Here is a 72,089-nt window from a genome sequence, read left to right on the forward strand (position 1 = left end):
GTGTCTGTGGGTGACACCACTGCTTCTTCCACTGTTGTGCATGTACGCCAATCCCCTGTCCATGGCGCATGCCAAGATGCCTCCCACCCTGCACGTGTCATTGTACACTCTCACCTAGCACCATCAGCAAGCACGTCCACGTCCTTGTCCCAGCATTCAGTTGTCCCTACCCCAGTCCTTGGAACACAAGCGCAAATAAGCAGCCAACGCCCCACAGTCCACACTACTAAATTCACACATTTCGGGAATGCTTGCGCTCGAAATGTTGCCTTTTAGGCTCGTGGAGACGGAAGCTTCCTGCAACCTTGGTACTCAGCCCCAGCCGCCACTATTTCTCCTGGTGTGCCGTTCCCGCATTACACGCACATGTGACCTCAACAACGCAGTTACTGGGAAAGTCCACCTAACTACAGAAATGTGGACAAGTGCTTGTGGCCAGGGACGGTACATCTCACTGATGGCACACTGGGTTAACATAGTGGAAGCCGGGACCCAGTCGGACCTTGGGACGGAACACGTCCTCCCGACGCTGAGGATTGCGGGCCCTGTGTCTATCAGAGTTGCCCCCACATTCAGCAGCTCTTGCACCTCCTCCTCTTCAGCCTCCATCTCCAAAATGACCACATCAGTCACAAGCTGGAAGCACTGCAGCACTGCCTTGGCCATGCGGTAACAGGCTGTGCTGAATTTAATATGCTTAGGTGACAAACCGCAGAATGCTGAAGAGTTGTGGACAGCTCTGAAAGAGTAGGCAGATCTGTGGCTGACACCACTGACCCTATAGCCAGGCATGGTCGTGTGTGACAATGGCCGGAACCTGGTGGCGGCTCTGAAGCGAGGTGAGCTCACACACATACCATGCCTGGACCAAATGCTGAACCTTGTGGTTTCTCAAAACCTTGTCAAAGTACGCCGCGTGTGTGCACATTTTAGAAAGTCAGCTACAGCAACCGCCGACTGGTGTGTGATGTCTCCGCGCATTTGAACTCTACATTGCAGATGTTGGGAAGGATTTGTGAGGAGAAGAGGGCAGTTGTTGACTACCAGCATTATCAAGGCCGTCAGTATTCAGTTCAGACTCCACACATAAGACCTCAGGAGTGGACATGGATGTCAGACATCTGTACCATCCTCCAAAACTTTGAGGACTCCACCAAGATGGTCAGCTGCGATGACGCCATAATTAGCGTCACCATCCCGCTTCTCTGTCTTCTGAAACGCTCTCTGCTCACAATCAAAGAGGATGCATTGCAGGTGGAGCACGATGAGATGGAGCAAGGAACCATACAGGGTGATTCCACACAGCCCAGCCTCCTCTCATCCCAATATGGATTGGGTGACAATGAGGAAGAGGAGGAGGAGTAGGGAGAACAGGAGCTAGTTTCTTGCACTATAGACGCTATACCAGCATAACTGTCATACCATCTGTTCAGCATGGATGGGCTGAGGACAGGGAGGAGGATGAGGATGAGAGCATGGTCAGTCGTCTTCTTGTTGAGGACATAGAAGTCTTGCCTGTTAGTAATGGCACACATGGCTGAGTTTATGTTACGCTGCCTTTCCCGTGACCCTCGTGTTGTCCAAATTTTGAGTGAAAGTCATTACTGGTTGGTGACACTTCTAGACCCATGCTACAAGGAGAAGTTTCTGTCTCTTATTCTCGAGCAGGACAGGCCTAATAAAATAGGGCAGTACGAAAAGGCCCTTCTTGCTTAATTATTAAAAAAATTCCCATCTGAAAACGCTGGCGGCAGAGGTAATAGTTCGTTGGACAACCAAGGAGTACAGGCGAGAGAGACACAAATGCAATCCAGCAGAGTCAGGGGAACACTGTCAAAGTTCTGGGACAGTTTTCTCAGACCCTCCCATCGCACAGGCCCTGAGGCGCGGGGTACTCTCACAAGGAGGGAAAAGTTTCGGAAGATGGCGGGGGAGTACCTTGCCGACCATACCAACGTCCTCCATGATTCCTCTGTGCCTTATAATTATTGGGTATCCAAGCAGGACACATAGCATGAACTGGCTCTCTACGACTTGAAGGTCCTGGCCAGCCCTGCCGGTAACGTTTTGTCAGAGCGGGTATTTAATGCTGCTGGTGGAATTATAACAGATAGGCTCATCCGCCTGTCAACTGAAAATGCTGACTCTTCTAAAAATGAATAAGGGCTGGATTGGCCAGACTTCTCAACAGCACCGAATGACAGCAGCGTAACATAAACTTAAATTCAGTGTCTTTTTTTAGGAGGTCTAACTCTATTCACATGCACCTCTGTCTAAACACCCAGACATGGGTATACGCTGTCTGATTTTTGTCTATTTGCTCTTGTCCACCTCCTTCTCTTCATCCTCATCCTCCACCACCATACCTACCATATCACTATATCTACTTCTCTTGCATGGGACATTGGAGTTCCTCCAAATTTTTGGCAGCCGTTGCATTCACTTCATAGGCAAACAGTATGGGAGACCCACTTCCTAATAATGAGAACATTGCGTTCAGGAGGCCCTCCGACCTCTGCGTCTCTTGCAAGGGACATTATAGTTCCTCTAAATTTTTGGTAGCCGTTGCATTCACTGCATAGGCAAACAGTGTGGGAGACCCACTCCTTTCTAATGGGAACATGTTGTTACTGTGGCCTAGCTCTGTGTCTTTAAATTGTTAGTAGGGTTTTTCCTAAATTTTGGCAGCTGTTGGACTCACTGCATACCCTATAACTGTATAGCAGACCCTCTCCTTTCTAATGGGATCATGTCATTACTGTGGCCCAGCTCTGTGTCGTTAAATTGCTATTGAGGTTTTTCCTAAATTTTGTCAGCCGTTGGACTCACTGCATACCCTATAACTGGATAGCAGACCCGCTCCTTTCTAATGGGATCATGTCATTACTGTGGCCCAGCTCTATGTGTCTTTAAATTGTTATTGGGGTTTTTCCTAAATTTTAGCAGCCGTTGGACTCACTGCATATCCTATAACTGGATAGCAGACCTGATGCTTTCTAATGGGAACATGTCATACTTGCTACTGAGGCTCACCTCTATGTGTCTTTATATTGTTGTTGTTTTTTTTCCCAAATTTTGGCAGCCCTTGCAGTCACTGCATGGGCATTACCACTATAGGAGACCCACTCCTTTATAATGGGAACATTTTTTTGCTTAGACCCTCCTTTGTCTTTTTAAAAGGGTATTGGATGCGTCCAAATTTGTATAAGAGAACATTTGTCATTTATTTCTGTCTTTACCCATACTGAAATAACACTGATGACACACTGATGGTAAAAAGGGATACACTAATGACACACAGATGAGACATGATAAAAATGCACACATGGATGACACATTGATGGTAAAAAGAGACACACGGATGACGCCGGTAACGATTTTGTGTGTGAAGGAAGCTTTAGAGCCTTTATTTGCTCGCTTTTTGTGACGTTTATTTTATGCATGAGCGTTTTTTCTTTAAAGGCTTTTTAATAAAGGTACAACAATAAGCCATGAAAGTTAAATTTAAAAGCCTGCCTAAAAGCATACATAATAAAAACATTGATTTACGTGTAACAAATATTCGAGTTTTAATCATTTAAATATTATTCAATGGAAGAGGTTCACACAGGACGATTTTCCAATTGATAATTGGCGCTCAGGATTTTCTGTAAATCTTCTGTTTTACTTGCAAAAACGTGCAGCCATATAATGAAAGTGAAAACAGCACCATTTTTCAGCGAACGCAGCACCTTTCCATTCAAATCTTGAATGAATATGTCAGCTGGAAATTTGTGAATGAGTCAGGTAATATGTATCTGAAGAGTAGACCCCCATAATCAATGTCAATGGATCCCTGGCACTCCACTCCTACACTGCTTGCAGTAACATAATTATCACTTTTACACACTTAAAGGGAATAAAAGCTAACACAAAAAATAAATTTGATGGTTTTCTTTCATTTTGATGCCTGTTTTAGGTCCCTGGCATAAAATACAGCTGTAGACTTGGTGCTTTTTGCTTGTGTTTTCCCTTAGGCTTGTCTGTAGTAAATGAAAAAAGAAAAAAAATGGCAGAAAAAAATGAATATTAAATATATGACTACAAAAGCTGTTAAAAATTACATGATCAGGAGTCATATTTTAAAAAGATGCCATGGATGTCATTGGTTAGTTTTTAAAGCCATTTTTTTGTTTTTGTGCTATTAAACTTTGCACTAAAGTCATAAATTTGGCGCATAATAATGTCACAAGCTCGCTTCAATAAGTTTTAAAGAGCAACTGTTGGTTCAATTTTTATTTGATAAATCCATAGCGCACTTGAAAATAAGTAACTTTGTAATAAATCCAATGAAGACAGATTTTCACATTACCGAAATGACAATTGATGCTTATAAGATTCTATAGACAGATGTGTGAGGAGAATGAGAGTCGAGCTTAAGGCAGATAGACATTCTGCTGCAAGTACTCCTGCAATGATAGTTCATTTAAAATGAGGCATTCTACTCTTCAACAGCTTAAAAAAATACATTTTGCACACCACTAGGGTACTGAAGTACAATTGTGCAAAAATGTTGCGACATTTAGAAAAATATCAAATGATCAATCTGGATAATGCAGACCATGCACTCAATGTTAAAGAAATTAATAGGACTGGAAATACCAGTGTAAAATAGCACAAAAGCCATAAAGAATTTGGCACAAAAATATTTATCCTAAGTCATATTGCCCTCGTTAAAGGGTTGATTGTGACTTGTAGGATTGCTGCTTCCAATAGGTGGCGTTATAGAGTTCAAGTCCTCTTTTTCTCTGAAGAGGCAATTGGCACAAAAATAAAAATGCATAAAATCAATCTTCTACCAAAAAGGCTCAGAAAGAATGAAAAAGCAATGCCAATCTGTGAAGAAAGTCTATAAAGGTTTTTTTTTTTAGTTTTACAGTTCTTGACGTCTGTCCCCCATTTAACAATTACTGTCATTAAGCTGCATGGCTTTCAGTAGTTTGACCTTTTACTGATGCTCAAAGATTGTAAAAGGCAACTTTTTCCTTTATTTTCATGTGGTATGAGGATGGTGCACTGAAAAAACAATGCACTACATTACTTTGTTGGATGACATATCTTTAGATCCCTTAAAACATAAAAATGTTGTGAGCTACCAGTAACCTATGTAATAAGTGACAGGGCAGAAGCAATTTTTAAACTGCTAGACAATACCATCCAAATTATCAAACCTTAAAATTTTACTTAATTTTTAATCATAAAACAATCCACAGAGTGTCCAACTGTATATGCACCTACAACTCTATGTACTTGAGGATCTAATATAAATATTCAACTACACAATTTAATTTACCCATAGCAACCAATATATAATTAATTACCTAAAATAATTTAATAGGTAATATTTATACAATGCCTTGCAAAAATATTCACCCCCTTGGCTTTTTACCTAGTTTGTTACATTACAACCTGTGTTTAAATATTTTTGCAATCCAATTTGCATCAGCACTAAATAGTCTAAGTTGATGAAGTAAGAAAAATATAGGCATAAATTACATTTATGGGATCAAATAACTAAAAATTTTCATGTGCATATGCAGCCTTGCAGCTCTGGGGTCAAATCCCACCAAGGACAACATCTGTAAGGAGTTTGTATGTTCTCCCAGTGTTTGCGTGGGTTTCTCCGGGTTCTCCGGTTTACTCCCACACTCCAAAGACATACTAATAGGGAATTTAGATTGTGAGCCCCGATGGGGACAGTGATGATGTCTGTAAAGCGCTGCGGAATATGTTAGCGCTATATAAAAATAAAGATTATTATTATTATGTATTCCCCCCTTTTTTGCTGAAGTCCCTAAAAATGTCTGGTGCAAGCAATTACCTTCATAAGTCACATGCTTAGCGAAAGGAAGACCACCTGTGTGTAATCTAAGTGTCACGTGGTCTGTCAGTATATACACACCTTTTCTGAAAGACCACAGAGGCTGCAACACTATTAAGCAAGAGGCACCACTAACCAAACAACACAATGAAGACCAAGGAGATCTCCAAACAAGTCATGGACAAAGTTGTTGAGAAGTACAAGTCAGGGATGGGTTATAAAAAACAAAACAAACCCAATCTCTGATTATCCCCCTCTGATGATCACCATCAAATCCATTATCATCAAATGGAAAGAACATGGTACCACAATAAACCTGTCAAAAGAGGATCCACCAAAACTCTCAGCCGGGGCAAGGAGGGCATTAATCAGAGAGGCAGCACAGAGACTAAAGGTAACCCTGAAGTAGCTGCAGACTTCCCAAGCAGAGACTGGAGTATCTGTCCATACGACCACAATAAGCCATACACTCCATAGAGGTGCATTACACAGCAAACCTGAACGCAGCAGATAATATATGTGATAATTTAGGCACATTTGTCAAAATATACACATACAGTACAGACCAAAAGTTTGGACACACCTCATTTAACGATTTTTCTGTATTTTCTTGACTATGAAAATTGTACATTCACACTGAAGGCATCAAAACTATGAATTAACACATGTGGAATTATCTACTTAACAAAAAAGTGGATATTCTAGGTTCTTCAAAGTAGCCACCTTTTGCTTTGATGACTGCTTTGCACACTCTTGGCATTCTCTTGATGAGCTTTTGAGGCTGTCGCTTGGCAACTCGGAGCTTCATCTCCCTCCATAAGTTTTCTATGGGATTAAGGGACTGGCTAGGCCACTCCATGACCTTACTGTGCTTCTTTTTGAGCCACTTCTTTCTTGCCTTGGCTGTATGCTTTGGGTCATTGTCTTGCTGGAAGACCAAGCCACGACACATCTTCAATGCTCTTACTGAGGGAAGGAGGTTGTTGGCCAAAATCTCGTCATACATGACCCCATCCATCTTCCCTTCAGTACGGTGCAGTCGTCATGTCCCCTTTTCAAAAAATCACCCCAAATGATGTTTCCCCCACCATGCTTCACGGTTGGGACAATGTTCTTATGGTTGTACTCATCCTTCTTCTTCCTCCAAACACAGCGAGTTGAGTTAAAGCCAAAGAGCTCAATTTTTGTCTCATCGGACCACAGCACCTTCTCCCAATAACTCACAGAATCATCGAGGTGTTCATTGACAAACTTCAGACTGGCTGACATTGCGGGCACTGTAAGATTTTAAACCTTTAAGGGGTAATGTGTTACCAATGGTTTTCTTGGTGACTGTGGTCCCAGCTGCCTTGAGATCATTAACAAGTTCCCCCCGTGTAGTTTTAGGATGATCTCTCACCTTCCTTATGATCAAGGATACGAGGTGAGATTTTTCATGGTGCTCCAGATCGATGTCGATTGTCAGTCATTTTGTGTTTCTTACTATTGCACCAACAGTTGTCTCCTTCTCACCCAGCATCTTACTTATGGTTTTGTAGCCCATTCCAGCTTTGTGCAGGGCTATGATCTTGTCCCTGACATCCTTAGAAAGCTCTTTGGTCTTGCCCATGTTGTAGAGGTTAGAGTCTGACTGATTGAGTCTGTGGACAGGAGGACTATGTAAGACAGCTGTCTTTAATGAAGGTAACGAGTTGATTAGGAGCTTCTAACTGGTCTGTAGGAGCCAGAACTCATGATGGTTTGTAGGGGATCAAATACTTATTTCTCACTGCAAAATGCAAATAAATTTATCTAATTTATACAATGTGATTTTCTTTATTTTTTTGGATATTCTATTTCTCAATGTTTAAATTAACCTACCCTTAAAATGATAGACTTCATGTCTTTGTCAGTGGGCAAACTTACAAAAACAGCAAGGGATCAAATACTTATTTCCCCCACTGTATGTGCATGTATGAAAATTATGAATGAACAAACCCTCAAAAAAAATATGAAAAAAGAAACAAAAAACAATAAAAGTACACATATTTGGTATCGCTGCAACCGGAATGACCTGACCTACTAGTTAACCCCTTGAGTGAACATGGTAAAAAATATATATAAAAACTAAACAAAAAACAATGCTTTATCATCATACCGCCAAACAAAAAATGGAATAGAACGCGATCAAATAGACAAATGTAACTAAAAATAGTACCGCTGAAAACGTCTTCTTGTCCCGCAAAAAACAAGCTGCAATACTGCTCCATCAGCTGAAAAATAAAAAAAAAGTTCTAGCTCTCAGAATAAAACGATGCAAAAAAATGTTTTTCTATAAAATAGTTTTTATTGTGTAAAAGCACCAAAACATAAAAAAAGATATAAATGTGGTACCGTTGCAAATGTACTGACCTGAAGAATAACGCTGTCTTATCAATTTTACCACACGCGGAACGGCATAAAAACCCCCATCCCCAAAAAAAAGAATTTCTGAATTGTTGGTTTTTGTTTATTCTGCCTTCCAAAAATGGGAATAGAAAACGATCAAAAAATATCACGTGCATGACAATGGTACCAATAAAAACAATAAAAAAACAAGCCCTTACATGACTGTCAGCCAAAATATGGAAAAATTATTACAAAAACTAGTCTTTGCAAAAAAAAGAATTTTAGTGTGTGACAGCTGCCAAACATAAAAACCCGATATTAATCTGGTATCGCTGTAATCGCACCGACCTAAAGAATAAAGTCGTCTAATCACTTATACCATACGAGGAACGGCGTAAAAAATAAACTCTAGGATTAGATTTATGGTTAGGGTTGGGATATTGCAACAATATGGATGTACTTCCAACTTGTGACTTTTGTGGGTGTGTTGTTATAGGGTGATAATCAAACAGACCCTCAAGTTAATAGGGTATTCGAATAAAAATGCTGGTTAAAAAATGCATGGCATACGGATAGCATCTGAGAAAATAATAGCACACTTGGATTGCACTCTTGGTACATACAGAATACATACGGAATAGTGTACGGATTTCACTCGTCTCACTTTTCTGTATGACAATGGAACTGATTTTTTATATGCTCGTGTAACCCTAGCCTAAAACAAAGGTTCTAAAACCTGGGAAATCCTTACCATCTTTAAGTTTTGATTTAACTACCAGTTTTCTTATTAATGTCTCTATTCTGGAAGTTCAAAAGATAGAACATGTTTTAACTATTTTGTTAATGTGCGTGGGAAGGAGAAAGACTAAACTTAAAATATAATAGCAGTGGTAAAATGACCATTTTCATCATTAAAATGTTTCCCTCCATAGTTAATTTCCTAAATTTCCACATGCACAGTTTTTGATTTACCTTCTGTGCCACTGAGTTCCAACTTTTTGTGCCAATATTAGATTCGTTAAAAGAAACATCTAAAATATTGACAGAATAACATTCAGGAACTGGAATATCATCTATAATAAAGTTTTCAACCTTTAAGATGCAGATTTTATTAAAATTCACTTTAGAACCAGACACAATAGCAAAAAAAAATACCTGCCTTAGCATTTTTTTTTAATAGAAAGTTTTAAGGCCTGTGAAATTTAATATTTTAAATCACAAATATCCTTATGAACTTTTATATTGTGGTTCCTTAATTTGTAAAGCATTTGCAGTTGGTTATTAGATAAATCAAAAAATTATTTTTCAGCTTTTCTTCATTTCTTCCCACCATCTGCTGATGGGAATACGGGGATCTCTCTTTTGTTTACATTTTAAATAAAATTCAGGAATTTTGGTTAAAATCTGTGGGTTTTCCAAAAGGGAAACATTTAACTTCCAGGAGCTTTTAACTTTTTTTTCTCAAAATCCTTACGTTTCACATAAAAAGATAAAAGATGGTGATCAGAAAAAATAATGGTTAAAAGCTCACACTTAAAAGGCAGTACAGAATTAGAACAGAAAATAAAATAAATTCTGGAACTATTTTACAGTATTCCAAATTACCCATTCTTCCATAGGTAGATCTTTACATTGCATTATTTAAAACAATTGGTGAGTCTAAAATCTTGCACAAAATTTTTTAGCATAAGGCCATGGCCCCACTACCAGTATTTGGTCAGTATTTTTTCTCAGGAGTGGGAGCCAAAACCAGGTGAGGAACAATCAGAGAAAAGGTATAATAGGAACAAGTGCACCAATTCTCCATTTATCACCCACTCCTGGTTTTGGCTCCCACTCCTGAGAAAAAATACTGACCAAATACTGATAGTGGGGCCGTGGCCTAAAAGTGTTATCGTAATTCCTGCTCACCGCATTGGAGAATCTTTTCTCACCTCCCATAATACAATTAAGATCATCTGCTAAAAAGCTCAGATCATTAATCTGTAAGGGTAACCTTTCCAACACTTCTGCTCTCTCTTGCTTTTCTCTGGAATCATAAAAATTTAAAAAGTATCAATAAAAGCTTTAAACAATAAAATCCTGCCTGGTAAAATGTCCTTAATAGAATCAATTAAAACATTTCCCTTAAAAAGAATGGCAACCCCTGCTGACTTGGATCCATTTGAGCCTGACCACACTGAGGGGATGTGCGTCCAGTCTTTCGTATATTCATTGTAATCTAAACTATGATGGATACTACATTCCTGCAAAAACATAACTCTCGCAGTTAGTGCAGAGAGAAAATCAAAAAACACAATACTCATTGTTTTAGTTTTAAGCCCTCTAATGTTAAGGGAAAACTGGTAAGCCCCCTTCATAGGAAAAAAAAAATAGGATTATTTATTAACTTTTGCCTCGACGGCTTGTACACTCTCATCGGTGGAGGATGAGGTCTTGTCACCATTTGTCATCATAGAGGAGTCCACAGAGGAATCCTTATTGGACTAGAACCCAGAAGGCAGTATGCTTCCCAGGATGTACTTGCTTGACATCTGGACCACCTCCGTTTGGACAGCCGGCATACTTCCCAACTCTATACACTCCATAAACTCCCCTACTAGGGTGCAAACTGGTGTGGCTGTATCAAACTTTAACATTTCTGGTGTTGGAAGCTCACTGACCAGACTTCCAAGGGCAATGGAGGCAGCTACCCCAGTCTCCCTCGCCATTTATGAAGACGGTGGAGTCTTGACCAGCAGTCTTCCTTGGGGAATCTTTTGCAGTTTCTCACTTCCATCCATTGGCTCCTGCAGGGGTACTCCTTCTAATGCCCCGCTAACTTTTTCAGCATCTGTCTGTCCCTGAATTTTCTATCTTTTTGGCCTGGAGTTTTTTGTGCCCTTGAGCTATACTGGGAGCTGGCAGGGATGAAAATTGGTCTATGGCAGTCATAGCGTCACCCACCGGGAGGTTCCCCTTTTGCTGTTTGCCCTCTTCTGTCATGCCATCCTTTGCTGCGTCTTACTCTTAATTTCCACAAAGTTGCTCTCAGTTATCTGGGATAGCTTTCTTAACAAATCCATTAATTCCTCTCCATACCCCTTTTCCACGGGCTCATCCAAACTAGCCAAGGATTGGGCAGGGGGAAGGTTGTAAATTTTAACAGTCAAAAGTCTGGTCTCATCAAGCTGGTGTTCAGCGAATTTGACCTCTTGAGATCGGAGTGCCTCTGGAAGATCATATCGGTAGAGTTGGCCTGGCAGCAGAAATCTTGATGAATACATTGACCAGTAAAAGGTAATGTTATATACTCCTTGCTAGAGATAGTCATGGGATCACCAAGATTTCATTTTTTTGCACTGAGAAGACACGTTCAAGCACATTCTTCATGATAAATTTTAAACCATGACTGTCCTTTCATCCCTTCTCGAAAAAGATCAGCAAAGTATGCTTAAGGCGAGCATAGTCTGGGATTTCACTAGGATTGGTATCCATGGTTGTATGGGTGTTTCTCAACAAAACATGAGTTTTCACACCGCAAAGGAAAATGCCAAGTAATCTTGGGCTCTCCTGACTGGGGAGATTGCAGCCTATTGCCCAGGGACTAAGCCGTTTTCCCAATTGCAACAAAGGATTAGATCCCATTACACGAATGAGACCTTATTATTATTTTTTGATTGCTTATATAGTGCCATTAATTCCACAGCACTTGAGAGACATCATCATATACATATACAATACATATTTACACATTATAATCTAAACAATTACACATAGGTCCACTCTACGGTCAAGCCTGGTATAACTGCAAAGATTATACTAATGAGTAAAGTGTCATGTGCTGTCCTGAAACATAATCCAGGTTATTATCTACATATTAATAACTAATTTGTGCTCTCCTTCCCAGAATGACCCATACTCGTTGACTCCAGAATCTGAGATGGGAGACCTATTTATTGAGGAGACAAGCTGCCCAGCTGACTTATGTAAATTATTGACTCTAGCGGAAGTGGAGAGCTGGACAGGTGGGATTTTCCCACTCATCTGCATTGGGATGCTCCTGTTAGGTTGGAAGCCAGTATACTTAATGGCATGGATGTTTTGCATTGGAATGTTGCTGTGTGTTCACAATCCGTTGCATTTGCTGCTGGGAAGGAGCCATTGGTTGCTGATCTGATGGACCATGGGTAGAATGAGGAGCAGATGTCAAACGCTGCATGTAATTGTCTCCTAACATGCTTGAAAATTGGTCTGCAGCAGAATGAGGGAGAGTAGACTTGATTCCCCTCTCTGGCCTTGGATCTTTGATTCTGAAACCAAACCTAGATCATTGACTCTGTTAGTAACATTTGCCTGGCCATCAGTTCCCGATTGTGAATGTCAGGATACTTATCGGTTTTAAAGTGTATCTCAAGAGTGTTCAACTGGGCTGGACTGTATACTGTTCTCTTTCATTGCTGGCTCGTCGCTGCCATTACTGGTTGTAGGGGACTGCTCACACTGTTGAGTTGTGGAGATTGGCTAGGTATATGGTTGTCAGAAGAAGCTGAAGACATGACATTTCCATTCGAATGGTTGCTGATAATCCATCTCTAGTGTTGGTGTCATAACCAATCCAACCTGTGGAGACTGCTGATAAGCATATTCCATTTCATCAGGACTAGTTGAGTAAAATAAATTTCCAGGCCTGAACCCAAGGCTGAGAATTGTAGTACCCCAGACACCTAAAGAACCCAAACCGAATGCAATTTAAGAAACCAACTTTTTTGATTTTTAGTATATTCATTTATTACAATAATTTGACCAAAAAGGAAGAGAGTACTGTGCTGCAGCAAGCTTTTAGGTAAAAGGAGGATCCATCTACATTGATATAAAATGTTGAAGTCTTTATTGTTGACATTTAAAAAAGAAAAAATAACATTTGAGACACATCAATTTGAAAATAGTTGGAGTGTGGAGTTGCAAGAAAAAAAACTGGACGCGTTCCGAACATGTATTGTGTTCTTAGACTCAGTTTGCAAAAGAAATAAATGTGGTTGCACGCCGTCATAAGCATGACAGAACAATTAGGCTGCAGATGTGCAAACCTGTTGAAAAACAATATATTCAGAAATCGATAAAAAGCATTAATAACACAAGAAAAACTGAAATATTACTATATGAAACTATTTGTGGGCATGGAAAAGTCAATAATGTAACATGATCTCCCTTTTTAAATTACGACCCCCTGGGACTCGTGTGCCCACCATATAGATCAAAAAACCTTCTTTATCACATAGCAATTTCTCTCTGTTACCACCTCTTATATGTTTTTGGACATGTTCTATTGCATAAACTACACAATGCCTTTCATGAAATTTAATAAAATGATTCCAGACATTGGATATGTTAAGGTTGGTAGGTTGTGTGATGTCATAAAGTTGTTCCCTTATCCTGTTTTTTAATTTTCTATCTTTTAAAATCATGTCCATGGTGTCATCATTACTTAGTGCACCGTAATCTCAATATATTATGTGTGAAATGGACTTAAAGTAAGAATTGCATGTAAGGACCAAGGTAGGTTTTTGTATAGAATTTGTAATAATTAGTTTATTAGGAATTATAAGATCTTCTCTAGGTTTACTGTCTGTTATATTTAAGGCACATTTTAGAGTCCAATTTGGATAACGTCTCTTGTTCAAACATTGTTTTATAGACTGTACTTCTTTGTGATGTTAATCTGTCATTACAATTACGCTTGGCTCTGATAATTTCACATAGGGGTATTGATTTGATGGTATGTGGGGGATGAAAACTGCCTGGGTGAAGTATGGTGTTTCCAACTGATTTTTTTCTATAGGCACAACTGGTTATGAGTGTTCCTGGTGTACCTGTTAAACAGAGATCCAAAAAACAAATGTTATGATGAGTTGATGAAGTAAATTTTAAATTAAATTGATTGTCATTTAGATAGTTAACAAAGGAAGGGATCAAAGATGTTTGATCTCCCCAAACTAGCAACAGGTAGTCTATATATCTAGAGCACCATTTGGTTTGATCTCCCCAAACTAGCAACAGGTCATCTATATATCTAGAGTACCATTTGATACAATTGGAAAAAGGGTTATTAGTGCTAAAGATATATAATTCTTCCTACCATGCCTTAACTAAATTGGCAATGGGCGGGGAAAATTTGGCCCCCATTGACACGCCATTGTTAAGTAAAAATAATTTCTGATTAAATAAAAAATAATTATGGGTGAGCAAAAATGTCATAACCGATTTGATAAAATTTCGTAAATCAGCAGTATATGGGCTATACTTGTTAAGATGAAAATCAATAGCACAAATAGCAGTACATAGTGACCACAAAGTGACCACGTCCCATGTGAGCCAGGACCATTCTGATTTCCAATAAACATCATGAAACATATTGAGTACATCTTTAAAATCCTTCAAATAACCCGGGATACGTTTAACCAATGGTTGCAGTGCTGTATCCAGACATTGGCCAAGACATTCACCTAGGGAACCAATCCCAAATACAATAGGACGCATTGGGGGAGGGAGAAAGTTTTTATGCGTTTTTGGCAGGGCATGTAGAATGGAAATAGTGGGATTATCCATGATTACATAATCCATCTGTTTCTTTGAAAAAATGCCCAAAGAAAAACCTTCTTGGATGATGGAGTTACAGGCATCTGAAAAGGAACTAGTTGGATCACATTTGAGAAGAGAATAAGTTTCATTGTCTGAAAGCATTTGTTGTATTGAAGAAACATAATCCTTCTCATCCAAAACCACTACTGATCCCCCCCTTATCAGACATTTTAATTATAATGTATGTACGTGAACGAAGATTTTCAAGGGCAATGCATGACTGTTTGGGTAAATTATTATTAATGGACAGGGGATCGGAGTTGGTTAACAAATTCTTTATATCCCTCTCCACATTGTGATAAAGGAGGAGTCATATTAATGTCTTGTGAAGGTTTTTCATTATGCTGCAGCCCAGTGCACATTCTACATTAATTGTACATACTGTAGCATATGAATATAACATACTGCACAGATAAATGTACACTATACATTGCACTCCTATGCTACACAAAACACAAAAAAAAATTGAAATAGTGTCTTATTTAATATTAAAATTGAAACAAAGAGTGGAAAATTTAAAGGGATCTGAATACCTTCCGTACCCACTGTAGAATAAATGCATAGATATTTTCCACAGAAGCCAACCAAAAAATAAATAAATGTCGTCCACAAATCAGAACCATAATTTGGTGTGAACTAAACTCACTAGAAAACATATTTTGTTTAAAAAATCTTCCATAAAATAATTAGCGAAACTTGAGGCTGCAGAGCACCCCATTGAAGTCCCCTGCAGCTAAAAGTAATAATCATTACCAAATTTTAAGTAATTTTACTCAAAATCACCAATTACAAAATAAATCCAATTTTTTGATTACAAAGGCTAGGATCTTCACGTAATTGATCTCTCACTGCTTGGATCCCTTCATCATTGGGAATGTTAGTATATAGGCTAGATACATCAAATGAGCATAATAACTTCACCTCTGATAAGTCCACCGCCTCTATTCTCGACAAAGTTTTCTGTATCTTTTAAACAATTTAGAATTTTTTTTTACAATATTTCTTAAGGAACCCATCCACATAAATTGCAGTCTTTTGAAAAACTGAATTAACCCCTGAAACAATGGGTGTCCGAGGGGAAGCCCTCAATTTTTTTATGGATTTTAGGTAACAAATATAATAATGGTATCCTGGGGTTCTCATTAGTTAACATTTTTTTTTAACATTGATGCTGATAACACCATTATCAACACCCTCTTGTAAAATAGTCTATTTCTCTCTTAATAGTTGAAATGGGGTCACAGGGACTAATCCGACTCCCTGATAGCAGCAGTGGGGTGAAGCCTCACTGGTAAATGAAGTGATCCTTCCCCAGGCCAAGGAGCCGGGTACCCTGAGCACCTCAGGCCAAGACCAAGGCAGCATTCGCTAGATCCATGTAACTTCCCTCATGTCAGTTCCATTCCAACTCTCCTTTATTTCTTCCACTAACCACTTGGGATACTTCCCTTTCTCAAATTCTTCTACATTTTCTCTACACTAACCTGGAATCTGCTTCTTAGCGTCCGCATACAGGTACTTTTTACATTCATCCAAAAAAATCTTTGCTCAATTTTTTTGTATCTTTTACATCTTGTAAGACAATTTTACTAGAGACCTCTCTTCCTCCATCTTCCACGTTTCCTCCAACTTTCCTTTTATCTCTAGACAATGTCTCAACTTCATTTTTCTTCACCTGTGTCACATCTTTCTTCTTATCTTTTGGTCTTACCACTACTTCCTCTTTATCTTCAGACATTCCTTGAACAAATGATCTTCTCCACCACATAAATTACAAGTTTTCTTTCTCTTACATTCAGAAAATGTATGTCCTTCACTCAGACATTTAGTCCACACTAATATTTCACATTCTCCAGTTTCGTGTCCATATTGCTTACTGTTACGACAAAAGGACCCTATCCCCAATAAGAAAAGATCCCCTGTCGCACTACTGATCTTAACCCTTGGTGGTATAATTAATTTTCCACGGTTATACTTCTTCACCTTACAATCAAATTTCCATTTCCTAGTCCACAACCCTTGAGGGTTCATCACTTTGCCTTCGCATTCAACAATTTAACAGAATTTCCCCAAAAATTATTTCACATCCTCTTCACTCAAATATGGTGAGTACACTTAAACCATCAGCACCTTCTGATTCATTTCAAAGTGAGGAATTACCCTCACCCCCAGTAACCTTAAATCTTTCTAATTGTTCCTTCATAACGCCAAAAACTTCAAATAGAAGTCTATAATGCAAAAGGTAACATCGTAGGTCCCACGCCTCGGATAGTCCATCACTGATAATGTCCTTTCTTTCTTCAACTGGAACAGTCCCAAAATGAGCTTCTTGGTTGCAAAGTCCAAGTTCTTCACGACTTTCATACTTTCATCTACTTCAAAACGCACTTCATTCCTCGTCCGCCTGTATTTCGGAATTTCCTCCATCTTCACGATAGGACACAAAAAGCTCTCCAAAGAGAACCTTCAGCACCCCTTTCAAGGTGCCAGTTGGGTGATCTCTCCTCAATGCTCAGGGACTAATCCGCCTCCCAATTGCTACAAGGGGGTGATGTCCTGTCTATAAAACAGGACAATCCCCCAAGGCCAAGAGGATGGGTATCCTGAGCACCTCATGTCAGACCAAGTACAGCAACCAATAGACCACTGCACTTGGTCTTAGCCAAGAAGCGATAACCCAAATTGGTTTCGGACCAGCGGCACACTCTCGCCTCCGATAGACAGCCGTTGTGGAGATAGGGCCAAAGACTCGCCTTAGGAAGACATTTTGTCAACCACTAGACATTTTAAAAGCCCCAACTATGCTGCTTGCTGCAGCTGCAATCCAGCATAACTCTGCCTGCTTTAACCCCCCCGGCTGTTCATTTGCGGTACAGGGGGAGGCAGGAGGCCAAATTAAAGAACGAAAGAGCAGCTGTCTTTCCTCAGCAATACTGGTGCTGATTATTTACCTGCTGCAGGTTCTTCTGCAGACTAAACATGGCTGCTACCACACAGCCAGATAAAGGCAAGTGTTCCGTTCACTCATTCCATTTACTGCAAGTAGTCTATCTGACTGTCTGAAAAGCAATAGGACGCTCAGATAGACTTAGGCTATGTGCCCACGATGCAGAAATGAAGCAGAAAATTTCTGCAGCATTTCTGCATCTCCCTGGTAGAAAAAAACGCATGCAGATTGTGCATGCGTTTTTCCTGCAGAATACATGCGGATCCACATGCGGATTCACATGCGTTTCTGCATGCAGATTGACAAGCGCTTTCCAGGCGATAGCATCACTTGGATAGTGCTTGACAACTAGGTCACACTGTATAAATCCATGCAAACAGCATGGATTTATACAGTGTGAACCGTAAAAATTAAAACAAATAAAGCTATACTCACCCCCGATGCCCCGGCGTGTGCTGCAGCGCTGCTTCCTGGCTGGTTCCCGGCTGCCGGCATATCGCGAGACAGAGCGGTGAAGGGCCTGCGGTCACATGACTGTGACGTCACCGCAGGTCCTTCAGCGATGTCGGCATTCAGAGAGAAGACTCCGGACAGGTGAATATAACTTTATTTGTTATTTTATTCTTTTTTTTACAGGTACAATGGTACCCAGGTCTGGATGAGAGTCTCCTCTCCTCCAGAACTGGGTACCATCCGCACATAGAGACGCATAGAAGCCGCTTGTACAAATGTACAGTCGCGGTTTCTATGCGTCTCAATGCAAGTCAATGGCGGGAGTTCTGCTGCGCTTCCGCAAAATTAAATGACATGCTGCGGATTTTTGTACGCAGCATAAACGCTGCGGAAAAATCCGCATGTGCATAGAACATGCGGAATCCCCTTGGGGACCATGGGGTGCGGATTACCTAGCGTTTAACAAGCGTTTCCGCTGCGGAAATTCCGCAGCATAAACGCTTGAAAAACGCTACGTGGGCACACAGCCTTAGGCTGCACTTTACAACAACACCACAGACCAAACTTGGGCAGGTATTTTTTATCCGCAGCAAGAAAATTAAAAAGTCACTGCGCCACCAGAGGGAGACAACATTTCAATAAATAAATCATATCGCCCCCCAAAAAAGGAAAAAATGTGTAGTACTCAGCAACACCTACCTGATGGGTTAAAACAGTAGCAGCTGATGACAAGGGCACTGGCTAGGTAGGTGGTGTGTGTGCAATGAAGTAGCAAAGAACAAATACATTGTTGCATGGTATCATGCCTGTAGCAAGCACCAAAATCCTTGGCTGTCCATCAAAAAGGAAGGAATGCATAAGAAAGATGTAGATAATAGATATAGATGACATTACATTACAAATTGAAAACATCACATTACAACGGTAAAAGCAATGCACAAACACATGATGAAGCAGATTTCGTCAAGTTCAGTCGAAACGAGTTTGTCATCTGGCTTGTGCAACTTTTATCTTGAAAAAGAAAGTGACAGGAAATAAAAAGCAAAGAAAAATTTACCAAAAAAGTCAACAATCAATCAAAATAAGCAAGTTACATTGCTTTCAGTTCATTCTGTGTTTGGAAACTGGATTAGGACAGGCGTGCACCGGTCCTGGAGGTACAGCAATACTAGGTCAATGCGTGGAGTGGACAGAGCAAGCTCTTTTTCCATTTCCCTGTTCTAAAAATGCATTTAATATATGGTCCCCAGAAAGGGGACATATCAGATATGAAACTGATTAGAACGGATTATTATTATTTTTAAAACCACTTTGGTTTAAATTAAACCAAACCTTAAACAAAACTTAGTTGTAATGTATGAAATCGCTCCACAAAACATCATCGTGGTTATTTTATTATTGAATTATAGTATAATGTATAAGATTCATACAAGTCAAAATACAACTAAAATACATCCTCATACATCATACATAGAAATAGCTCAATCACACACAAGCAGTACAGTGACATGGGACAACGTTGCCTCACATCTGACCTAATACTCTCTCACTCAAAAAAACCTTCACCGAGAATTTACTCATCACTCCTTCAGAAAATCCACTCACAGCATTGAAGAACTTCTCCCGAAAGCCCATTCTACACAACACCTCAATTAAAAACACATGCGACACATGATCAAACGCTTTCTCAAAGTCCACAGCTATCACCATACACTTCTGCTTTCTCGCTTTACAGTCCCATAACACATCTCTCAGTAGACAAAAATTATCGGTCATACATCTCCCTGGCACTGCACACACTTGATCTTTATCAACTGCATCCGCAATAACCTCACACACCTGATTCGCCAAAATTATACTGAACACCTTATAATTGTTGTTCAAGAGGTTAATAGGCCTCAAAATACTCAAGCATTTTTTATCACTTTTCTTGTGAATTAGGACTATTACTCCGTCCTTCATTGAGTCTGCTAACACTCCATTCTCCCACATATACTGACACACTTCCACTAAATCCATACCCGTAACATAAGTTCACAGACAAACTATCCTTCCCAGGCGTCACATTCTTCCTTGCACAAAAAACAGCTTTCTTGATTTATTCCTCAATCACTTCCTCGCACAAACCATTACATCCATCATCCACCTTACTCTGCAAAACATTAAGCACATCCTCTTTCAAACTCATATCCACTCACTTACCAAATAAGTTAGCATAAAACGCAACCACTTCTTCTATTACATCCTTACGACTTACACAATCACCATTCTCATCCATATTCTCATCCATTTCCTCTTCTTTCTTACCACATATTTTTTTAAAGAAATAACTGGAACACTTTTCATCTTTACAAAATGGACTAGTTTTGACCAGAAAATAATTTCTCTTCCTTTCTCGCACTTCTTAGCAGATCGTCCACATCCACACCAGACATTCTCATTTTCTCCAGCTACTCCACTCTCTTCATTAAGTCTTTATATTAATTCCTTAAAATAGCAGCCTTTTTATAGCCCTATCGACGAAAAAACTTTTATGCCTCACACTTCATCCAGGCCGACCACATCAACACACTTTCAAAGTTACTCTTTTGTGACTTACACCAGTTATATTTCTTCTTAAAATCATTCACCATCCTCAAGCAGACTCGCATTTAACTTCCACACAATTCTCCCATGCACCCGCCTTAAATCTCCCCTATAATCACCTTTCAGATATATATGGCCCAAAAATGGAACTGGAAAAATTATTGCATATCATATTTTAGAGAAAAACATCCTATCTATTCTAGATGTTATCCCACCCCTATCTGTTTTAAAGGTTGGTGGCGGTGGTTTCCCCCCAAAAAAACGCTGCGGCATCTGAAAAGAAAAAATCACAAATAATACTTGACAATCTTTCACTAGAAGCATAAACCTTTCACTTCAGTTGAACAGTTAAAATCTCCTGTTATTATCACAGGGATCTTACCAGGCAATTCTAAACATACATTTTCTAATAAACTTTATGTTGTCCTTGAACCCAGGATCCCAGCACTTGCAAAGCAATAGTGCTAACCACTGAGCCACTGTGCTGCCCATCTTATCACAGCACCTGTAATTAGCAAACAGCAAAATCCAGAAGGAAGGAAGGGATGGATAGATAGATAGATAGATATAAAACATTACATTACATATTGAATACAATACAATAAGCAAGTCAAGGGAAAAAAATAGCAAACATTTTTTTTACAAGAATACAACAATTAATCAAAAAATACAAATTGCATTGCTTTTAATTCATTCTGTTTTTGGAAACTGCATTAGGAAGGGAGTGCACCGGTCCTGGAGGTACTGCAATACCAGGTCAATGCGTGGAGTGGACAGAGCAAGCTCTTTTTCCATCTCCCTGTTCTAAAAATCCATTTAATATATGGTCCCCAGATAGGGGACGTATCAGATATTAAACTGATAAGAACAGATTTTTTTTTTTATCGAAAGCCCGAATTCGTGTACAAAACCCGAGTGCACTTAAAAAAGTGACAAGTGCCACAAAAAAAGTGCACTAGGATGCTGGTCTTCTTGAAACCCTCTCCAAAAGGAGAAGGGTCCCCCAAACCATTCCCCGTCCCTCCGAGCCAGAAGGCCACAGCGAGGAACAGGGACAAATAGCCACCTCCAGCCGGAGCCAGAGGCGACCCAATCTTACCCCCAATACCTGCCCGAGTTCTCACCCGAGCAAGGCACTGGGAGCCAAAGACTGTGCTCCCCTCCCGGAAGAGGGGAGCCAACAACGCTCTCCTCCCGAAAGAGGAGAGCCAGGGGGGTTCAGGGGGGAGCGGAACCTGATGGCCACACACTCCCCCCCTAGACCTGCCAAGAGAGGAACCCGTAAGGGAACCGCATCCCGACAAAATCCTAGTAAGGACGTGGACACACGTGAAAAAGTGGACACACAGTGACAAAAAAAAAATTAAATAAATAGTGAAGGTTTCACAGTATAATACTGCCCGGACCTTCGACCGGGAATTGAAAAATTCCCCATCCTAAGGCCAGAAGGCCCGGAATAAGGGTGTGTGTGAAGAAAGAAATATTGAAGTGCTAGTGCAAATGTGCCATAAACTCAAGTGGGGTTCCCAATCCCAGTGAGTTAAGGCACCCCAGGGTTACCACTCCTGGGGCACTTCACACTTCGGGCTTTCGATCTTCCCCGGCCCAATGGCGTCGATCCTGGGGGGCCATGCTTTCCACCAGATGACTATATTAGCCACCTGGCGTACTAACAAGCGCCTAAACCCCAGTGTGCATAATGTATCAATCTACTAGGGCGGCCAACATCCAAAACCGCCTTTTCGAAAGATACTACACTTGATCTTAGCCAAAAGGCCGAGAAGCGATAACCAGAATTGGTTTCGGACTACGGTGCCACCCAAGGATCCTGAAAAGTCCATTTGTGGAGATGGGCACCTGGACTCCCGTTAAGAAGACATGTTGTCAACCTCTTGATCCCTTACATGCCTGCACTTTTCGGCTTGCTGCTGCTGCAATCCATGCGTTTTAGATCTGCATAACTCCACCTCTTTTAGCACAGCACCCTCACCCCCTGTTCCCACCCGCCTCAACACCGTTGGAAGGGAGGAGAACCAATTAAGGCGGGGGGGGTGGAACGAGCAGCTGTCTACCCTTAGCAGGAGGGTTGCTGATTACTTACCTTTCCTGCTGCTGCTGGCTGTCCAGCAGCAGACTGAAGGTGGCTGCTGCTGTGCGCAGGTATATAAAGGCTCAGAGCCTATTATGACACGCGCAGTCAGCGTTCCATTGCCACATTCCATCTACTGCAGGCAGGATACCTGGCTGGCTGAATGTCACTGAGAAGCTCACAGAGACCGGCATAAGCAACAGTTTAAAAGAATGCCACAGACTAATCAACCAAACTTTTTGGGTTGGGTTCTCTTTTATAGTCTGCAGGCATTAAATGAAAGAAGTCAGTGTTCCAGCAGAGGGAGACAACGTTTCAGAAAAGGCATTGTAGCAAACAAAAAAGAAATTTTAAGCGCAGCAGAGTAACCAGCGCACATACCTGTTAGCTCAGGTGAGTTTAAAAGGCTGCTGTTGATAACAAGAGCATTTGCTAAATAGATTGTGTGTGTGCAACAATATACTGAAAGGTCAATTATATTGTGCAGCTTATCTCACCACCTGTAGTTATTTAGGTGAAAGCTCCAAAATGCTTGCCTAATATGTCTGTTTATCCAAAAGGAAGTAAAGAGGGAGAGCTAGATAGATAGCATTGCATTACATGGCAATGCAATGCACAGTTGCTGAAGTTGAACCAAAATGAGCTTGTCATCTGGCTTCTGCAACTTTGAACATGAAAAATCCAATGAGGAGAAGAAAAGCAAAGCCAAAGAGTCCATCCCAAAATCCGACAAACAAGCAAAATGAACAAAAAGCATTGAATTCAATTCTTTCTGATTTTAGAAACTGCATTAAAGAAGGGGTGCACCGGTCCTGGAGATACTGCAATACCAGGTCAATGCGTGGAGTGGACAGAGCAAGCTCTTTTTCCATCTCCCTGTTCTAAAAATCCATTTAATATATGGTCCCCAGATAGGGGACGTATCAGATATTAAACTGATAAGAACAGATAAGGTTTCAACATAATTTTATTGTACATAAGTCAGATTACAAGACAATCAATGCGAAACCTTTCAAGTACAAAAAAAACCATAAAAACATTTAACAATTATACATTACAGAGAATAATCAATATAAAATAGAATTCTACATATAAAAGCACCATCTACGGTTCGCTTCCTTCTTGCCCATATCTTTTACATTTTTTAAATAATAAACATACATTTCACTAAAAGCCAGTTTAATACAATCAAGCACAGAAATAAAATCACGATTAAACAATAAAATATTCCTTGCTTTCCAAATTGCATTCTTGGCACAGTTTATTATACACCAGCAGATTTCAGATTGGTATGCAGTAGGACAATTAAAAAGTCCGTATAAAACATATTCATAATAAAAGTCCTTTAAACCGCAAACCCACTTTAAAAGAATCCCCAATTTCCCCCAAAGTTCTTGTGCAAAGGTGCAGTTTAAAAAAAGGTGCATAACGGTCTCATCACAATGGCAAGAGTCCCTTGGGCATTTTGCCCGTGCAACCAGGCCTCTCCAGTGTTGGAATTCTCTGGTTGGGAGGCACTGGTGGACGGACATCCAGGCAAGGTCTTTATGGACATTGGCGAGGAACTTCCCGAAGACATTCCTCCACACACGTTTGGATCTGTTCCATGAGTAGTTGCAAACTGGGGATGTCTCTTCTTCTGTCCTCAAGTGGTCAAATAGCTTCTTCCGGTCCAGAAGGATGTCAGCTCCAAGGTCTTTTAAATTATGAGTCTTTATAACTTTTTCTAAAATAATAAGGTGGTTTGGTGGACACAATAAAACAGGCGCTGATAAGGATGGCCTCAACTATCTCTTAAAGATAAAACCACACGTGTATTTTAAAAACAGGCCAAAAGTACTATTAGACTTAAAAGCTTTAAAACAAAAACAGAAAAAATTTACATATAAAAACAGGCGAAGATCGGGAACATCTTTTCCTCCATTCTGCTTTCTCTTATACATTTCTGATCGTTTAAGCTTTTCCATTTTAGAGCCCCATATAAACATAAAAATACGAGTTAGTTTTTTTAGCATTAAGTCAGAGGGAGGATACACCATAGCAATATATAAAATCATAGGTAATAAAACAGATTTAATAACAAGGACTTTCCCTTCGATCGAAAGATTCCTCAGGGTCCAAAAGGAAAGTTTCTTTGCCATTTTATCTTGAACCTCTCCCCAACTCACAAGCCCATCATTATTTGCATCAAATACAACCCCTAAAATTTTTACATTGTCATATTTCACATTAACAGTCGGTAAGTCATTTCTATCCCACGCACCCATAATCAAACACTCAGTTTTATTAAAATTCATTTTAAAACCAGAAGCTTGACTAAAAAGATTGGTGCACAATACTACTCTCCGGAGTGAAGCAGGATCAGTACAAATAGCAGTCACGTCATCCATATATCCAAGCACTTTAACCTGAGCCCCTCCCCCTCCTGGGACAGGAACCCCCCGGACTACCTTGTCTTTCCGGATCATGCATAAAAGGGGTTCCATAGCACAAATAAACAGAATTGGGGATAATGGACATCCCTGCTTCACTCCAGATTCCAGTGGGATAAAATCATTAAAAAACCATTGACAGAGATTTGTGAAAACATATTATTATATAAACTCTTAATGCGAGATAAAAACCAGTCTGGGATTGCCATTTGTTTTAAAACTTTAAAAAGATATTCATGAGAAACCCTGTCAAACGCTTTCTCGAAGTCTAGCGCTAACAGGGCCAGCCCTTGATCCCTGTCTTTACTGTACCATATTACGTCTCTGATCGTATTTAGGGTCTCTGTAATACTCCTCCCTGGTACATCACATACTTGTTCGGGTTGTATTAACACATTAATAACAGTTTTAAAACGACATGCAATAATCTTAGCTAAAACCTTGTAATCCATGTTAAGGAGGGTGATAGGTCTCCAATTTTTGAGGTCGTCCCGAGCGCCCTTCTTCTTGTATATTAAGGACACTATCCCCCTCCTCCATGACTTGGGTAACTTATCACACAAAAAAACCTCTTTAAAAAGTGCTAAAAGATCCTCTTTTAAAATATCCCAAAAGGATAAATAAAATTCCACAGGAAGACCATCAGCTCCTGGGGCTTTCCCTCTTGAGAAACTTTTAAAAACACTAAAAAGTTCTTCTAAAGTAATATCTTTTGTTAAAAACCCCTGATCTGCAGAATTTAGCCTAAAATCCAGGACATTAAGAGCATCTTGTAAAAACACATTATTAACACTTTTTTTGCTAAAAAGGTTTCTATAAAAATTAAAAGCTACCCTCTTCATACCTTGTATTGTGCTATCTCCATCTAGGCAGGTAATCGTTTCTTTCCTCTCCACCACTTTTTTGAAAAAGAAACGTGTACACTTTTCCCCTTCTTCTAAAAATTGCACCGTAGAATTAAATATTATTTCCTTCCCTTTTTGTTCAAGGTATGACTGTATCTCATTTTTAAGGCTTACAATATCATCATGCACCTCTAAGCCTATCTCTTTGAATTTAAGGAGAGTCTGCAGTCTAGTATTCAAATTTGCATAGCCCTGCTTCTTCTGCCTCGCCTTCCTCTTCCCAGCCCTGATAAAAAAAAGTTGGATCTTGTCTTTAATCCCTTCCCACCAGGACAGCATTTTAAAATATGGGGGTTTGAGCTGCCTCCATTCTTGGTACTTTTTGATAAAATCTGACCTTACCAGGGGGTCTTCCAATAGGTGTACCCCCAGGCGCCACAACCCTCTATTCACCTTTAGTTCCCCCTGGTATTCTATCTATAATTTTAATATGTTATGGTCAGAAAATAAATTAGGAATTAAAACAAAATATACAGGGCTAAAAGTTTCAGATAAAAAGATAAAATCGATCCTGGAGGTCACTCCCCGACCGGACCACGTAAATCCCGGGTAAATCCCGGGTCCGTCGGCGATAGCGACCTACAGGCATCGCGCAACTTAAAATCTGTCTGCAAATTACTTAATAAAAAACATGATTTATCTAATTTACGGATCGGGTCACCTCCTCCTCGGCGCTCATTTACACTGAGGCAATTAAAGTCCCCAGCTACCAAAAGAGGAGATGACCCTACACAGAACAACGGTAAAATCTCAAACAATTGTATCCGCTCTTGTTTATCTGGCGGGGCATACACATTTATAACACGAAAGTTAAAATTATTAAAACATAAATGTATTAATATAGCTCTGCCGGGCACAATCTCAGTGACAGAGGAGATTATAAAAGCATTACCTCGGCAGAGCAGACCCACACCAGCTGATTTATTCTCATTAGAGCCAGACCAAATGGAGGGCACTAGTTTCCAGTCTTTCTTTAGCTCATTATACCGTAGTCCGTGTTGCAGACCGCATTCCTGTAGGAAACAAATATCAAAGTCTAATGTTTTGAAAAAAACAAAGAGAGCAGCCCTGCGGACAGGGCTCTTTAAAGATCTCACATTGAGTGAGAGACACTTAATAGATGGCATTTGTGTCATGGGGGAGGGGAGTCATCCATTATATCCCCTGCAGACACCGTCAAGCTCTCGAGTGTTGAGGAGAAGCAGAGAATATTCTGGGGGTCCGAACCGGATATCGGATACCCGGAGGAACCGGGTTGCCATATATCGTCCCTGGCAAGGCACACATCAGGAGAGTCTGGATTAAATGCCGGAGGATCGTCCGCTCTCAACTTTTTTCCACACGGCTCAATCACGTCGCTCGTGCAGTCATCCTCCGCTATTGCTGTGTGGCCTCTCACTTCCTGAAGACTCTCCAGGTCAGACATGAAAACCTCGCCATCATTGCCACCTGCTGGACAAAGAACCGTGGTCTGCTGGCACGAGTCCCTAGGTATGTCTGGGGTCTTCGACACAGAGCCCCCCACCGCCAACTCATTGGGGGCGCCCTGCTCCAACACACCAGGGACCATCGACGCAGTGGTCTTCTCCCTGACGGGAGAGTCCCTCTGCTCCGGTCTTTGGGTGGTCCGCCCTCCGCCCTTTTTCTGGGACTTCGCCACAGGAGGCTCTCCACGGGGGAGACCCGACTCCTGCTCCGTCCTCTCCGTCTCCTTCCTCGCGCCCTTGACCTTCTCCGCCACCTCCTCTGTTGTGGAAATAGAAGGACGAGGCTCAGGTCCTTTACTGGTCTCCGGAACACGAACTGGTCCTTCCCGTGGCATAGGTCCTCCAGCAGCTTCCGCATATGTTCGGGTCTTGGTCTTCAGTGGGCACTCCCGAAATATATGGCCGTCCACGCCACACAGGTTGCAAGAATCCTTATGGGGGCAATCCTTAAATAAATGTCCTAGTAGACCACAGTTATTACAACGGAATGCCTTGGACTCTGCACAATTGCTCTGGACATGCCCCATTTTCCCACAATTTCGACAGTACATAGGCATGCCAGCATAAAATAAATACCCCCGACTTTTCCCGATAGTGATAGTAGAGGGGGGGTGATGTGTTCCTCCATAGCCCAGGGGATCCTTCCGCAACCGCACAAGAAACCTCCGCTTCCCACCCCAGAAGCCAACAGAGTTCTTCACAGGCCCAATGTATCTCACCTCATCACAGTGACGGCTCAAACAGGTTTGGATGTCCTGCCTCTCCACAAAAGGGTTGGGAAAATACGTTGTTATTTGTACCTCCTCACGGACGAAAAGCAGGGAAAACACCAGGCCATCCATCTCATCTCTCCAACCATGCTCGTTCACCTTCTGGACCAACTGTTGGCAGCATCCTTGGTTCTTAAAAGTGATGGTATAAATACCTTTGAGTTCATTGTCCTGGAAGCAAAAGATGTCATCTCTGTCGAACTCCAGGATCCCAAGGAGGATGGTATTACAGACGAAGCGGATTCCTTTCTGCTCTCTGAAACTTTCCAAGACCTCGATACGGATTGTGTTCCTCATCCGGGGCTCTCCCGATGCAAAAGAAATTGTAGCAGGCATCCTTCCACGAAAGCGTACCAACGTAAGGTGGGACGATCCCCCCAGGCCAAGGAGCCGGGTACCCCAAACACCTATGAGCCAAGACCAGATGCAATGCCTAAACACCACACCCAATCTTAGCCAAAAGGCCGAGAAGCGATAACCAGAATTGGTTTCGGACTACAGTGCCACCCAAGGATCCTGAAAAGTCCATTTGTGGAGATGGGCACCTGGACTCCCGTTAAGAAGACATGTTGTCAACCTCTTGATCCCTTACATGCCTGCACTTTTCGGCTTGCTGCTGCTGCAATCCACGCGTTTTAGATCTGCATAACTCCACCTCTTTTAGCACAGCACCCTCACCCCCTGCTGTTCCCACCCGCCTCAACACCGTTGGAAGGGAGGAGAACCAATTAAGGCGGGGGGGGGTGGAACGAGCAGCTGTCTTAGCAGGAGGGTTGCTGATTACTTACCTTTCCTGCTGCTGCTGGCTGTCCAGCAGCAGACTGAAGGTGGCTGCTGCTGTGCGCAGGTATATAAAGGCTCAGAGCCTATTATGACACGCGCAGCCAGCGTTCCATTGCCACATTCCATCTACTGCAGGCAGGATACCTGCCTGGCTGAATGTCACTGAGAAGCTCACAGAGACCGGCATAAGCAACAGTTTAAAAGAATGCCACAGACTAATCAACCAAACTTTTTGGGTTGGGTTCTCTTTTATAGTCTGCAGGCATTAAATGAAAGAAGTCAGTGTTCCAGCAGAGGGAGACAACGTTTCAGAAAAGGCATTGTAGCAAACCAAAAAAGAAATTTTATGTGCAGCAGAGTAACCAGCGCACATACCTGTTAGCTCAGGTGAGTTTAAAAGGCTGCTGTTGATAACAAGGGCATTTGCTAAATAGATGGTGTGTGTGCAACAATATACTGAAAAGTCAATTATATTGTGCAGCTTATCTCACCACCTGTAGTTATTTAGGTGAAAGCTCCAAAATGCTTGCCTAATATGTCTGTTTATCCAAAAGGAAGTAAAGAGGGAGAGCTAGATAGATAGCATTGCATTACATTACATGGCAATGCAATGCACAGTTGCTGAAGTTGAACCAAAATGAGCTTGTCATCTGGCTTCTGCAACTTTTAACATGAAAAATCCAATGAGAAGAAAAGCAAAGCCAAAGAGTAGTGTTGAGCCACCCCCGTAGTGTTCGGGTTCGGTTCGGTTCGTCGAACACCCGTGTGTTCGCCGAACTGTTCGTCGAACTGTTCGTCGAACACCTTCGAACACCGTTAAAACCAATGGCAGGCAAACAAAAACACATAGAAACACATAGAAAACACCTTCAAAGGTGTCCAAAAGCTGACAAACTGCTCAGAAGACACAACTAACACATGGAAAAGTGACAAGTACATATAGTCATGCGAAAAGAAAAGAGGTGGAGGAGTAAAAGGAGGGGGAGACACAGATATAGGCATGTCATGCCCTTCTAAAATCCAAAAAGTGAGAAGCCGAGACGGCCAGTCCGCTCCTGCCCGTGCCACCTCCGTGTCGCCGGGTTTGTGCCAGAGCCGCGGTGAACCCTGACGGCCAGCCCCCCTCTCCCAATACTGGTGCCTGTCCGCTGGTGGGTCGAGAGAGCCCCCCTGTGGTGGAGGCAGCTCTAAGCTTTTTAATTTAAATTGTCCCTCTAATTTGAATGAATACACTTTAAATCCATTTACAAGGATCTATTGGAGGGCAAGTCTCATGCCAGCAGCCGCGTAATTCCAGCTCCAGTAGCGTCCACTAAAGCTGCTGCAGTTAAAAAGCTTTTATAAGGATCGAGCTCGGCTGTCCACCGCAAGGCATCCTAGTGCCAGTCCCAGCCCCTATGCCTTGGGGTGCCTCCTGATGCTCTTCACTAAGTATCCCGTGGTCCCGAAGCATTTCCTTTGAAAAAATTAAGTGTCCAAACTACAGGTGGTGTAGCTTGCTTAACAGCCGGGATAATCCGCTGACTAGCAGACACTGCTACTAGGCACAAAGTATTTCCTGGGCTAGATGCAGTTAAAAATTTGTAAGTAGATACTCTCGTTGGATGCTGAGAAAGCATTCCATAGAGTCTCCTGGCACGCCATATATGATTCTCTTAAAAAGCTTGGGGTAGGGGTCTAGGGGACCCTTTTATAGCCAAAATCACGGCCCTGTATCACAATACGTCACCTAGGCTGAAGATAAATGGAACTGTAGCACCGAGGGCTCGGTTGCTACAGACGTATTGCACCTCACCCAGAGGTGTGATATCTCACTCTCAGATAAGGATGGAGTGTGGATCAGGACCCGACACCTGCATGCATTACACCACATTGCCGTGGGGCAGGGCGACCAATATGCCCCTGAGATGGGCACGACAGTCCCTGTCCCTGGCTGGAGTGGGGGGAGGGAACACTGAGGAAGGGGAACCCTGCAGTGCAGGAGCAGGGAGGAAGCAGTTCCTGGGTGCATTGAGAAGGGAGTATAAAAGGTGGGCACCATCTTAGTTCAGTGCAGAGAAGTCTGAGCAGAAGTGGCAGGGAGCAGGGGCTCTGCATGAGCTCTGCTCCGGAGGCGGGCCTAGTAACAGAGGCCCAGGCCTGCAAGAGGGAGAAGGAAGGAAGAGGAGCGGAGAAGGCTCCAGGAACGAGGAATGAAGGGATCCCAGGGGTGCGGACGGGCGAGTCGCCACCGCACGCCCGAATCCACCTGCGTGGAGGGGTCAGGCCAAAGGGGGAGACCGGTCCCCGAACTAGTGGAGGCAGGAAACGACCCTCAGCTAGAAACCGGAGGCTCTGACATTTTATGTGGCGCAGCCCCTTGCTCCACCCGCTAGGAAGGCACCACATAGGGTCAGGGAAACTGGCGCCAAGTTTACCAAGAGGAGGCACGAGGCAGCCGGACAGAAGTGTTGGTAAGAAAGGTCAGACAAAGGACACACAAAGGGGGTCCTGTGAAGCGCTCCAAAGTTATCTGGGAGTTGTCTGAGCCCCTCACCTGGTGAGCACCCGTTACCTGCAGACGTGGTCTGGATAATAAGAACTGTGAGTAAAGGCCCTGAACTGCATCACTGACTCCGTGTCGTTACTGCTGCTGCCCTGCACCATCACCCCCATCCTCCGCATACACTGCCCTGAGGCTATACTCCTCCCGTGGGGAGTTATGCTACGCTCTGCTGCACCCACAACACCAGCCTTAGCGGTCTGCCCTGTAGCGGCGGTTCACTCTGACCGCAATCCACGGGTGGCGTAGTCGGACATTTAAACATCAAAACCACATAAATAGTTCCGCCACTGGTTTGACCGCCCTGAGCCACGGAACCGGATCGCCGCCACGAAGACTACAACCACCAGCATCCACCAAAAAGGGTCCGGCTCCGGGTGTCCCAAGGCCCAGGGGGTGCGTCAGAACATTTTCATCACCTTTCACAATCACCAATGGGACAAGGCAGGGATGTCCTCTGTCCCCTCTCTTATACATCCTAGTGACGGAGCACCTGCTCTCATCAATTCGCCATAACCCCAATATTAGGTGGATTGAGGTGGGAGGCACCGAGTACAAGTGCTCTCTATTTGCTGATGATGTCCTAGTATATATCACTCAATCACATATATCCATCCCTGCTGTTATGGCTGAAATAGATCACTTTGTTACATGGTAAAATTTTAAAATCAATGCAGCGAAGTCTGAGGCCCTCGATGTCTCCCTCCCTAAATCCATATAGGATTCCATCCAGTCCAACTTTCCCTTTGCCTGGCCCTCACAGGGTATCAAATACTTAGGAATTCCTATTCATAGAGACCTCTCCCATCTATGTTATCTTAATTTTGGGCCCTTTATTGAACAATTCCATACAGACCACGGTTGGCAAGTTAGAACTGTAAGATTCACTACGTGAACCACTGGTGTTTTGTGGAAAAGCACATGTACACCGCGTTCCAAATTATTATGCAAAAAGTGTTTAGGAGTGATAAGGGAAGAATTTGTTTGTTTGTCAGTTAAACTCATTGATGGTGATGTGTGTCAGGGCTCTTTATATCACTGTAAGCAATTGCAGACACCTGTGCTAATTAGTTTGGCAGGTGTGTCCAATGAAAGGCAAGACTACTTAAGAAGGCTCTCTCACATTATTAAGCAGCCTACATTTTCTGCCAAAATGGGAAAGAAAAAGGATGTGTCGGCTGCTGAGAAGCAACAAATTGTGGAGTGTTTAGGTCAAGGCATGACTACAATCAACATTGTGCGATGATCAGGATGAAGTGTCTTGGCAATCAAGAAGTATGTAGCTGATTCACAGTACACACGTGTGCGTGCTGATAAGGGCAAATTGAGGACTCTTTCCTACAGGCAATTACGTCAGGTTGAAAGAGCAGCGGCAAAAAAGCCTTGTCATAGCAGCAGACAAGTTTTTGAAGCTGCTTGTGCCTCCAACGTCCCCCGAACAACAAGATGCAGGGTCCTTCAGAGGTTTGCAGCTGTGCATACGCCATCCTGTCGACCTCCTCTATCCACTTCACACAAGCAGAAACGGCTCCAGTGGGCCAAACATTACATGAAGACTGATTTCAAAACTGTTTTGTTCACGGATGAGTGCCGTGCAGCGCTCGATGGTCCAGATGAATGGAGTGGAGGATGGCTGGTTGATGGACACCCCACGCAAACACGGCTACAGCGCCAACAAGGAGGAGGTGGAGTAATGTTTTGGGCTGGAATCATGGGGAGAGAGATTGTCGGCCCCTTTAGGATCCCTGAAGGCGCTAAAGATGAACTCCATAATGTATGTGGATTTTCTCAAACAGCACTTCCTGCCATGGTTCAAGAAGAAGAACCGTGTATTTCACAGCAAGATCATTTTTCTGCATGATAATGCACCATCTCATGCTGCACATAAAACATCTGCATCTCTGGCTGATATGGGCATAAAAGGGGACAAACTTATGGTGTGACCCCCATGCTCCCCTGACCTCTACCCCATTCAGAACCTTTGGAGCATCATTAAAAGGAGTGTCTATGATGGCGGGAGGCAGTTCACATCTAAGCAACAGCTCTGGGAGGGTATTCTGTCCTCATGCAAAACAATTGAAGCAGAAACCATCCAAAACCTGACAAATTCAATGGACGAGAGAGTTCAGAAGCTCCTTTCGAACAAGGGGTCCTATGTGAAAATGTAACATCACCTAGAATAAAGTTTTGAGTTGAAAACTGTTTGATTTCAGTTTCTAACAACCTGCTAATGCTTATAATTTCAAAAATGACCATTTTTTTGGTCTTTATTAAAATGAAAAGGTTGATCGAAAAGTTTGGGGGATCTAAGAGTGTGGCAACCCAGTAGTCATGATTACTTCGAATTCTGACAATATGAGGGTCATGCTGCAGGTAGTGCAGCAAGAAGGCACTTATGTGTCTTGCGCATCTCGGAGCCCCAAAATTATTTTCCGGGCTAGATGCAGCTAAAAATTATTTTTAATTTTAAATCTGGTGAAGCTTATTATAGATGGCCTAATAGGATCAGTGCTGCACACTGCTACAAAGCCCAAATTATTTTCCAGTCAAGATACAGATAAACATGATTAGTAATTTGAAAGCTTAAAACGGTTGGTAGGGTGATTTTAACCAATCATCAAGCTTTTACTCTCCCCAGGATGACACAGGGGTAGAAAAGTCGTTTCGGATCCATGATTTGTTCATCTTTATGAACGTGAGTCTGTCTACATTATCAGTGGAGAGCCGCGTGCGCTTATCTGTCAGCACACCACCAGCAGCGCTGAACACACGTTCAGACAGAACGCTGGCTGCGGGGCATGACAAGATCTCCAAGGCGTAAGTGGCTAGCTCCGGCCATTTATCCAGATTGGAAGCCCAAAAAGAGCAAGGGTCCAGTGACACAGTCGTGGCTTCAATGTTTACTTGGAGATACTCCTGTACCATCGTCTCTAGGCGTTGACTATGTGTCAGACTTCTTGTCTCCTGTGGCCTTGCAAAGGATGGGCTAAAAAAGTGGTGAAATGATTCCGCAAAATTGATGTTACCAGCAGATACTGTGGTTCTGTTACGGTTTGAGTGCTGAACACTTGACGGTCCCACGGTTGGCAAGTTGGAACTGTGAGATTCACTACGTGCACCACTGGTATTTTGTGGAAAAGCACATGTAAGATTCTGCAACAGTCTCTGCTGATACTCCTGCATGCGTGCATCCCTTTCTATGGCAGGAATAATTTCTGCAAATTTACTTTTGTACCGGGGATCTAACAGTGTGGCAACCCAGTAGTCAGGATTATTTCTAATTCTCACAATTTGAGGGTCATGTTGCAGGTAGTGCAGCAAGAAGGCACTCATGTGTGTTGCGCATCCAGGAGCACCAAGTCCCTGTTGTGTTGGTGGCGAGGTAACAATCATGCTTCCTTCCTCTGTCCTCTCCCCCCAACCTCGCACAACAGAAATGTGATCAAGGTCTCCCTCATCTGATGAGTCTTCCATCAGTTCGTCCTCCACTTCTTCCTGGGCTCCTGCACCTTCCTCACTAGTTTGGCTGCTACCATGCGCCCTGGTTAAACCATCTCCCCCACCCTCACATGCCTGCCGCCTTGGTGCTGCCGACCGTCTGGACCTTGCAGATGTTAGCCCTTCCGCATACAACTCCTCCTCCTCTACTTCCTCCACCTCCTCTTGTGCCACCACCTGACTCCGAATTCTGTTTAACATGTACTCCAGCATGTAAATCACCGGAATAGTCATGCTGATAATGGCATCGTCAGCACTAAACATCTTCGTCGCCATTTCAAAACTGTGCAGAAGGGTGCATAGGTCCCTGATCTGAGACCACTCCTCCAGCGTGATTTGCCCCACCTCTGAATCTCGTTGGCCCAGGCTATACGTCAGAACGTATTGCACCAGGGCTTGTCGGTGCTGCCACAGTCGCTGCAACATGTGCAGAGTTGAATTCCACCGGGTAGGCACATCGCATTTTAGCCGGTGAAGTGGCAGGCCCAACGACTTCTGTAGAGATGTAAGTCGCTGAGCTGCGGGATGCGAACGGCGGAAGTGAGCACACAGCGACCGTGCCCTCTGCAGAAGGCCATCTAGTCTGGGATAGTGGGCTAAAAATTGCTGGACAACCAGGTTCAACACGTGAGCCATACAAGGCACGTGTGTGACATTGCCCCGGCGAAGGGCCGCACCCAGGTTTGCAGCATTGTCGCACACGGCCTTCCCTGGTTTCAGGTCCAGTGGAGACAACCATTCATGAAATTGGTTCTCCAGAGCTGACCACAACTCCTCAGCTGTTTGACTCACATTTCCCAGACATTTCAATGTAAAAACCGCCTGATGACGTTGAGCCCTACTGCCAGCATAGTAAGGAGGTGTGCAGGATCCCTTCTGCGCAGTTAGAAAGCTTGTGGCATGACCAGACAGGCTTTGGGTGCAGGTGGAAGACCGAGAGGAGGTTGAGGAGGCAGAAGCAGTGGAGGAAAAATGACATAAAGAGGATTGACGCACAACTCGTGGGGACGGCAAGACTTGGACAGCAGCCCCTTGTCCTGCTGTCACCATAGTTACCCAGTGCCCAGTCAGCGACATGTAACGCCCCTGTCCATGCCTACTCGTCCAAGTGTCTGTGGTGAAATGCACCCTGTCACACACAGAGTTTCTCAAAGAAGCGGTGATGTTGTGTGCGACATGCTGGTGGAGCGCAGGCACACCTTTCTTTGAGAAGTAGTGCCGACTGGGCATCTAGTACTGGGGCACTGCGACGGACATAAGGTCTCGAAAATCCTCTGTGTCCACCAGGCGGAAAGGCAGCATTTCTGTAGCCAAGAGCTTGCAGATGGTGAAATTCAACCTCTTAGCTTTCTCATGGCTAGGAGGAAATGGTCTTTTACTTGTCCACATCTGAGGGACCGAGGGCTGGCTATTGTGCTTAGACGGGGTTGATAAGGGTGTCCCCGGCAAACTGCCGGTCTGTGAGGAAGATGCAGGCGGACATGTTAGGTTGCCTTGATCCAAAGGTGGTGCTATCGATGTCGGACAGCGCTCAAGACCAGCTGGTGTTACCACCTCCAAAGAAAATGATGACCTGCCAATCACGCTGGCTGTTGCGGGTAAAGAGGTGGCAGGTCTGCGCCCCAAAACAGGTGTGACTGCTGTCCCCCCAGTCACAGAGGATGAAGAGGCCGCGGATGCACAAGATATGGCAGACGGTGGTTGGCCCGGCCGGCTAGACCGCATTGTAGCACACTGAGCTTCCCACTGCAACTTATGCTTCATGTCCATGTGCCGGTTCATGCATGAAGTACTCAAACTATGTATTTTTTGGCCTCTACTTAGCTTTTGCTGACAAATGTTACAGATAACACGAGTTGGGTCATCTTTATCGATCTGAAAAAATGCCCAGGCTATGCAAGGCTTAGCACCCATGCGACCTGAAGAGCCACCACGACTTGTGGTGAGAGGCAGAGTTGTGTTTGAGGATGCAGTTGTTGACGTGCTTCCAGTACTACGTCTCTGTCCAGGAAGGCGCAACCTGACCTCGTCGTCACTAGCATCTTCCTCCACCTCCTCTGCTGACCTGATCTCTTGGCTGACTGTGGGTTGACAGTAAGTGGGATCTCCGACCTCATCATCATCACCCTGTGCGTTATCACACCCGTCGTCCTCAGAGCCAACCTGTTCCTGCCCTGACAAAAAACTAAAGTTGTCGCTCCAATCAGGTATTTGAGTCTTATCATCGTCTTCCTCATTGTCTCCACCAACAGGAGTTACAGTTTGGGAATGAGGGTCTACATTATGGTCCGAACCTTCTGCGTCTGGTCCTGGATCCGACTCATAAAGATTCTGGGCATCAGTGCAGATCATTTCCTCGTCTGGATTCACAGAAGCGCTGGAGTCGACCTCTGATTCCCAGGCTATAGTATGAGTAAACAGCTCTGCAGACTCAACCATCTGTTCTACCTCATACTCAGACGGGCAGCTGGAGATTTGGGAGCTGTGAGGAAGCAAGTGCGATTTGGGTGACACCTTTGAGGACTGGAGTATTTGTGATGTTGAAGTTGATGTGGAGGAGAGCCCACTTAAAGGAGCACTTGATATCCGTTGAAGCACCTGCTGTTTTTGTGCCTCATCTGGAATTTGTAGCGATTGGCGTGGCCGTAAGAAAGGGATCTTATCACATTGTCCGCTAAAAGAAGTAGACATTTTAGTTTGGCTGGAAGATGGTCTTTCTTCTGCACCTACCCCACGGACACAACCTTTTTTCCCCTTCCCAACACGCCTATTCCCCTTTCCACCAGCAGCAGGCCTTTTTCCACTCATTTTGGTGGTTAACTAATTCACAACTCTGGAGTTGTTTGCACAAAAAAACAATGGATGGTAACCGAGCAGAGCTGAGTGGCCAAACTGTGGTATTAGGCCAAAACTATTGGCTGGGTTAGATGCAGAAAAAAATTATTTTTAATTTGCAACCTGATGGAGGTCAGTATAGATGGACTAATAGACCAAGTCCCACACACCGCTAGAAGCCCAAATATTTTTTCAGAGCTAGATGCAGAAATTTTTTTTATTCAATTTGCAACCTGATGGAGGTCAGTATAGATGGACTAATAGACCAAGTCCCACACACTGCTAGAAGCCCAAATATTTTTTCAGAGCTAGATGCAGAAAAAAATTATTTTTAATTTGCAACCTGATGGAGGTCAGTATAGATGGACTAATAGACCAAGTCCCACACACTGCTAGAAGCCCAAATATTTTTTCAGAGCTAGATGCAGAAAAAAATTATTTTTAATTTGCAACCTGATGGAGGTCAGTATAGATGGACTAATAGACCAAGTCCCACACGCTGCTAGAAGCCCAAATATTTTTTCAGAGCTAGATGCAGAAAAAAATTATTTTTAATTTGCAACCTGATGGAGGTCAGTATAGATGGACTAATAGACCAAGTCCCACACACCGCTAGAAGCCCAAATATTTTTTCAGAGCTAGATGCAGAAAAAAATTATATTCAATTTGCAACCTGCTGGACGTCAGTATAGAAGGACTAATAGAACAAGTCCCACACACTGCTAGAAGCCCAAATATTTTTTCAGAGCTAAATGAAGAAAAAAATTATTTTTAATTTGCAACCTGATGGAGGTCAGTATAGATGGACTAATAGACCAAGTCCCACACACTGCTAGAAGCCCAAATATTTTTTCAGAGCTAGATGCAGAAAAAAATTATTTTTAATTTGCAACCTGATGGAGGTCAGTATAGATGGACTAATAGACCAAGTCCCACACACCGCTAGAAGCCCAAATATTTTTTCAGAGCTAGATGCAGAAAATTTTTTTATTCAATTTGCAACCTGATGGAGGTCAGTATAGATGGACTAATAGACCAAGTCCCACACACTGCTAGAAGCCCAAATATTTTTTCAGAGCTAGATGCAGAAAAAAATTATTTTTAATTTGCAACCTGATGGAGGTCAGTATAGATGGACTAATAGACCAAGTCCCACACACTGCTAGAAGCCCAAATATTTTTTCAGAGCTAGATGCAGAAAAAAATTATTTTTAATTTGCAACCTGATGGAGGTCAGTATAGATGGACTAATAGAACAAGTCCCACACGCTGCTAGAAGCCCAAATATTTTTTCAGAGATAAATGAAGAAAAAAATTATTTTTAATTTGCAACCTGATGGAGGTCAGTATAGATGGACTAATAGACCAAGTCCCACACACTGCTAGAAGCCCAAATATTTTTTCAGAGCTAGATGCAGAAAAAAATTATTTTTAATTTGCAACCTGATGGAGGTCAGTATAGATGGACTAATAGACCAAGTCCCACACACCGCTAGAAGCCCAAATATTTTTTCAGAGCTAGATGCAGAAAAAAATTATATTCAGTTTGCAACCTGATGGAGGTCAGTATAGATGGACTAATAGAATGATGCTATGCCCAAAAGATTTTACTTCACTAGGTGCAGTAAAAAAATTGGTATTCTATACACAGGTGGTATATCTTGCAACACAGATAGGCTACTCCACTGACTAACACACTCTGCAATAGGCCAAAAAGGATTAGCTTTGCTAGATTCAGCCAAATGCTGTGAAAAAAACTTGCACAGCACTGGCACAGACCTGCCTGGCAAAAACTGATAGGAACTGATGTAACCTAGTCCTGAAAAGGACTCCAATTACAATTAGTCTTTACTCCCACAATCTATCTATTTAAGAGCACAGACCTGCCTGATAAAAGTCGTAGGAAATGCTGTAACCTAGTCCTTAAAAGGACTGCAATCACAACTATTCCCTACTCCCAAGCTATCTGTATATTTGTGCGAAAATTGGCTTGAAATTAACAAGGTATAGCGCACACAGCAACAGCGGTGCCGTCTAACACGTAGCTGCAGCAGTGAGAAAATGGTGGCGACGGGGAAAATGGCTTGGTCTTATAGAGCAAGGACATGTGACATACACTGCCAATCACACATGCCCTTGCTTGTGTGAAAAAAAGCACTTCGCTCCGTGTGTGCGCTGCTGATAGGCTGACAGATTGCACCTCCCCACTGCAAATGCGGGAAAGAGAAAAAAAAATGGAGATCTTCATTGTTCCTGCAGAGATCCATCCCATGCCCCTCCCCCCGCCCCGCTGTACACTCAAACTGCGTATTAACATTAATTTTCATCATTACTGAGAAAAAATCCAGTTATGATTTTGGTGCACGAACAGTTATCGAACATAACCTCGAACAGCCGAATTTTTCTCAAATTGTTCGTGTTCGCCGACCGGCTCGAACACCGCCCAAAACAGCTCGAATTTGAGATTGGCGAACAGTTCGAGTAGAACAACGCTCATCTCTACCAAAGAGTCCATCCCAAAATCCGACAAACAAGCAAAATGAACAAAAAGCATTGAATTCAATTCTTTCTGATTTTAGCATCTGCATTAAAGAAGGGGTGCACCGGTCCTGGAGATACTGCAATACCAGGTCAATGCGTGGAGTGGACAGAGCAAGCTCTTTTTCCATCTCCCTGTTCTAAAAATCCATTTAATATATGGTCCCCAGATAGGGGACGTATCAGATATTAAACTGATAACAGATTTTTTTTAATTTGGCTATCCACTCACAGGAATAAAGTCAGTTTTATTTAAAATTTATACAGAAATAAAAACTTTTTACATAAATTCCATTACAGATTGTTATATTCTGTCTCAAACAGGCGAGACTTAAAACATAAATGAGTCAAATAAGATAAAAATTTACATATGTTCAAATTTATAAAATGTTACAAAGAATTCAAAATGTGTTTCATACATTAACAACCCATTTTAGGGAGATATTTTGATCTTTTTTTTTTTTTATCTAATAAATAATATACATACATTTCACTTAAGAAAAATCCAAACACATTGTTTAATGACAATTCATCATGATTAAAAATTAAAATATTTCGGGCTTTCCAGAGAGTTATTTTGGCGCAATTTATTGTCTTCCATGACATAATTTTTTGGTCCTTTGTTGGGCATTCTATAAGTCCATAGAGTATTGTAGCATAATTAAAGTCTTTGAGGTCTGTCACTTTTTCCAGCAGGGGGAGCAATTTTCTCCAGAATGCCTTTGCAAAGGGGTAAGTCCATAATAGGTGTTTCACTGATTCTTCCTCTTGACATCCGTTTCTTGGGCAAATGGCAGACCTCACGAATCCTCTTATATACTGGAATGCCCGGCACGGAAGACATTGATGTGCGCAGCTCCAAGCCACATCTCTCTGTATATTAAAAAGATAATAATAATAATAATAATAATACACTGCTCAAAAAAATAAAGGGAACACTCAAATAACACATCCTAGATATGAATGAATGAAATATTCTCATTGAACCCTTTGTTCTGTACAAAGTTGAATGTGCTGACAACAAAATCACACAAAAATCATCAATGGAAATCAAATTTATTAACCAATGGAGGCCTGGATTTGGAGTCACCCATAAAATTAAAGTGGATAAACACACTACAGGCTGATCCAACTTTGATGTAATGTCCTTAAAACAAGTCAAAATGAGGCTGAGTATTGTGTGTGGCCTCCACGTGCCTGTATAACCTCCCTACAACGCCTGGGCATGCTCCTGATGAGTTCGCAGATGGTCTCCTGTGGAATCTCCTCCCAGACCTGGACTAAAGAATCAGCCAACTCCTGGACAGTTTGTAGTGGTCTGTGGTTGGTGGATGGAGTGAGACATGATGTCCCAATGTGCTCAATCGGATTCAGGTCTCGGGAACGGGCAGGCCAGTCCATAGCTTCAATGCCTTCATCTTGCAGGAACTGCTGACACACTCCAGCCACATGAGGTCTGGCATTGTCCTGCATTAGGAGGAACCCTGGGCCAACTGCACCAGCATATGGTCTCACAAGGGGTCTGAGGATCTCATTTCGGTAACTAATGGCAGTCAGGCTACCTCTGGTGAGCACATGGAGGGCTGTGCGGCCCTCCAAAGAAATGCCACCCCACACCACTACTGACCCACTGCCAAACCGGTCATGCTGAAGGATGTTTCAGACAGCAGATCACTCTCCACGGTGTCTCCACACTCTGTCACGTCTGTCACATGTGCTCAGTGTGAACCTGCTTTCATCTGTGAAGAGCACAGGGCACCAATGGCGACTTTGCCAATCCTGGTGTTCTGTGGCAAGTGCCAAGCGTCCTGCACGGTGTTGGGCTGTGTGAGCACAACCCCCATCTGTGGACGTTGGGCCCTCATGGAGTCAGTTTCTAACCGTTTGTGCAGACACATGAACATTTGTGGGCTGCTGGAGGTCATTTTGCAGGGCTCTGGCAGTGCTCCTCCTGTACCTACTTGCACAAAGGCGGAGGTAGCGGTCCTGCTGCTGGGTTGTTGCCCTCCTACGGCCCCTGGTGTACTGGCCTGTCTCCTGGCAGCGCCTTCAGCCTCTGGACACTGCGCTGGCAGACACAGCAAACCTTCTTGCCACAGCTCGTATTAATGTGCCATCCTGGATGAGCTCCACTACCTGAGCAATTTCATTGGGTTGTAGAGTCAGTCTCATGCTACCACGAGTGTGAAAGCACAACCAACATTCAAAAGTGACCAAAACATCAGCCAGAAAGCATTGGTACAGAGATGTGGTCTGTGGTCCCCACCTGCAGAACCACTCCTTTATTGAGGGTGTCTTGATAATTTGCAATAATTTCCATCTATTGTCTATTCCATTTGCACAACAGCATGTGAAATTGATTGTCAATCAGTGTTGCTTCCTAAGTGGACAGTTTGATTTCACAGAAGTTAGATTTAATTGGAGTTATATTCTGTTGTTTAAGTGTTCCCTTAATTTTTATTTATATAGCGCCAACATATTCCGCAGCACTTTACAATTAAGCGGGGACATGTACAGACAATAAATTCAATACAAGGTAAGACAGTTTAAACAGTTACATCAAGAGTGAGGTCTCTGCTTGCAAGCTTACAATCTACAAGGAAATGGGGGACACAATAGGTGAAAAGTACTTGTTCTTTCAGGTCCGGCAATTCTAATAAAGATTTTCATATAAAGCTGCATGATCCGGTCATTAGCCCGTATGTTTAAGTGCAATAATCAAGTATCGAGTGCAGTTATCGTGTGCATGGAGGGTGTAGAGACAGATGAACAGTAGGGAGCAGATTCTGAATAACATTTAAGAGGTAACAGGGGAAAGTTAGTTTACTGCGTATTTAAGGTGGTAGGCTTGCTTAAAGAGATGGGTTTTTAAAGCGTGCGGGAAGACGTGGGGGCAAGGCATCAATTGGATTGCCTGGGGTACTGGATTCCAGAGAACTGGCGCAGGAGGTGCGAGGTTCGGATTATGGGGGATGTTAGTCTTAGGTCATTTGTGGAATGGAGGGCAGGTGTAGGGCGATAGACAGAGATGAGAGAGGAGATATAAGGTGGTGCAGAACTGTGGAGAGCTTTGTGGGTGAGAGCGATGAGTTTATATTGAACCCTGTAGCGAATGGGTAACAAGTGTAATGACTGGCACAAGATGGAGGCATCAGTGAAGCGGCTGGACAGAAATACAACCCTGGCTGCCGCATTCAGGATGGATTGGAGAGGAGAAAGTTTGGTAAGAGGGAGACCGATCAGAAGAGAGTTGCAGTAGTCCAGACGAGAGTGAATAAGAGTGACAGTAAGAGTTTTAGCAGTTTTAAAGGTGAGAAAAGGTCAGATTTTGGAGATGGTTTTAAGATGCAGGTGACAAGAGCGAGTGAGTGATCGGATATAGGGACTAAAGGAAAGATATTTTGCATTAATTATTTTCCATATATACATTATTTGTTCATCATCATAGCCATCAATATTATATAAAACTTCATTTTTACAAAAAATGTTGATTAATTTTTTACTATTTCGTAGGTCTACCGCTTCTCTTTCCCCTAAATGAAAATCAGTCACTATTTTTCCTAAAATTAAATAATGCGTTGGTAGTTTAAAAGCATATGGAGATGGTAAAACAGCTTCAAACCACCCAAACCTTCTCATAAAAAAACAGTGTCATAACGCATAAAAAAGGATCAATAGTGACATTTAAAAAGGGCATTAAAACAGAAGCAGAAAAATTTAACTAAAAGGAATCTACTAAAATCTGGAAAATCTTTCCCACCTTCGCACTTTGGTTTTGTTAGTTTCTATTTTTAATTTCTCCATCTTGAGAGTTCCAGAAAAAAGTAAAACATGCTTTAGTAAAAGATTTTAAAATATTTACAGGGGGGAGACCAAACTCAGATACAATAAAAGAGGCAAAATAACCATTTTTATAATTAATACTTTACTCTCCATCGTTAATTTTCTCATATTCCACATACATATTTTCGTATTCACTTTCTGAGCTACCGCCTCCCAATTATTTAGTCCATTATTGGATTCACAGAAAGAAACACCTAAAATAGTAATAGATTCAGTTATAGGGATTAAAAACATCATGTAAAATCATCTCCCCAATACTGAAAATACAAATTTTATTCAAATTAACCTTAAAACCAGAAGCTGTACAAAAGGATTGGATCTCTTTGAGTTTTGTAGTGATGGTGCATCTCGGCAAAGGACCGCAACATCGTCCATGTAGCCCACCATTTTGCTTCTGTTCCTTTGCTTCCAGGTAGAGGGATACCACATATTTGTCTATCTCTGCGTATTGCACATAAAAGTGGCTCAAGAGCACAAATAAAAAGTAGTGGGGACAGGGGGCACCCCTGCTTTACCGCTGATATAAAAAAAAAAAACATCTTGTATCTTAAAACCATTTGCTAAAATCTTACTTGTGCAGTCCTTATAAAATGCTTTAAACGACAATAAAAAAAACCTTCTGGTACACCCATTTTCTCCAAAACCTTAAAAATATAAAAGTGAGAAACCTTGTCAAAAGCTTTTTCAAAGTCAATTGATAATATCGCCATCTTCCCTTTTCTGGTTTTAATTTCTTCAATGCATTCCTTGACTAGGTTTAGATTGTCCCAGATACTGCGCTCAGGCACACCACATACTTGGTTTGAGTAGATTATTTTTCCTATTATTTTTTCAAAACGATTCGCACAGATTTTTGCCATTATTTTATAATCACTATTTAGGAGTTTTATAGGTCTCCAGTTTTTTAGGTCTGTCTTTTCACCTTTCTTATGTAACAATGAGACCTCCCCTTTTTTCCATGAATTCAATAAAATCTTATCATTAAAAAAATCAGTAAATAAATAAAACAGATCTTCTTTTAAAATATCATAACACTTTACATAAAACTCTATAGGAATACCATCTGATCCAGGGACTTTACCAATTTTAAAACTTTTCATGGTTTCTAAAATTTCTTGTTCTGTTATATCTTGTGATAAAAGCTCTTGGGGGGCAGGATCTAAGACAGATGTTATTTCTTCTAGGGAATTATGCATTATATTTTGATCTACTGTATAGTTTTATCATTAAAAAGATTAGAATAATAACCATGAACCTTCTCTAAATTTTTTTCCATATTTTTCTCTCCTTCTATATCTTCAATTACTGTTTGTTTCTCTCTAATTTTCTTAAAAAAATGTCTAGAACATTTTTGATCTTCCTCCATATGTTTTATTCTGGAGCGGAAAATAATCTCTTTCCCCTTTTGTTCTAACAATTTTGTTAATTTTTCTTTCAATATTTTAATATCTTTTTCTACTTTGAGGCCATTTTCCTTATGTTTATACAAAGTCTGTAACAGGGTATATAAATTATATAATTCTAAACTTTCTTTAGCTTTGTATATACTTTTTTTAATAAAAAAATCCTTTATTTTTATTTTATCCCACCAAGCACTTAAAGACATTGGGGTTTTTCCTCCTCCTACAATTTTTATAAAATTGCTCCAAGTCGGCTTCTGCTGGACTAGTCTTATTGCACTCTTTATAAATATCAATAAGTCTAAAATCACTTAAAATATTGCTTACCATACTGGAAGTTTTAGCATAGTTCCTACTTACAGCTGTAGAGTGCCGACATTCACCCTTTAAAATAAAATTAAAATCACCTGCCAAAATAAAAGATTCAAAGGTATTAATAAATAATGGTAAAATTTCCTTTAAAAAGTATAGCTACCTGTTGACCCGGTAGTATTTGACCCGGACCACACTGATGGACCACACTTCCAATCCTTCTTATATTTTTTGTAGGACACTGTATGCGGGATATTGCATTCTTGTAAGAAAAAAACTAAAGCTTTAAGACAAGTGAAAAAATGAAACAGAGTAACTCTTCTGCTTTTTGATTTTAGACCACTCACATTGAGGGAAATGTCCTTAAGTTCAGCCATTAGGAAGAAAAAAAAAATTATATAGAACAGAAATACGGAATTTATTTTCTATCCGCTGAACTGGCCAGACCACTTACACTCATGCTACTTCCCTCTTCCGAATTCACTGTAAGTAGAGACTCAATGGAGGAGGAACTACACTAACCAAGACAATGACCCGACACCACTTGTGAGTAATTCGGGAGGCCACCAACCGGAACAGCACCCTGGGTCTCCATGGGTTGACCATCCAGGTCCTCATCAGATGGGTCTCCAGACGGCTCCCCACCAGTGACAGCGATGTCCGGGACCTTTGGGGACCAGCATCCACCTTCCCGCCAGGAGACGTGTCCATTCAATCCCCACGAACGACTACATCAGAACCATCCTTCTTCCCTTTTTTCTTTTTGTTATGGGGACCCACCTTAGTCCATTCAGCTTCAGACTCAGACCCAGGAAACCAAGATTGTGCCTCGGGCACAGTGTCAACCTTCTGCTGGTCCCTTTTGATTAAACCGATCAAGTCCTTTTGTTTCTTTTCCGCCTTTCTTTTGGCCTCCCTTTTATCTTGATGCCAGTTTTTCCCCACTGTTTGGGAGTTACCCTTTGTTACCTTGGAGCATTCCTCATCACTTGACTCGCCCTCTTTGCTCCCTGAGGCCCCAGGTTTTTGTTCCTCCTCCTGAGGGGTGGTCTGCCCTGTAGGTTCGTGTTCGGACATTTTGGTCTCTTCCCTCCATCTCTATTCATTTTCCCGGAATCTGTGTGGGCAAAAAAAATAGAAAAAAGTTACATTTTTTATCCTGTGTACATTCTTTAGTATCATGTTCCGCACTGGCACTGTTTCTACAAGTTACCAGGAAATCATCCTTCAAATGGCCATATTTACCACAGTTTCTGTAAAAGGGCGGCATGCCTGAAAAGAAAAAATCTCCATTTGAGGATCCCATTTTAAAATGTGCAGGAGGAAGTCTCACACCACCTGGAAAGTAAGTATCTCTTATACATGTAACTAAAAATTTCCATTTGGATGTCCATATGTTAAATTCATTGAGCACTTTCCCTATGCATTTAACATTTTTAAAGTACATTGCCAAGAAGCATGTTAATTCAAAGGAAGTAACAAAAGGTGAAAAAACGACAATTACCATCTTTACCTCATCCAGGACGTGCTCGATAACTTGTATTCCTTTTAAAACAGGACTTTTTTTGGCCTTTCTAGCCCTTACCAAACATCACGGAGAATACCTTCCTTGGTGAAGGTGATGTCATAATCGCCATGTTTAGGATAACCCTGGATAGATAGGTTATCATTCCTCTGCACACAAAGGAGCTCTTGAAGCTCATCCAGGACTACATAACGCAAATTTCTTTCATCAGCTCCACCCTCTGTGAAATGAATATGAATAGTATGTTTAAGCCTCACATAATGAGGCACGAAGTTGGGGTCAACCTCCATGGTAATGCAACAAAGAAATGCAAATTGCAAACCGCTTGCAATCTGCGCCTTCCAATGTTTTTTAAGAAAAACACCAGAGCGGTTGGGGGGGATCGCAACTAATTACCTTGGGACTAAGCACTCTCCCCAATAGCAGCAGGTAGGGGAAGCCCAGTGAAGTGGACAACCCTGCCAGGCCGAGAAGATGGGTACCCGAGTGTCACGCTGTCTCGGCGTTCAGGAGGTCAGGGGCCTATGCTGACCCTACACTGAGGCCCTGCCTAATCCCTCTACCTGGAGGTACTGTTGATGGTACAGAGGTCCAGGCCGCCAGCGTAAACCTACCTCCTGAGAATCCCTGAACCTCAGTAATCTAGTCCTGAGAAGGACCCCGATCACAACAATTGGGGACAGGACCGTATATGCCAAACACAGTACAAGATGAACGAGACAGTACAAGGGGCAAACCCAAAACCACCTTGCATACAAAAACTTACACCACTACAACGGAGGGAACACCAACGGGTAAGGGGATAAAGAATAAAGCGAGGAAGGGAAAAAACCACACCGAGTACACTTCGCTCCTAACTCCACAATACCACGTATCACTCTGATAGTCTGCATGAAAAGCTTTCACCGACAACTACCCTATCAGAATGGCAGGTATTTGAAGGAGTCCCAATACTGCAGAATTAACTGCAGCTGGGCGAGGCTGGGCCTCGTCTAGCACAGAGAGAGAGAATTAACTCCCTCCCTGACGAAAAACCCCAAGCACCAAAAACTCAGCTGCGAGAAGTCAGGCTGTGTAGTCGCGATGATCTTCGTGGCGACACACCCGTGACAGTACCCCCCCTTCTACGAGGGGCCTCCGGACCCTCAGGGCCAGGTTTATCCGGGTGAGTCGTGTGGAAGGCCCGAATTAATCGGTCTGCGTTAATATCCGACGCAGGAACCCACATCCTCTCCTCAGGACCATACCCCTTCCAATGAACCAGGTACTGAAGGGACCGGCGATTAAAACGTGAATCGATGACCTTCGATACCTGAAACTCCAAGTTACCATTGACCACCACAGGAGGAGGAGGTAAAGGTGACGGTATCACCGGCGCCACATACCTTTTAAGCAAAGATCTGTGGAACACGTTGTGAATTTTAAAAGTAGAGGGGAGGTCAAGACGAAATGCCACCGGATTAATTATAGAGCAGGTCCTATACGGCCCGATGAACCTGGGACCCAGTTTCCAGGAGGGAACCTTAAGTTTTATATTCTTGGTAGACAACCATACCCGATTGTTCACACTTAGGTCCGGACCAGACACTCTCTTCCTATCAGCCATACGTTTGTATCGGTTCCCCATAGAACTTAGATTATACAGCAACCCTTTCCATATCGAAGCGAGTGATGATGAAAATCGATCCTCCTCAGGAACCCCCGAAGAGCCCCCCCTACTGAAAGTACAAAACTGGGGGTGAAAACCATATGCCCCAAAAAACGGGGACTTACCAGTGGACTCACTCCGCCTATTATTAAGAGCAAACTCCGCCAGAGGTAAGAAAGACGCCCAGTCCTCCAGGTTCTCTGACACAAAACACCGGAGATATGTCTCCAAACTCTGGTTCAGACGTTCCGTCTGACCATTGGTCTGAGGATGAAAAGCCGAAGAAAACGATAAATGCATCCCCCGCCGTGTACAAAATGCCCTCCAGAATTTGGACACAAACTGAGACCCCCGATCAGACACCACATCAGAGGGTACACCGTGAAGCCTTACAATCTCCCCAATGAACACCTGCGCAAGAGTTTTAGCATTAGGAAGAGCGGGAAGAGCGATAAAATGTGCCATCTTGCTGAACCTGTCCACTACAACGAGTATGACCGTTGAGCCGTAATATAGTCCATAGACAGATGAGTCCAAGGACGCTCCGGGATCTTCAAAGGTAAGAGAGCCCCAGACGGACGGGTACGTGGGGTCTTAGAGTGCTTACAAACCCCACAAGACGCAACAAAAGTTCCCACCTCCCTAAGTAAATTAGGCCACCAAAACCGACGCGAAAGAAGATCCACAGTTGCTTTACTCCCTGGGTGCCCTGCCAAAGCTGAGTTATGGTGTGCCTCGATCACCTTTTGTCACAACTGATCTGGAACAGTCTCCCAGGAGGTCCAAACAGGGGCGTCCCCCTGAGCCTCCAATACTTCCTCCTCAAGCTCAGAGAATACTGCCGACACCACCACCCCCTCCTGAAGGATAGGAACTGGGTCATCCGTATTCCCGGCCCCAGGGAAACTACGAGATAAGGCATCCGCCTTTACATTTTTTGATCCAGGACGATATGTGACGACAAAATTAAACCTGGTAAAAAACAATGACCACCTAGCTTGTCTGGGATTCAGACGTTTTGCGGACTCCAGATATAGCCGGTTCTTGTGATCGGTGATGACGGTGACCGGATGGATAGCCCCCTCCAAAAAATGGCGCCACTCCTCAAAAGCTAACTTAATGGCCAAGAGTTCCCTATTGCCGACATCGTAATTCCTCTCAGCGGATGACAATTTTTTAGAGAAAAAAGCGCACGGACGCCATTTACCAGGAGACGAACCTTGTGATAATACTGCCCCTACCCCTACCTAAGAAGGGTCTACCTCTACAATGAATGGCTGTGAAGCATCAGGTTGAATGAGTATGGGTGCCGAGGCAAAACATTTTTTCAAGGAGGAGAAAGCTTGACAAGCCTTGTCAGACCACCTAGAAAAATCCGTCCCTTTTTTTGTCATGTCTGTGAGAGGTTTAACCATGGACGAGAAATTACGAATGAATTTTCGGTAATAATTAGCAAACCCCAGAAAACGTTGTAGTGCCTTAAGATTCTCTGGCAGATCCCACTCAAGAACTGCCCGCACTTTCCCAGGGTCCATACGAAAACCAGACGCTGACACCAGGAAACCTAGAAACTGGAGTTCCTGAACGACGAACACACACTTTTCCCACTTGGCGTACAGTTTATTATCCCGCAAGATCTGTAACACCTGCCTAACATGCTCCTGATGAGACACAAGATCAGGCGAGTAAATTAAGATGTCATCCAGATAAATAACAACAAACTGACCCACCAGGCAGCGAAAAATGTCATGAACAAAGTGTTGGAACACCGCCGGGGCATTAGTCAGACCAAATGGCATGACAAGGTTCTCATAATGTCCCTCCGGAGTGTTAAAAGCCGTCTTCCACTCATCCCCCTCCTTCATCCTAATCAGATTGTACGCCCCCCTGAGATCCAATTTAGAGAACCATTTGGCGCCCACGATCTGATTGAAGAGATCGGGGATAAGTGGGAGCGGATACGGATCTCGGACCGTAATCCGATTAAGTTCACGGAAATCCAGGCAAGGGCGTAGGCCACCATCTTTCTTCTTCACAAAGAAGAAGCCCGCGGCCACCGGGGAAGATGAAGGTCTAATATGCCCCTTAGCCAGACTCTCTGAAATATAATCCTTCATGGCCTGCCTCTCCGGACCAGACAAATTATACAACCTAGATTTAGGTAACTTGACCCCAGGAAGCAGTTTTACCGAACAGTCATACACGCGATGAGGAGGTAGTTCCTGACACCCTCTTTCCAAGAACACATCCTCAAAGTCAGCCAGAAATGGGGGTAAGACCCTAGGAGCGACCGTACCGATGACCGTATTCATGCAGTTTTTTTTACAGAATTCACTCCATTGGCTTATCTCTCTAGATTGCCAATTAATAACCGGGTTATGCTTAGTTAACCAAGGAAGGCCCAACAGAATAGGAGTGGGAAGACCCTCCAACACGTAACAAGACAACAGTTCTTTATGTATCGACCCCACCTGAAGATTTATGTTATGCACCGCTTGCGAAAAACTTCCCTGACCGAGAGGCCTGGCGTCGATCGAGAATATGGGGATGGGTTTAGCCAACACACTCAATCGCATACCTTGAACCCGAGCAAACCGAGCGTCCATCAGATTAGCCCCGGCCCCACTATCCAGAAGAACAGATAACCTCTCAGTTCTCGTACCCACCACCACCTCCGCCGATACAAGAAACTGAGACGAACCTAGGGACGAAATACCTACTCCCAGATTGCCGTCCACCACACAACCTGGGATCAATAGTTTTCCGACGACTCTTTGCTCTGCGAAGGACGGGAAGGACACCCCCCAATAAAATGTCCCTTTCTCCCGCAGAAGAAACACCTTCCTGTCTTGTGGCGCACCGCCGGCCCCCTCCCCCGAAAGGATGTCCCTCCTAACTGCATAGGCTCCTCTGGACTGACGAGGGTAACCTCCATATAAGGGACCCTTGTAGAAGGTGGAGTCATCACAGGGGGTGGAGTTATCCCGCACCTCTCCCAAAGCCGTCTGTCAATGCGAATAGCAAGGGCCATAGCGGCTTCCAGCGACGCAGGAGAGTCATACTGTGCCAACATATCCTTTAATTTGTCAGATAAACCTTGACAAAACTGGCTCCGAAGAGCCGGGTCATTCCACTGGGTGTCCGTGGCCCACCTACGGAACTCTGAACAGAATTCCTCCGCTGGACGATCTCCCTGCTGGATCCTACGTAACTTAGATTCAGCAAGGGAGATCCGATCCAGGTCATCATATACAAGACCCAGAGCAGAGAAAAACCCATCCACTGTCCGGAGAGCAGGAGAGCCCGCGGGAAGAGAGAATGTCCAAGATTGGGGGTCCCTTTGAAGGAGCGAGATGACTATTCCCACCCTTTGTTCTTCACTCCCCGATGACCGAGGCCGCAGCCGAAAGTACAACTTACATGCCTCCCGGAAAACAAAAAATTTGTCCCGCCCCCCCATGAACCTGTCAGGGAGAGCTACTTTGGGTTCTGATCCGGCTTGCTCCAGGGGATACAAAACCTTGGACTTAACGTCCGCCAGCTCCAAGGACAAACTCTGCAACTGCCGAGCTATATTGGCTACTGGATCCATGGTGGCTGGGGAGAATCTTTTAGTGGTCGGTGAAAAATGTCACGCTGTCTCGGCGTTCAGGAGTAGAGATGAGCGTTGTTCTACTCGAACTGTTCGCCAATCTCAAATTCGAGCTGTTTTGGGCGGTGTTCGAGCCGTTCGGCGAACACGAACAATTTGAGAAAAATTCGGCTGTTCGAGGTTATGTTCGATAACTGTTCGTGCACCAAAATCATAACTGGATTTTTTCTCAGTAATGATGAAAATTAATGTTAATACGCAGTTTGAGTGTACAGCGGGGTGGGGGGAGGGGCAGGGGATGGATCTCTGCAGGAACAATGAAGATCTCCATTTTTTTTTTCTCTTTCCCGCATTTACAGTGGGGAGGTGCAATCTGTCAGCCTATCAGCAGCGCACACACGGAGCGAAGTGCTTTTTTTCACACAAGCAAGGGCATGTGTGATTGGCAGTGTATGTCACATGTCCTTGCCCTATAAGACCAAGCCATTTTCCCCGTCGCCACCATTTTCTCACTGCTGCAGCTGCGTGTTAGACGGCACCGCTGTTGCTGTGTGCGCTATACCTTGTTAATTTCAAGCCAATTTTCGCACAAATCTACAGATAGCTTGGGAGTAGGGAATAGTTGTGATTGCAGTCCTTTTAAGGACTAGGTTACAGCATTTCCTACGACTTTTATCAGGCAGGTCTGTGCTCTTAAATAGATAGATTGTGGGAGTAAAGACTAATTGTAATTGGAGTCCTTTTCAGGACTAGGTTACATCAGTTCCTATCAGTTTTTGCCAGGCAGGTCTGTGCCAGTGCTGTGCAAGTTTTTTTCATAGCATTTGGCTGAATCTAGCAAAGCTAATCCTTTTTGGCCTATTGCAGAGTGTGTTAGTCAGTGGAGTAGCCTATCTGTGTTGCAAGATATACCACCTGTGTATAGAATACCAATTTTTTTACTGCACCTAGTGAAGTAAAATCTTTTGGGCATAGCATCATTCTATTAGTCCATCTATACTGACCTCCATCAGGTTGCAAATTGAATATAATTTTTTTCTGCATCTAGCTCTGAAAAAATATTGGGCTTCTAGCTGTGTGTGGGACTTGTTGTATTAGTCCATCTATACTGACCTCCATCAGGTTGCAAACTGCATATATTTTTTCTTCATCTACCTCTGAAAAAATATTGGGCTTCTAGCTGTGTGTGGGACTTGTTCTATTAATCCATCTATACAGACCTCCATCAGGTTGCAAACTGAATATATTTTTTTCTGCATCTACCTCTGAAAAAATATTGGGCTTCTAGCTGTGTGTGGGACTTGTTGTATTAGTCCATCTATACTGACCTCCATCAGGTTGCAAACTGAATATATTTTTTTCTGCATCTACCTCTGAAAAAATATTGGGCTTCTAGCTGTGTGTGGGACTTGTTGTATTAGTCCATCTATACAGACCTCCATCAGGTTGCAAACTGAATATATTTTTTTCTGCATCTACCTCTGAAAAAATATTGGGCTTCTAGCTGTGTGTGGGACTTGTTGTATTCGTCCATCTATACTGACCTCCATCAGGTTGCAAACTGAATATATTTTTTTCTGCATCTAACCCAGCCAATAGTTTTGGCCTAATACCACAGTTTGGCCACTCAGCTCTGCTCGGTTACCATCCATTGTTTTTTTGTGCAAACAACTCCAGAGTTGTTAATTAGTTAACCACCAAAATGAGTGGAAAAAGGCCTGCTGCTGGTGGGATGGGGAAAAAAGGTTGTGTCAGTGGGGTAGGTGTTAAAGCAACAGTAACATCTGCAGAAGAAAGACCATCTTCCAGCCAAACTAAAATGTCTACTTCTTTTAGCGGACAATGTGATAAGATCCCTTTCTTACGGCCACGCCAATCGCTACAAATTCCAGATGAGGCACAAAAACAGCAGGTGCTTCAACGGATATCAAGTGCTCCTTTAAGTGGGCTCTCCTCCACATCAACTTCAACATCACAAATACTCCAGTCCTCAAAGGTGTCACCCCAATCGCACTTGCTTCCTCACAGCTCCCAAATCTCCAGCTGCCCGTCTGAGTATGAGGTAGAACAGATGGTTGAGTCTGCAGAGCTGTTTACTCATACTATAGCCTGGGAATCAGAGGTCGACTCCAGCGCTTCTGTGAATCCAGACGAGGAAATGATCTGCACTGATGCCCAGAATCTTTATGAGTCGGATCCAGGACCAGACGCAGAAGGTTCTGACCATAATGTAGACCCTCATTCCCAAACTGTAACTCCTGTTGGTGGAGACAATGAGGAAGACGATGATAAGACTCAAATACCTGATTGGAGCGACAACTTTAGTTTTTTGTCAGGGCAGGAACAGGTTGGCTCTGAGGACGACGGGTGTGATAACGCACAGGGTGATGATGATGAGGTTGGAGATCCCACTTACTGTCAACCCACAGTCAGCCAAGAGATGAGGTCAGCAGAGGAGGTGGAGGAAGATGCTAGTGACGACGAGGTCAGGTTGCGCCTTCCTGGACAGAGACGTAGTACTGGAAGCACGTCAACAACTGCATCCTCAAACACAACTCTGCCTCTCACCACAAGTCGTGGTGGCTCTTCAGGTCGCATGGGTGCTAAGCCTTGCATAGCCTGGGCATTTTTTCAGATCGATAAAGATGACCCAACTCGTGTTATCTGTAACATTTGTCAGCAAAAGCTAAGTAGAGGCCAAAAAATACATAGTTTGAGTACTTCATGCATGAACCGGCACATGGACATGAAGCATAAGTTGCAGTGGGAAGCTCAGTGTGCTACAATGCGGCCTAGCCGGCCGGGCCAACCACCGTCTGCCATATCTTGTGCATCCGCGGCCTCTTCATCCTCTGTGACTGGGGGGACAGCAGTCACACCTGTTTTGGGGCGCAGACCTGCCACCTCTTTACCCGCAACAGCCAGAGTGATTGGCAGGTCATCATTTTCTTTGGAGGTGGTAACACCAGCTGGTGTTGAGCGCTGTCCGACATCGATAGCACCACCTTTGGATCAAGGCAACCTAACATGTCCGCCTGCATCTTCCTCACAGACCGGCAGTTTGCCGGGGACACCCTTATCAACCCCGTCTAAGCACAATAGCCAGCCCTCGGTCCCTCAGATGTGGACAAGTAAAAGACCATTTCCTCCTAGCCATGAGAAAGCTAAGAGGTTGAATTTCACCATCTGCAAGTTCTTGGCTACAGAAATGCTGCCTTTCCGCCTGGTGGACACAGAGGATTTTCGAGACCTTATGTCCGTCGCAGTGCCCCAGTACCAGATGCCCAGTCGGCACTACTTCTCAAAGAAAGGTGTGCCTGCGCTCCACCAGCATGTCGCACACAACATCACCGCTTCTTTGAGAAACTCTGTGTGTGACAGGGTGCATTTCACCACAGACACTTGGACGAGTAGGCATGGACAGGGGCGTTACATGTCGCTGACTGGGCACTGGGTAACTATGGTGACAGCAGGACAAGGGGCTGCTGTCCAAGTCTTGCCGTCCCCACGAGTTGTGCGTCAATCCTCTTTATGTCAAAGTTCCTCCACTGCTTCTCCCTCCTCAACCTCCTCTCGGTCTTCCACCTGCACCCAAAGCCTGTCTGGTCATGCCACAATCTTTCTAACTGCGCAGAAGGGATCCTGCACACCTCCTTACTATGCTGGCAGTAGGGCTCAACGTCATCAGGCGGTTTTTACATTGAAATGTCTGGGAAATGTGAGTCACACAGCTGAGGAGTTGTGGTCAGCTCTGGAGAGCCAATTTCATGAATGGTTGTCTCCACTGGACCTGAAACCAGGGAAGGCCGTGTGCGACAATGCTGCAAACCTGGGTGCGGCCCTTCGCCGGGGCAATGTCACACACATGCCTTGTATGGCTCACGTGTTGAACCTGGTTGTCCAGCAATTTTTAGCCCACTATCCCAGACTAGATGGCCTTCTGCAGAGGGCACGGTCGCTGTGTGCTCACTTTCGCCGTTCGCATCCCGCAGCTCAGCGACTTACATCTCTACAGAAGTCGTTGGGCCTGCCACTTCACCGGCTAAAATGCGATGTGCCTACCCGGTGGAATTCAACTCTGCACATGTTGCAGCGACTGTGGCAGCACCGACAAGCCCTGGTGCAATACGTTCTGACGTATAGCCTGGGCCAACGAGATCCAGAGGTGGGGCAAATCACGCTGGAGGAGTGGTCTCAGATCAGGGACCTATGCACCCTTCTGCACAGTTTTGAAATGGCGACGAAGATGTTTAGTGCTGACGATGCCATTATCAGCATGACTATTCCGGTGATTTACATGCTGGAGCACATGTTTAACAGAATTCGGAGTCAGGTGGTGGCACAAGAGGAGGTGGAGGAAGTAGAGGAGGAGGAGTTGTATGCGGAAGGGCTAACATCTGCAAGGTCCAGACGGTCGGCAGCACCAAGGCGGCAGGCATGTGAGGGTGGGGGAGATGGTTTTACCAGGGCGCATGGTAGCAGCCAAACTAGTGAGGAAGGTGCAGGAGCCCAGGAAGAAGTGGAGGACGAACTGATGGAAGACTCATCAGATGAGGGAGACCTTGATCACATTTCTGTTGTGCGAGGTTGGGGGGAGAGGACAGAGGAAGGAAGCATGATTGTTACCTCGCCACCAACACAACAGGGACTTGGTGCTCCTGGATGCGCAACACACATGAGTGCCTTCTTGCTGCACTACCTGCAACATGACCCTCGAATTGTGAGAATTAGAAAATCCTGACTACTGGGTTGCCACACTGTTAGATCCCCGGTACAAAAGTAAATTTGCAGAAATTATTCCTGCCATAGAAAGGGATGCACGCATGCAGGAGTATCAGCAGAGACTGTTGCAGAATCTTACATGTGCTTTTCCACAAAATACCAGTGGTGCACGTAGTGAATCTCACAGTTCCAACTTGCCAACCGTGGGACCGTCAAGTGTTCAGCACTCAAACCGTAACAGAACCACAGTATCTGCTGGTAACATCAATTTTGCGGAATCATTTCACCACTTTTTTAGCCCATCCTTTGCAAGGCCACAGGAGACAAGAAGTCTGACACATAGTCAACGCCTAGAGACGATGGTACAGGAGTATCTCCAAGTAAACATTGAAGCCACGACTGTGTCACTGGACCCTTGCTCTTTTTGGGCTTCCAATCTGGATAAATGGCCGGAGCTAGCCACTTACGCCTTGGAGATCTTGTCATGCCCCGCAGCCAGCGTTCTGTCTGAACGTGTGTTCAGCGCTGCTGGTGGTGTGCTGACAGATAAGCGCACGCGGCTCTCCACTGATAATGTAGACAGACTCACGTTCATAAAGATGAACAAATCATGGATCCGAAACGACTTTTCTACCCCTGTGTCATCCTGGGGAGAGTAAAAGCTTGATGATTGGTTAAAATCACCCTACCAACCGTTTTAAGCTTTCAAATTACTAATCATGTTTATCTGTATCTTGGCTGGAAAATAATTTGGGCTTTGTAGCAGTGTGCAGCACTGATTCTATTAGGCCATCTATAATAAGCTCCACCAGATTTAAAATTACTAATCATGTTTATCTGTATCTTGACTGGAAAATAATTTGGGCTTTGTAGCAGTGTGCAGCACTGATCCTATTAGGCCATCTATACTAAAGCTTCACCAGATTTAAAATTAATAATAATTTTTAGCTGCATTTAGCCCGGAAAATAATTTTGGGGCTCCGAGATGCGCAAGACACATAAGTGCCTTCTTGCTGCACTACCTGCAGCATGACCCTCATATTGTCAGAATTCGAAGTAATCATGACTACTGGGTTGCCACACTCTTAGATCCCCCAAACTTTTCGATCAACCTTTTCATTTTAATAAAGACCAAAAAAATGGTCATTTTTGAAATTATAAGCATTAGCAGGTTGTTAGAAACTGAAATCAAACAGTTTTCAACTCAAAACTTTATTCTAGGTGATGTTACATTTTCACATAGGACCCCTTGTTCGAAAGGAGCTTCTGAACTCTCTCGTCCATTGAATTTGTTAGGTTTTGGATGGTTTCTGCTTCAATTGTTTTGCATGAGGACAGAATACCCTCCCAGAGCTGTTGCTTAGATGTGAACTGCCTCCCGCCATCATAGACAGTACTTTTAATGATGCTCCAAAGGTTCTGAATGGGGTAGAGGTCAGGGGAGCATGGGGGTCACACCATAAGTTTGTCCCCTTTTCTGCCCATATCAGCCAGAGATGCAGATGTTTTATGTGCAGCATGAGATGGTGCATGATCATGCAGAAAAATGATCTTGCTGTGAAATACACGGTTCTTCTTCTTGAACCATGGCAGGAAGTGCTGTTTGAGAAAATCCACATACATTATGGAGTTCATCTTTAGCGCCTTCAGGGATCCTAAAGGGGCCGACAATCTCTCTCCCCATGATTCCAGCCCAAAACATTACTCCACCTCCTCCTTGTTGGCGCTGTAGCCGTGTTTGCGTGGGGTGTCCATCAACCAGCCATCCTCCACTCCATCCATCTGGACCATCGAGCGCTGCACGGCACTCATCCGTGAACAAAACAGTTTTGAAATCAGTCTTCATGTAATGTTTGGCCCACTGGAGCCGTTTCTGCTTGTGTGAAGTGGATAGAGGAGGTCGACAGGATGGCGTATGCACAGCTGCAAACCTCTGAAGGACCCTGCATCTTGTTGTTCGGGGGACGTTGGAGGCACCAGCAGCTTCAAAAACTTGTCTGCTGCTATGACAAGGCTTTTTTGCCGCTGCTCTTTCAACCTGACGTAATTGCCTGTAGGAAAGAGTCCTCAATTTGCCCTTATCAGCACGCACACGTGTGTACTGTGAATCAGCTACATACTTCTTGATTGCCAAGACACTTCATCCTGATCATCGCACAATGTTGATTGTAGTCATGCCTTGACTTAAACACTCCACAATTTGTTGCTTCTCAGCAGCCGACACATCCTTTTTCTTTCCCATATAAAGAGCCCTGACACACATCACCATCAATGAGTTTAACTGACAAACAAACAAATTCTTCCCTTATCACTCCTAAACACTTTTTGCATAATAATTTGGAACACAGTGTACATGTGCTTTTCCACAAAACACCAGTGGTTCACGTAGTGAATCTTACAGTTCTAACTTGCCAACCGTGGTCTGTATGGAGTTGTTCAATAAAGGGCCCAAAATTAAGATAACATAGATTGGAGAGGTCTCTATGAATAGGAATTCCTAAGTATTTGATACCCTGTGAGGGCCAGGCAAAGGGAAAGTTGGACTGGATGGAATCCTATATGGATTTGGGGAGGGAGACATCGAGGGCCTCAGACTTCGCTGCATTGATTTTAAAATTTGACCATGTAACAAAGTGATCTATTTCAGCCATAACAGCATGGATGGATATATGTGATTGAGTGATATATACTAGGACATCATCAGCAAATAGAGAGCACTTGTACTCGGTGCCTCCCACCTCAATCCACCTAATATTGGGGTTATGGCGAATTGATGAGAGCAGGTGCTCCGTCACTAGGATGTATAAGAGAGGGGACAGAGAACATCCCTGCCTTGTCCCATTGGTGATTGTGAAAGGTGATGAAAATGCTCTGACGCGCCCCCTGGGCCTTGGGACACCCGGAGCCGGACCCTTTTTGGTGGATGCTGGTGGTTGTAGTCTCCGTGGCGGCAACCCGGTTCCGTGGCTCAGGGCGGTCAAACCAGTGGCGGAACTATTTATGTGGTTTTGATGTTTAAATGTCCGACTACGCCACCCGTGGATTGCGGTCAGAGTGAACCGCCGCTCCAGGGCAGACCGCTGAGGCTGGTGTTGTGGGTGCAGCAGAGCGTAGCATAACTCCCCACGGGAGGAGTATAGCCTCAGGGCAGTGTATGCGGAGGATGGGGGTGATGGTGCAGGGCAGCAGCAGTAATGACACGGAGTCAGTGATGCAGTCCAGGGCCTTTACTCACAGTTCTTATTATCCAGACCACGTCTGCAGGTAACGGCTGCCCACGTCGTACTGTGCTCACCAGGTGAGGGGCTCAGACAACTCCCAGATAACTTTGGAGTGCTTCACAGGACCCCCTTTGTGTGTCCTTTGTCTGGCCTTTCTTACCAACCCTTCTGTCCGGCTGCCTCGGGCCTCCTCTTGGTAAACTTGGCGCCAGTTTCCCTGACCCTATGTGGTGCCTTCCTAGCGGGTGTAGCGAGGGGCTGCGCCACATAAAATGTCACAGCCTCCTGTTTCTAGCTGAGGGTCGTTTCCTGCCTCCACTAGTTTCGGGGACCGGTCTCCCCCTTTGGCCTGACCCCTCCACGCAGGTGGATTCGGGCGTGCGGTGGCGACTCGCCCGTCCGCACCCCTGAGATCCCTTCGTTCCTCGTTCCTGGAGCCTTCTCCGCTCCTCTTCCTTCCTTCTCCCTCTTCCAGGCCTGGGCCTCTGTTACTAGGCCCGCCTCCGGAGCAGAGCTCATGCAGAGCCCCTGCTCCCTGCCACTTCTGCTCAGACTTCTCTGCACTGAACTAAGATGGTGCCCACCTTTTATACTCCCTTCTCAATGCACCCAGGAACTGCTTCCTCCCTGCTCCTGCACTACAGGGTTCCCCTTCCTCAGTGTTCCCTCCCCCCACTCCAGCCAGGGACAGGGACTGTCGTGCCCATCTCAGGGGCATATTGGTCGCCCTGCCCCACGGCAATGTGGTGTAATGCATGCAGGTGTCGGGTCCTGTTCCACACTACATCCTTACCTGAGAGTGAGATATCACACCTCTGGGTGAGGTGCAATACCTCTGTAGCAACCGAGCCCTCAGGGTGCTACAGTTCCATTTATCTTCAGCCTAGGTGACGTATTGTGATACAGGGCCGTGATTTTGGCTATAAAAGGGTCCCCTAGACCCCTACCCCAAGCTTTTTAAGAGAATCATATATGGCGTGCCAGGAGACTCTATGGAATGCTTTCTCAGCATCCAACGAGAGTATCTAATTACAAATTTTTAACTGCATCTAGCCCAGGAAATACTTTGTGCCTAGTAGCAGGGTCTGCTAGTCAGCGGATTATCCCAGCTGTTAAGCAAGCTACACCACCTGTAGTTTGGACACTTCATTTTTTCAAAGGAAATGCTTCGGGACCACGGGATACTCAGTGAAGAGCATCAGGAGGCACCCCAAGGCATAGGGGCTCGGACTGGCAGTAGGATGCCTTGCGGTGGACAGCCGAGCTCGATCCTTATAAAAGCTTTTTAACTGCAGCAGCTTTAGTGGACGCTACTGGAGCTGGAATTACGCGGCTGCTGGCATGAGACTTGCCCTCCAATAGATCCTTGTAAATGGATTTAAAGTGTATTTATTCAAATTAGAGAGACAATTTAAATTAAAAAGCTTAGAGCTGCCTCCACCACAGGGGGGCTCGCTCGACCCACCAGCGGACAGGCACCAGTATTGGGAGAGGGGGGCTGGCCGTCAGGGTTCACCGCGGCTCTGGCACAAACCCGGCGACACGGAGGTGGCACGGGCAGGAGCGAACTTAACGTGTCGGCTTCTCACTTTTTGGATTTTAGAAGGGCATGACATGCCTATATCTGTGTCTCCCCCTCCTTTTACTCCTCCACCTCTTTTCTTTTCGCATGACTATATGTACTTGTCACTTTTCCATGTGTTAGTTGTGTCTTCTGAGCAGTTTGTCAGCTTTTGGACACCTTTGAAGGTGTTTTCTATGTGTTTCTATGTGTTTTTGTTTGCCTGCCATTGGTTTTAACGGTGTTCGAAGGTGTTCGACGAACAGTTCGGCGAACACACGGGTGTTCGACGAACCGAACCGAACTCGAACACTACGGGGGTGGCTCAACACTATTCAGGAGGTCAGGGGCCTATGCTGACCCTACACTGAGGCCCTGCCTAATCCCTCTACCTGGAGGTACTGTTGATGGTACAGAGGTCCAGGCCGCTAGCGTAAACCTACCTCCTGAGAATCCCTGAACCTCAGTAATCTAGTCCTGAGAAGGACCTCGATCACAACAATTGGGGACAGGACCGTATATGCCAAACACAGTACAAGACGAACGAGACAGTACAAGGGGCAAACCCAAAACCACCTTGCATACAAAAACTTACACCACTACAACGGAGGGAACACCAACGGGTAAGGGGATAAAGAATAAAGCGAGGAAGGGAAAAAACCACACCGAGTACACTTCGCTCCTAACTCCACAATACCACGTATCACTCTGATAGTCTGCATGAAAAGCTTTCACCGACAACTACCCTATCAGAACGGCAGGTATTTGAAGGAGTCCCAATACTGCAGAATTAACTGCAGCTTGGCGAGGCTGGGCCTCGTCTAGCACAGAGAGAGAGAATTAACTCCCTCCCTGCCGAAAAACCCCAAGCACCAAAAACTCAGCTGCGAGAAGTCAGGCTGTGTAGTCGCGACGATCTTCGTGGCGACACACCCGTGACACCGAGTACCTTCTGAACCACAGTCGCCTGCACTAAATCACTTGACCACAGCCAAAAGGCTGGGAAGCGATAACCCGAATTGGTTTCGGCCTAGCATGGCACCTTGACCTCCAGAAAACACTCTTTGTGGCGATAGGCACCAGGACTCTTGTTAAGTAGACATGTTGTCAAACTCTAGATCCCTTGCATGCCTCTACTTTTCAGCTTGTTGCTGCTGCAATCCATGCATTTTAGATCTGCATAACTCCACCTATTTTAACACACCACCCTCAACCCCCTGCTGTTCCCATGCGCCTCAACACCAGGGAGAGGGAAAAGAACCAATTAAGGAACAAACCAGCAGCTGTCTTCCCTTAGCACTAGTGCAGCTGATTACCTACCTGCTACTGCAGGTTGTTCAGCAGACTTAACATGGCTGCTCCCACACAGCCAGATAAAGGTCAGGGGCCCATTGTGACATGCGCAGTGTTTCACTGCCACATTCCATCTACTGCAAGCAGAACACCTGGTTAACTGAAAACCAATAGGGAGCTCAGACAGACATAGGCAGCACTTTAAAAGAACACCACAGATCAAACTTTTTTGATGTTTTCTATAATCCACTGACAGAAAATTACAGAAGTCAATGCTCAACCAGTGAGAGACAACATTTCACTAAAGAAATTGTAGCAGGCTCAAAAACAAATTTAAAGCTCATGGTACGAAGCAACACCTACCTGATAGGTCATGTTAATTAAAACAGCTGCAATTGATAACAAGGGCACTGGCTAATTAGATGGTGTGTGTGCAACAATAGACCAAAGGACAAATACACTGTTGCAGCTTATCTCACCACCTGTAGCTGGGAAAAAAAACACTAAAATCCTTGTTCATCCAAAAGCAAGGAGAGAAGGGATGGATAGATAGATAGCATTACACTACATTACAATGCAATACATTACATTGGTAAAAGCAATGCACATATAGTAAATGTAACAAAGTTCCACAAGTTCAGCCGAAACGAGTTTGTCATCTGGCTTCTGCAACTTTTAACGTGAAAAATCAAATGAGGGGGAAAAAAAGCAAAGCCAAAAAATGACATTTATTATTTCTCATTTAGACCTTATGGGCCCTGGGCATCTGTATCCAAGATCCATCTAGCCTCATGTTTTAATAAAAGCCTATCATAATCTCCTCCTTGAGAGGGATATTTCACTTTAACTAAACCTGCAAAATGCAGTACTTTAGGATTGCCATTATGGAATTTTTTTACATGACTAATCTCGGTGAACCCTTTTCTGAGGAAATCAATTTATATTGTTCTCGAAATCTGATGGACAATGGACGAATAGTTTTACCTAAGTACAAGTATCCACGGGGAAGCACCAAAAGAGAAGACATTTAATACATGGGCCAAGTGAACTATAAAAATATATTTTTTATTTAACAATTCATAAAATAGCAAACATACATAAAACACAGAAGAGGCAAATTGGTGGACAAACCCGGACATAGCGTGTGCATAAATTAAATAACACTGATAAAATGCAGTGTATGCTTATGTACATTTATCTAGGCACGCTTTTGTTGTATTACATCGTTTCATATTCCCATTTTATGAGTAGTATACTGTGTTTGTTAAGGTAATAATTAACAATATGGAACATGTGGGGTGATCTAATGTTGAAAATAGGTAACACCCCATATCATGGCACTTATGTTATTAGTTTTTTGGGATAATCGAAGTATAACAATATTCAAAGAAAGGACAAAAGAAAAAACTTCGAAACACATCCCACTTTAGAAAAAGTACATATATATCTTTTATTAGAAAAATCTTAAGAAAATGACAAGAAATACATATGGATCACACAAAATTTTGTTAAAAATAGGAAAGAGCTCAGAAACAAAGATGGCGTTCAAATAGAGCAAATTTGAATACAAAAAAAAGGCTCATATAGGGCACTATAGTCGACCGGTAATTCAATGCAGAGACTTCAATGAATGTCATACCAAATATATGGCTATTCCATGTTAGTGTTCAAAGATAAGTCTAAATTTGACATTGCATGTACTCAAGGAATGCCAGTTAATATAAATAGTCTCTACTTTAATATATATAGGTACAAAAATTCAATCACGTGCCCATGAGAATGCATCATTGCAACACCTACATCAGGTCATAAAAATGCCCAGTCACTGTATAGAGCAAAATAGAAAGATTATATAACGTTTAAAGTGCATAATGATCCATAAGGATCTCTCACAGCAACTGAGGAGCACGCCACCTGTTCCTGCTCACCCTACGCGCGTTTCGGCTAGAACTGCCTTCGTCAGGGGGTGGAGAAAGAGAGAGGTGAGAGGAATTAAAAAGGCCGAGTGACCAATGAAGAATGGGGATGTATGGGTAGCTGTCCAATCAATGCAGAGCGGGCGTGGTGTGACGCATGTCTGTCAACGCCCCACCGCCACATCCACAGCATCCGCGTCATGTGACCCTCGGCAACACAGCCACGCGGGTGATCACGTGACTGTGCGTTCGAGAGACATATATAGACACGGCTAGCGAAGAGGCAGAGGCAGACAGTGAGGACATGCGTGCCGCTCGCTCCGCATCATCAAGACCAGGAGGTATGCGATCATAGCGGAGATGCTCACAGCAAGACAGAGATCAAATGATATCTTGCATATGGTCACAGTGGAAGATAGAGTATGATTGGATAAAGAGTGGATTTTCAATGTCTCAGACTGCGATCAACCCATAATTTAACTGTAATAGTGGGAATGTATGAAAAAGATACACATACAAGGAGCACCATATATCATAAATGACCTTACATCACAACAATAGCATTATATCCATAATATTGAATTCTCTGATTGATAGGAGGTCCAAACCCACTGATACAAAAAGGGCATAAAATGGTCTTATAATATATCTCCATGCACACATTTCCTCTATATTGGATTAGATTAAAGACATACCAACAACAAAAGCATTCCATGCATCAACAGAGGTATCATTATATAGAACAAATATACAAAAAAATATACTAAAAATACAATACAACATGATACATAAAAATTGAAGTTGATTTGTCGCATAAGGGCCATCTTCCACCAGGCCAAAATTCACACAATAAGTATGCATGAATCTCCATTAATGAGAAGGTACATGATGGTAGCATTACTCCGATTGGAACAAGTATTCTCATAATGTCCATGGTAAAAAAGAAGGGGCAGAATACCACACAGGAAACTACAATAGAAAGAGTGAATCAATAAACAAAACCAAACACCACAAAACATAATTGAAAGCATAGGAGAACAATCAGAGAAATGGCACATAGCTTATGTTTTCATTTAGGCCTAATGGTTGTAAGGTCTTGAGCAACCAAATCCATCAACTTTCTTTTTGGGCCAACCTTTGACTAACATTGCCACCCCTAATGTTAGTAGCAATCATGTCTATGCCACGAACTCTAAATTGAGATGCGTCACAGGCATGATATAATTTAAAATGCTTTGGTATTGTTTTTAATAAGGAAACATCGGTCTCGAGGGCAGCAGCCTCTATGCCTAGTACGTGTTCACGTACTCTTACTTTTAAGAATCTGGTGGTTAGTCCAATGTAAATTTTTGGACATGGACAAGTGGCATAGTAGACTACTGCCCTAGAGACACAAGTTATTGATTTAGTAATCGAATAAGTCTTTGCTCCTTCTGAATTGGTAAATAAATCAGTACTTTCAACATTTACACAAGCCAGACATTTCCCACATGGTGAATACCCATGGGCTGGCATAGATTTACTCAAAAAATTAGGGGGGGCAGGGTTTTGATAATGGCTTCTTGTCAGGTGATCCCGAAGGTTTTTAGCCTTTTTGAATGTGTGGCTTTGGCGGCAAATAATTGGACAGAACAGGATCTGTCAATAAAATTGGCCATGATTTAATAAGGGCCTCTCGAACCCGCGATGCTCCTGCATTGAATGTAGTAACAAAACGTATGGTATTAATGTCCTTAACTGGTTTAATAGTATACAGAGAGTCATGACGTCTAGTATATTTGGCTCGATGGTAAGCCCTTTTTAGGGCACGATGGCTATAGCCTCTTTCCCTAAATTTACTCATCAGGTTTTGTGACTGTGTCATAAATTCCATTTCAGAAGAACAGAGTCTTCTCAATCTAAGAAATTGTCCTGTGGGAATTGCATTAATCATATGCCTAGGATGTGCTGATGTAGCGTGTAGGAGCGAATTTATCGCAGTTGGTTTGCGGTAAATAGTACTTTGAAGTGTATCGCTCTCATCACGCATAATTTTAACATCTAGGAAATCAATATATGACGTACTGGCTTGATAGGTTAAATGAATATTCAATGTTGCAATGATGCATTCTCATGGGCACATGTGATTGAATTTTTGTACCTATATATATTAAAGTAGAGACTATTTATATTAACTGGCATTCCTTGAGTACATGTGACGCGCCCCCTGGGACATATTCCTTTTTGAGGGGAATACCCGGCACCGGATCAGATGGGGGGTTGTAGTCTCCGAGCGGCTGTGACCCGGTCCCGTGCCCAGGGCGTCAAGCTCAGTGTTATGTGGCAGTCTTTACTGATGTTATTAAAGTTCGTTTTGTCGACTACGCCACCCGTTGTGATGCGGTCACTGTGGCCGCCGCTGCTGCAGGGTCCGCTGAGGCTGATGGTGGGTGCGCAGCTTGGTGGGATAACCCCCAACGGGAGGGGTATAGCCTCAGAGGGGACAGGCGCAGAGGATGGGGGTTGTGGTGGTGCGGTGCAGCCGGTAATGATGACAGACTCGGGTTGTGCAGTTAAGGGTCTTTACTTACTGCAGTTGTTATACGGGTCACTCTAGCTCCAAGTGACCACCCGAGCCGTGCTGCGACCACCAGGTCCTGGATCCGGCCAACCCCCAAACAAGTCCGGAGCGTGGCCCTGAGCTCTCTCTCTCTGTCCTCTCTTCAGCCGTCCCCACCAGTGATTCACCTAAATCCAGCTCCCTCGGGCCTTCTGTTGGGCAACCTTTGGCCTCAGGTTCCCTGACCCTCCGTGTGGTGTGCCTTCAGGGTGAATGTAGTGGGTGACCGTGACAGACACTGCCCACGGTCTCCGGTCTCTGGCTGGGGAATGTCTTTACCCCCACCAGCTTGGGTTCCGGTACCCTTCTGCTGACTCCTCACCCGGTGATCTGATTTGGGTTCTTGGGTCCCTTCTTTGTCCCCCTCTGGGTCTTTCTGTACTCCACTCTCTCACTCTTCAGGCTCAGGTCTGCTCTGCTCCCTTGCTGCAGGCTGACTTCCTCTGCAGAAGACTTGTTCTCTCCTTCTGACTCTCTGCATCTGACTTGTCCTCTGCGTCTGACCCTGATCTTTGATGGTGCCCACCTTATATACACCCTCTATGTGTGAGCTCAGGTGACCAGCACCCAATGAGCTCCTAACACTACCCAGACTGCTCCCCCTATCTGCCCCTACACTACATGGGATGTTCCTCCCCCCTCCCACTCCAGCCAGGAACAGGCTCGGTCGCACCTGCACATTTCTAAGTGGGAGTGCCGTCGGCCTGCTCCTCTGGAATGGGATGTATGTAGTGCATGCAGTCTATCTGAGCTCAGTTCCACACTCCTTCCTTACCCGGGAGTGGAATATCACACCTCTGGGTTGAGGTGCAATACTCCTGTAGCAGCCGAATCCTCAGGGTGCTACATTCCCCCCTGGTAAATCACAGCACGTCCTCGGGCTGCAAAGACAAAAAACACCAAAACATACAACATTTTTATAAACATGTAAAACATATTAAATATTATACGAAATACTATATAAATATATATATAAACTTTTTCAGGGAAACAACATTCTCGTCGTCTCTTTCTCTCTTCTGTTTCTCTGGTCACCGTGCAACTCGTGACCAGGTAGAGTGCGACAGTCTTTTGTAAAACAGTTTCCCAAATAAAACCGGTAGGGGGCGTCTTAGGAAGCGCAACTATGTACAGGGAAATTTTGGCCGTTCTCAGTCCCCGGCCAGGTAAAGGGAAAGGGATGGCTGCTCACAGTCCTCAGCCTGGTATGGAAAGGGTTACAGGTAACAGTTCGCTGGTCCCAACGGGGACTATTTTAGCAGCAACAACAGTTCCAGTTTCAGTTTCAGTTCCGATTCACTGTGCCCCGACAGGCAACTATATACAGTCTCCTGCTCTGCCGCACTCAACGGCGTCTGCCTCCTGCTCTTATCTTACGGCTGGTGGTTTCTTCAGACCCGTCCGGGTCCTCTTGCTCCTCCTCCTCGCACCGCAACTCCTCCTCCGTCAAGCGATGCACGTGGAGGGCGTAAGGTCCCTTGGCACACTTGTGCCGGGTGAACGTTACCTCATCACCGACGTAGAGGTCACGGCCTTTGTGACCCTCTGGCAGGTGGGACTCGACGTCCCGTCGTGTAACGAAGACGTCACCCATGGTGTTCCGGTCCCTTATGAAGCCCCACCCATGCTGCGCATTAAACTTTATTACCGTCCCGATGGTACGGGGACGATCTGCTGCACGGGGGTCCCTTCTGGTCCGACTCTTTTGCTCCGCGCTGCGGGTCTGGGCCCATTGCTCTCTGGCCCGCCTCTCCTCCCGCTCTCTCTTGAACTCTGCCAGCTGTTGACGGCAACACTCGGTACGCTCTGCTGCAGCTGCCCGAGTCTCTCCGGTGAACCCCATCAGATCTTCTCCCTTGGGGTCCCACGCAAATTGAGCCTCTTCTAGGGGAGGCGAGACCCGAGTCACGGGCTTTGGAGCCGGGATCAGGGGCTCACACAGGGGACCTAGTTGCTTCTGCCGCTCCAGCTCCAAGAATCCTTCGGGCCAGATGAAAGGCCGACCGTCCGGCCACGTTAGCTGGCTGAAGGGGTCCTCTCCCAGATGTGGCACCCTAGGTATTACGGGCGCGGTGGTGGTGGCGCCCGGGTTGCCCAGGCCTTGCGGCCAGGCCTGGGGCACCTGGAAGGTGAAGGGCACCGTTAGGACGGCGGCGCCCTGGGTTACCTGGCCTTGCGACCAGGCCGGAGGCTCCGCGGAGGTAGATGGCTCTGCTTTGGATGCGGCGCCCGGAAATGCTAGGCCCTGTGACCAGGCCGGAGGCTCCTCTTCCGGCGCCACGCTCCGGGTCACGATGCGTGACGTCATCGGGGTCGCGACGGCGGCTTCCGGTCGGGGCCTAGTCGGTGGCGGTGTCATGGCGGTCTCGGGTACGGCCGGGGGACCTTCGGGCTCTGCGACGGGGAGCTGGGGCAGGTAAGCGGTCTTCCGGTATGGGGTATAGGCATCCCCCTTACCTGCTGCCATGCGTCTCGCTCCCTCTTCTGCGCCGTCTCCGGCCTTGGGTCCTCCCGCGTCATCCGCAGAGGCAGTCGATGTCTTCTTCCAAGGGAGCGGGTTAGGTGGACAGGTTCCAGCTTGCTGGGCCATCTCCCGGCCCCACTCCGCCAGGATCTCCCTCTGCACTCGGGCCATCCTTCCCGCGAGGCCCTCCAGGGCACTCCGCGCGCACTCCCGATCTCGGGGAAGCTGCGCCAGGATCTCCGCTAAGCCTAGCGGGGTTGTTGACTCCAGCAGGCTCCTGACCATCGGGTCGGTGCTGCTCTGCTCTGCTTCCGGCAGGCTCCTGGCCAGCGGGCCGGTGCTGCTCTGCTCTCCTCCTTCTTCCTCCAGCAGGCTCCTGGCCAGCGGGCCGGTGCTGCTCTGCTGCCGCTCCATTCCCGGGTCCACTCTTTCTCTCCTCAACTCCGGGTGAGCTTCTCCGCTACTCCTCATTAGACCTCTTGCCTCCGGGTGCGCTCGTTCTACACTGCTCCAGGCGACACCCATCTTCTCTCCTTTCTTTCGTCTCCTCCCACTTCGAGGGCGGTCCCGGGGCAACTCGGTGACTGTCAGCTCCAGGGGTAGTTCTTTCACGCTGACAGACACCTCCAGCATCACAGTCTCTGTTGGTGGGGGCGGTTTCCACTTTTGGCGCCATTTTCTGTCCCGGCCCACGATGGGATGTGGCCTCTTGCCCTCCTTTGGCACGCCCATAATGGCGTCCGCTGCTCTTCCAAGGCGGGAAATCTGCGGTTTTGGCGGGAAGCGTCGCCCAGTGGCGGGAAACTCTGCAGATGGCGGGAACAAGCTGGAAATGGCGGACAATCGGCGGGAAACGACTGGTGATGGAGTCCGATGGCGTGGACCCTCCGGAACCGGCAGGAGTCTTCTTTCTGAGGTAAACTTGCACTTTTCTTCAGGCACGCAGTACCCGGGTGTTGCGGGCACGTAATCCTGCCGACTACGCCAAAGTTGACGCGCCCCCTGGGACATATTCCTTTTTGAGGGGAATACCCGGCACCGGATCAGATGGGGGGTTGTAGTCTCCGAGCGGCTGTGACCCGGTCCCGTGCCCAGGGCGTCAAGCTCAGTGTTATGTGGCAGTCTTTACTGATGTTATTAAAGTTCGTTTTGTCGACTACGCCACCCGTTGTGATGCGGTCACTGTGGCCGCCGCTGCTGCAGGGTCCGCTGAGGCTGATGGTGGGTGCGCAGCTTGGTGGGATAACCCCCAACGGGAGGGGTATAGCCTCAGAGGGGAC

At 44.4% G+C, this 72,089-nt stretch overlaps 4 non-coding genes and 1 pseudogene across 4 annotated transcripts; all 5 read right to left on the reverse strand.

The window, feature by feature from the left end:
* Window positions 1–19,383: 19,383 nt before the first annotated feature.
* LOC141150849 (U2 spliceosomal RNA) lies at window positions 19,384–19,574 on the reverse strand. The gene has a single exon (XR_012246941.1). It is a non-coding gene; the product is annotated as a U2 spliceosomal RNA (small nuclear RNA).
* A 1,979-nt stretch (window positions 19,575–21,553) lies between these two features.
* On the reverse strand, window positions 21,554–21,736 carry LOC141150315 (U2 spliceosomal RNA). Its single transcript, XR_012246567.1, has one exon. It is a non-coding gene; the product is annotated as a U2 spliceosomal RNA (small nuclear RNA).
* Window positions 21,737–22,530: 794 nt separating this feature from the next.
* Window positions 22,531–22,622, reverse strand: LOC141151232 (U2 spliceosomal RNA; annotated as a pseudogene).
* A 1,097-nt stretch (window positions 22,623–23,719) lies between these two features.
* On the reverse strand, window positions 23,720–23,903 carry LOC141150539 (U2 spliceosomal RNA). The gene has a single exon (XR_012246715.1). It is a non-coding gene; the product is annotated as a U2 spliceosomal RNA (small nuclear RNA).
* Window positions 23,904–40,768: 16,865 nt separating this feature from the next.
* LOC141150832 (U2 spliceosomal RNA) lies at window positions 40,769–40,951 on the reverse strand. Its single transcript, XR_012246930.1, has one exon. It is a non-coding gene; the product is annotated as a U2 spliceosomal RNA (small nuclear RNA).
* Window positions 40,952–72,089: the final 31,138 nt, after the last annotated feature.

The sequence above is a fragment of the Phyllobates terribilis genome, unplaced genomic scaffold, assembly GCF_046119375.1.
Source record: "Phyllobates terribilis strain yellow unplaced genomic scaffold, ASM4611937v1 Scaffold_5__5_contigs__length_657084704, whole genome shotgun sequence".
Lineage (NCBI taxonomy): Eukaryota > Metazoa > Chordata > Amphibia > Anura > Dendrobatidae > Phyllobates > Phyllobates terribilis.